Below are 72,089 nucleotides of genomic sequence, written 5' to 3' on the forward strand. Positions count from 1 at the left end.
CCGGTTTGAACCGGTTTGAGCCAGGTTCATCCGGTTCCATCCGGTTTGATCCGGTCTGAACCGGTTTCATCCGGTCTGATCCGGTTTGAATCGGTTTGAGCCGGTTTGATCCGGTTTCAGCCGGTTTCAACCGGTTTCAGCTGGTTTGATCCGGTTCCATCCGGTTTGATCCGGTCTGAACCGGTGTTATCCGGTTTGAACCAGTTTGATCCGGTTCCATCCGGTTTGAACCGGTTTCATCCGGTCTGATCCGGTTTGAACCGGTTTGAGCCGGTTTGAACCTGTTTCAGCCGGTTTGAACCGGTTTCAGCTGGTTTGATCCGGTTCCATCCGGTTTGATCCGGTCTGAACCGGTTTGATCCAGTTTGAGCCAGTTTCATCCGGTTCCATCCTGTTTGATTCGGTTTCAACCGGTTTCAGCTGGATTGATCCGGTTCCATCCGGTTTGATCCGGTCTGAACCGGTTTGATCCGGTTTGAACCAGTTTGAGCCAGTTTCATCCGGTTCCATCCGGTTTGATCCGGTCTGAACCGGTTTCATCCGGTCTGATCCGGTTTCATCCGGTTCCATCCGGTTTGATCCGGTTTCAGCCGGTTTGAACCGGTTTCAGCTGGTTTGATCCGGTTCCATCCGGTTTGATCCGGTCTGAACCGGTTTCATCCGGTCTGATCCGGTTTGAACCGGTTTGAGCCAGTTTGATCCGGTTTCAGCCGGTTTCAACCGGTTTCCGCTGGTTTGATCCGGGTCCATCCGGTTTGGTCCGGTCTGAACCGGTTTCATCCGGTCTGGTCCGGTTTGAACCGGTTTGAGCCGGTTTGATCCGGTTTCAGCCGGTTTCAACCGGTTTCAGCTGGTTTGATCCGGTTCCATCCGGTTTGATCCGGTCTGAACCGGTTCGATCCGGTCTGAACCGGTTTCATCCGGTCTGATCCGGTTTGAGCTGGTTTGATCTGGTTTCAGCCGGTTTCAACCGGTTTCAGCTGGTTTGATCCGGTTCCATCCGGTTTGATACGGTCTGAACCGGTTTCATCCGGTTTGAACCGGTTCGAACCGGTTTGATCCGGTTCCATCCGGTTTGATCCGGTCTGAACCGGTTTCATCCGGTCTGATTCGGTTTGAACCGGTTTGAGCCGGTTTGATCCGGTTTCAGCCGGTTTCAACCGGTTTCAGCTGGTTTGATCCGGTTCCATCCGGTTTGATCCGGTCTGAACCGGTTTGATCCAGTTTGAACCAGTTTCATCCGGTTCCATCCGGTTTGATCCGGTCTGAACCGGTTTCATCCGGTCTGATCCGGTTTGAGCCGGTTTGATCCGGTTTCAGCCGGTTTCAACCGGTTTGAACCGGTTTCAGCTGGTTTGATCCGGTTCCATCCGGTTTGATCCGGTCTGAACCTGTTTCATCCCTTCTGATCCGGTTAGAACCGGTTTGAGCCGGTTTGATCCGGTTTCAGCCGGTCTGATCCGGTTTCATCCGGTTCCATCTGGTTTGATCCGGTCTGAGCCGGTTTCATCCGGTCTGATCCGGTTTGAACCGGTTTGAGCCAGTTTGATCCGGTTTCAGCCGGTTTCAACCGGTTTCCGCTGGTTTGACCCGGGTCCATCCGGTTTGGTCCGGTCTGAACCGGTTTCATCCGGTCTGATCCGGTTTGAACCGGTTTGAGCCGGTTTGATCCGGTTTCAGCCGGTTTCAACCGGTTTCAGCTGGTTTGATCCGGTTCCATCCGGTTTGATCCGGTCTGAACCGGTTCGTTCCGGTCTGAACCGGTTTCATCCGGTCTGATCCGGTTTGAGCTGGTTTGATCTGGTTTCAGCCGGTTTCAACCGGTTTCAGCTGGTTTGATCCGGTTCCACCCGGTTTGATTCGGTCTGAAGCGGTTTGATCCGGTTTGAACTAGTTTGAGCCAGTTTCATCCGGTTCCATCCGGTTTGATCCTGTCTGAACTGGTTTCATCCGGTCTGATCCGGTTTGAACCGGTTTGAGCCGGTTTGATCCGGTTTCAGCCGGTTTCAACCGGTTTCAGCTGGTTTGATCCTGTTGCATCCGGTTTGATCCGGTCTGAACCGGTTTCATCCGGTCTGATCCGGTTTGAACCGGTTTGATCCGGTTTCAGCCGGTTTCAACCGGTTCCATCCGGTTTGATCCGGTTTCAGCCGGTTTGAACCGGTTTCAGCTGGTTTGATCCGGTTCCATCCGGTTTGATGCGGTCTGAACCGGTTTCATCTGGTCTGATCCGGTTTGAACCGGTTTGAGCCGGTTTGATCCGGTTTCAGCCGGTTTGAACCGGTTTCAGCCCGTTTGATCCGGTTCCATCCGGTTTGATCCGGTCTGAACCAGTTTGATCCGGTTTGAACCAGTTTGAGCCAGTTTCATCCGGTTCCATCCGGTTTGATCCGGTCTGAACCGGTTTCATCCGGTCTGATCCGGTATAAGCCGGTTTGATCCGGTTTTAGCCCGTTTCAACCGGTTTCAGCTGGTTTGATCCGGTTCCATCCGGTTTGATCCGGTCTGAACCTGTTTGATCCAGTTTGAGCCAGGTTCATCCGGTTCCATCCGGTTTGATCCGGTCTGAACCGGTTTCATCCGGTCTGATCCGGTTTGAATCGGTTTGAGCCGGTTTGATCCGGTTTCAGCCGGTTTGAACCGGTTTCAGCTGGTTTGATCCGGTTCCATCCGGTTTGATCCGGTCTGAACCGGTGTTATCCGGTTTGAACCAGTTTGATCCGGTTCCATCCGGTTTGAACCGGTTTCATCCGGTCTGATCCGGTTTGAACCGGTTTGAGCCGGTTTGAACCTGTTTCAGCCGGTTTGAACCGGTTTCAGCTGGTTTGATCCGGTTCCATCCGGTTTGATCCGGTTTCAGCCGGTTTCAACCGGTTTCAGGTGGTTAGATCCGGTTCCATCCGGTTTGATCCGGTCTGAACCGGTTTGATCCGGTTTGATCCGGTTTGAGCCGGTTTCAGCCGGTTTCAGCCGGTTTGAACCGGTTTCAGCTGGTTTGATCCGGTTCCATCCGGTTTGATCCGGTCTGAACCGGTTTGATCCAGTTTGAGCCAGTTTCATCCGGTTCCATCCGGTTTGATCCGGTCTGAACCGGTTTCATCCGGTCTGATCCGGTTTGAATCGGTTTGAGCCGGTTTGATCCGGTTTCAGCCGGTTTCAACCGGTTTCAGCTGGTTTGATCCGGTTCCATCCGGTTTGATCCGGTCTGAACCGGTTTTATCCGGTTTGAACCATTTTGATCCGGTTCCATCTGGTTTGAAGCGGTTTCATCCGGTCTGATCCGGTTTGAACCGGTTTTAGCCGGTTTGAACCTGTTTCAGCCGGTTTGAACCGGTTTCAGCCCGTTTGATCCGGTTCCATCCGGTTTGATCCGGTTTCAGCCGGTTTGAACCGGTTTCAGCCGGTTTGATCCGGTTCCATCCGGTTTTATCCGGTCTGATCCGGTTTGAACCGGTTTGAGCTGGTTTGAACCTGTTTGAGCCGGTTTCAACCGGTTTCAGCTGGTTTGATCTGGTTCCATCCGGTTTGGCCCGGCCTAACCGGTTTCATCTGGTCTGAACCGGGTTGATCCGGTTTCAACCAGTTTGAGCCGGTTTGATCTGGTTCCATCCGGTTTGATCCGGTCTGAACCGGTTTCTTCCGTTCTGATCCGGTTTCATCCAGTCAAAACCGGTTTGATCCGGTCAAAACCATTTGGAACCGGTCGATCCAGTTTGATCCGTTTTGATCTGATCTGGTTTGATCCGGTCAAAACCGCTTTGAACCTGTCTGATCCGGTTTCATCCGGTCTGGTCCGGTTCGATCCAGTTTGATCCAGTCTGATCCGGTCAAAATCGGTTTGATCCGGTCAAAACCGGATCCATCCGGTCTGATCTGGTTTGTTCTGGTCAAAACTGGTTCGACACAGCCGCCACCACCTGCCCGCCGCCCTGGCTTCTGGGAGCCCCATCGCCGGGGGGTCAGGCACCCCCCAAGTTCGGGCTCCCAGCCGCCTACCCCGGCCCGGCCCCCTGGCTTCTGGGAGCCCCATCGCCTAGGCACCCCCCGCGATCGGGCTCCCAGCCGCCACCACCGGCCAGCCCCCCTGGCTTCTGGTAGCCCCATCCTCAGGGGTGCAGGCAACCCCCTCGATCGGGCTCCCAGCTGCCACCCCCGGCCCGCCCCCCTGGCTTCTGGGAGCCTTGTGGACTCACAGCCTCTTTCTGATATTGTGAGTAATATCATCTCCACATCTGAAAATTTTCATCTCCTTCTCAGACGATTGTACACCCCCAGTGTGCACATACTCAGAGGGAGTAACCCCCTCTGTATTAGGAGTCATATCAGCCTTTTCCTCCCTGAATATTCAGAACAGTATCCCAGGGTTGTTTCTACTTCCAGTGGTACTGATTGTCATATCCTCCTCTCCCAAGCAGAAGTTCGAAACACTATTACGGGGGGTGTACACCGTCTGTGATATAGAAATTAACATCGTCCTCTCCCCGGTGGGTATCAGGAACAAGTCTATTAATCATTAATATTAGTAATTATATTAATATTAATAATAATTATTGATATTAATGATCACAATAAAGAGAGTAAAAATTAATACTGGTTTAAAATGTTAATGATTTGTAACAATAATTATTAGTAATATCACTATTAATAATAATATAACGATATTAGCAATTAATGTGACTTAAATCAATACCCAGTGATGCTGGGAATCAAATAATAATTAGTTTTAGGAACTAATAATATTTGATGACATTAATATTAATAATTAATTGAAAGCAGGCATAATCATGTATTGAAAATCATTATCCATAATTAATAATGGTATCTTATGAATTTTTAGTATCATTGATAATTATTAAAATCGATCATTGATGATTAATAATCATATTATTATTCCTCATTCCACAGGAAATGTAAACCTACTTGTGATGCTGTTCTTAATATCCAGGGACGGAAAGCAGGATTTTAGTTTTTTTTTTTTTTTTTTTGAGATGGAGTCTCGCTCTGTCGGCCAGGCTGGAGTGCAGTGGCCGGATCTCAGCTCACTGCAAGCTCCACCTCCCGGGTTCACGCCATTGTCCTGCCTCAGCAGCCTCCCGAGTAGCTGGGACTACAGGCGCCCGCCACCTCGCCCGGCTATTTTTTTGTATTTTTTTAGTAAAGACGGGGTTTCCCCATATTAGCCAGGATGGTCTCGATCTCCTGACCTCGTGATCCGCCCGTCTCGGCCTCCCAAAGTGCTGGGATTACAGGCTTGAGCCACCGTGCCCGGCCGGATTTTAGTTTTAATATCACAGTAGGTGTACGCTCACCACGTGATGCTGATCCGAATATAAAGCAGGGTAGAGTATCACATGACTCCAAACATAGCAATGAATGGATAGCTACCCGGTAATATTGCTCCTAATATTCCCGGAAGAAGCCTATGCTATTAGTCCGAATATGGCACTGAGGGTACAGCTCTTCTGAGATAGTGTTCCTAGTATGCGGAGGGGTAGAGGATGATAATAATTCGCAGGCTGTGTGCTCCCGCCCAGTGATATTGTAATTACTATCCTGGGAGGGAGAGGATGATATTGCACTCTGTACAGCAGGAGGCGTACACCCAGTCTGGGATATTGTTCCTAATATCCATGGAGGGGACAGGCTGATATTACTCGCAATGTGGCACAGGGTGGACATTCACCCTGTTTCATCCTTCTCAATATTCCAAGGCCGAGAGACTGATATTAATCTCAGTATCACAGACACTGTACAACCCCTTGTGATACTCTTCCAAATATCCAGATCAGGTTCCCAGCAGCCACCCCCAGCCTGCCCCCCCGGCTTCTGGGAGCCCCATTGCCAGGGGTGCAGGCATCCCCCGCGATCGGGCTCCCAGCCGCCACCCCCGGCCCACCCCCCTGGCTTCTGGGAGCCCCGTCGCTGGGGGTGCAGGCACCCCCCGCGATCGGGCTCCCAGCTGCCACCCCCGGCCCGCACTCCTGGCTTCTGGGAGCCCCATCGCTGGGGGTGAATGTCCCCTTTGTCCTTATCAGCATGTAGCTAGCAATATTGTGACATTTTTACTGCAGAGTGAATGATGACTGGGGCATCTTAAGAGGAGTTGTAGGGTGTTTCTTTCTGCATAGGTACCTCTTCTCTCTCCTACCTGCAATTGACAAGTGCCCATCCACTCCAGCATTAGAGATGCTACTAATATGTGAATTTTTGGTGGTCCCTCCAGGTGAGCCTTCCCAGACTTTCCCTTTTCCAGGAGCTCAACCTCCTGTTCATGTCTAGCTGTCTATCTACTCTAACAGAGCCCACTATCCTGTGTCTTTCCCAAAAATAGTGAGGGAACAATGAATTGGAAACCATAGCAAATGATATACATGTAGATGAAAACTTTACAACTTACACAAATAATCACTCAAAATCATCCTTACACTAAAAATGCAAGACTATACAATTTCTAGAAGAAACTATAGAAGAAAAGCTATGTGCCTTTGGGTTTGGTAATGAATTTTAACAAATGGCAAAAAAGGTTGATATACCCAGAAGAAATGACAATGTGAATTTCTTAATATTTATAAATATTTAAAGTTTATACTCTGGAAAATACCTTGTGAAGGGAACAAAAAGACATGTCACATATTGAAAGAAAATATTTGCAAAATACAGATCTGAGAAAGACTTTGTATTCAAAATACATACAAAATTCTTAAAACTGAACAATAAGTTAAACAGCCCAATTAAAAATGCACACAGATCTGAACGGACACCTCACCAAAGATGATCTACAGAAGGCAAGTAAACATACCAAAAGATGCTCAACATAGTACATAACTGAAAACCACAATGAGATAGCACAGCTGGTCTATACCTCTTACAACTGCTAAACTCTTTAAAAAATGACAAATTGCTGGAGGAAAAACAAGAACTCTTTTCATTGCTGGTGGGACACTGTGTATAAGACCGAAATATGCCACCCTAAAATATAATGGCAGGAAACCAGAATATGCCACCCAAAAATATGTCCCTTTGGCTTAAGAATTATTCCAAGCTGATTATTTTGAAAAAAAAAAAAGCCAACAAAGGAAGTTCTGAAAACAGAGTAGAAGTTACCCTTGTGTAAGGAAAATTTACATCTATAAAGGAAATCCCCATTTAAAAGCTACCTCTCTCTCTCAGCACCAAGAAGAGAAAGATAACTAAATCACTAAAGAGTCTTATCAATAAGGTATACATGTTTTTAAAACTTTTCTGTTTTTCTCATTTTAATCTGTTGTTTGTTACAGAGGGTCCTATCTAAGAATTCCAAAAACACAGAAAATTATTTGTCCTCCCCTATTACAAGTTGGGCAGTTTTTTCCAAAGCTAAACAACTCTCACCTTACAATCCAAAAATCACATTCCTAAGTATTTTGACAACTACTTTGATGTTATTTCTAAATAAAAGCTACCATGCAGTTATTTACAGAAGCTCTATTCATAATGACCAAAGGAAAAAAAGAATCAGAAAATCTTATAGTAGATGACTGTGTGGGAATCCACTCAGACATCAAGAGTTCTTATAAAGATTATTTAAACGAAAACATTTGAGATACTGAAGATAAAGGAAGAAATCTTACCAGAACTTACTTTATCCAATTAAAGCAGAGCTCCCAGAAAAATACAGCTGCCATTAACTCCATCCAAGGAGTTTCTTGCAAATTCAGCTGCCATGAAGACAGTGTACTCTTTCCCATTAGCATTGGTAAATGAAAATGAAATCCTAAGCTCTCAACTGACTGAACAGACCAACTCTTGGCTGACGGAACCCCAGAGTAACTTTCAAAACTGAGTTCTCAGCTTGTCCAGGATGGGATGATGGGGGTCAGATACACCGCGTTATTCCCCCTCGTTTGCTAACCATGATGAGGCTTTCTTCCCTAAGGATTAAACAGAAACCAGCCCTTTCAAAGGTGCCACCACTGATATCAACCTCTCCTTTCCTGCCTAATAAGAGACCACCCATGATGGAGAGGTTCTGGCCTGTGTACAGAGGATGCACAGAGCAAGTTTTCATGTCCTCTGCTTCACCTTTTAATGTCAGAGGGCTGAAAACTCTACCCTGGGATCGTGCTAACACTGCCATCTTTTGTACATGGGACCCATGAAGAAGCAAGAAACTCAATTGCACAAGCATGCATTTCTCCTTTCATAAATATTCATGACTCCTCCTAGAGTTTATTAAATATATGTTTTTGCCAATTCCACTCAGCATAAATTACTATTTCCTTTACATCTCCCTTGAAGCATCTGTTTCTGGCTTCTGGCTGGAGGCTATGCTTCCCAGTCTGTGAGAAGGACAATCCTGCAGGCTGCAACTCTTTATAGGAAATAAATCTCTCATTGGGTGTGGTGGCTCATGCCTGTGATCCCAGCACTTTGGGAGGCCAAGGCAGGTGGATCACCTGAGGTCAGGCGTTTGAGACCAGCCTGGCCAACATGATGAAACCCTGTCTCTACTAAAAATACAAAAAATTAGTCAGGCTTGGTGGTGGGCATCTGTAATCCCAGCTAATTGGGAGGCTGAGGCAGGAGAATCGCTTGAACCCAGAAGGTGGAGGTTGCAGTGAGCCGAGATCGCACCATTGCACTCCAGCCTCGGTAACAAGAGTGAAACTCTAAAAACAAACAAACAAACAAACAAAAAAAACCATAAAAATAAGAAATGTCTCCTTTCCAAATTTATGAAATTGTCATTTTGTTAATCATTTTGGATGCTGAAGAACTTGTAATCCAATGAGTAGAAATGTTGGTAGCCCATTTATGGCTGTCAACCTGCCAATTCTGAGGAGTTTGTATGATCCTTAATCTGAAAGAATCTCATCCCATTAGGATTCTTGTCTCCTTTTCTGTTGCCTTTGCCCACTGGCTCTGCCAACAGGGGTCTTTCTTTCTCCTTGGCTATCTTTGGATAGGGAGGCTCCATCTTCTGTACCACCTTAAGGAATGCCTTTTGCATGAATGGCTAAGTCATTGAAAAGCCTACAGTTTCAGTAACATTTTGAGTGAGTACTCTGTGAAGCTGGGTTGGAATCTCAGGCGTCTTTGTCTGGAAGGTAACTCTTGGGATACAAGTTTCTTATCCTAGCTTTGGTTTTGAGGCCTCTGTGTTCTCCTCTTGGGTTGGAAGTTGATCCTGGCTTTTTGTTTCATGGTGTCTCTGTGATCTTGATCTTGCTCTTTTCATGGGAACTTCTCAGTTGACTAAATTCTCCCTTCTCAAACCTCTGCTGACTATGTGTTCCACCAATATGGAGCTAATTCTACTTCCTTTCCTGTTTGCATGACTTTACTAAGAATAAGAATTATTTAGAACTTTAATGGCTCCTTTGAGAAAATTTTTATCTTCCAAACTGCCTCCTTTTAGATCTTTCCCTTCCCATTTGAGTCTCTCAACTCCCTACAATCACTGAAACTTTAGGCACCCTGCTCCATGCCTTGGAGGCTCTCAACATGCTCAAGAATCTGCAAAAGCAAACACCTGGGGCTGAAAAATAAAACAGAAAAAAAAATTATTTCTCAGCCTCTGTAAGATTGTATGTCAAAACAAAAGAAAATCTTACATATCTCCAAAATTATTAGCGAGAAAAAAGCTTTAGCCCTCATATGAAGAAGGTAAAAACTTGTTCCATTTTCCAGAAACACAGTTATAATACAAATAAAAAATGGGGCAAAGACAAAAACCAAGTCTTCTGTATAAACTAGTAAATTTTGTATTATTGTAATCACATTAGTCAGGGTTCTCCCGAAAGGCAGAATCAATGTGATATATGTAGATAGATAGATGAGAGAAGACTCATTAGGGGAATTGGTTCACATAATTATGGAGGCTGAGAAGTTCCACGATAGCCTATCGCCAAGTTGGAGAACTAGGAAAGCGTAGCATGGCTCAGTCCAGGTCAAAAGGACTCAGAATGAGGGAAGCCAATGGTGTAACTCTCATTCTGAGGCCAAAGGCCTGAGACCCTAAAGTTCTGATGTCAAGGGCAGGAGAAGAAGGATGTTTCCATTTCAGAAGGAGATAATTCCCCTTTCCTCTTCCTTTTCGTTCTATCTGTGTTCTCAACCAATTGGATGGTGCCTGTATTCATCCATTTATACACTGCTATGAAGAAATACCCGAGTCTGAGCAATTTATAAAGAACAAAGAGGTTTAATGCGCTGACAGTTCCACATGGCTGGAGGGGCCTCACAACCATGGTGGAAGGGGAAGCAAAGACGTCCTTCTTCACATGGCAGCAACAAGGAGAAGTGCTGAGCCAAATGGGAAAAGCTCCTTATAAAAACATCAGATCATGAGAACTCACTCACTATCATGAGAACAGCATGGCAGTAACCACCACCATGATTCAATCACCTCCAACTGGGTCCCTCCCACGACATGTAGGAATTATAAGAACTACAATTCAAGATGAGATCTGAGTGGGGACACAGCAAAACCATATCTGTGCCCATCTACATTGGGTCAGGGTTATCTCAGTGTCTTCCAGAAATACCCTCACACATATGCCCAGAAATTGTGTTTTACCAGCTGTGTGTCTCTTAATCCAATCAAGTAGATGTCTAAAATTAACCATCAGAATATTTATGCCTGATTCATGGCTGAAATTTCAGGATGAAAGCTATGAAATCTCTATTTGTGTTTGTATGTCTATTAATGTGTGTTATGTATATGTGATATTTTCTTAACTCAGGTTAGCGTTGCAAAATTCATTTATAAAATTCTTTAAAAGTGTTCTATTCTAACTTGGCTTGGAAAAACATAAGCATTTATAAATAAATATTCACCAAACTCCTAGAAATATAGGAACTGGTCAAATGTTTTTTAAGTTAACACGATTTGGATAAAAGTTAGTTAAATAAGGTTAATATAATATTTTTGGTGTAATAAAACAACTATGTCTTCAAAGTTACCACTATCGAATATAAAACAAACATAAATTCCTATTCTGCTTGAGTTCTACTCAAATAAGCTAATATTATACTTACTAGAAACGTAAAATCTTAAAGCTTTTAAATTTGATTCTAATTAAGTTGTCATTCTTATGAAAAACATTATTTCTTTTTTATGGTGAAAAGATATACATATATTTAGAGTTAGTCAGTTGGACTCGGTTTAGATGATCCCAATTTTGTTGCAACATCCAAAGCATCATAATCAGGAGCGAGTCGAACATATGCCTTCTTCTCTTTATCAGGTCGAATCAGGATGTTGACTGTGGCCACATCCATGTCCCAGAGCTTCTTCACAGACTGTTTAATCTGGTGCTTGCTGGCTTTAACATCCACAATGAACACAAGTACGTTGTTTTCTTCTATCTTCTTCATGGCCGACTCAGTGGTCAGTGGAAACTTGATGATAGCATAGTGGTCAAGCTTGTTTCTCCTGGGGGTGATCTTCCGAGGATATGTGGGCTGCCTCCGGAGTCGCAGTGTCTTGGGCCACCTCAAGGTGAATGACATGTGGATCTTCTTTTCTGTATGTTGCTGTGGACACCTTTCAACACTGCCTTCTTGGCCTTTAAAGCTTTGGCTTTGGCTTTGGCTTTAGGAGGGGCAGGAACTTCCTTCTTCACTTTCGGTGCCATCTTGTGAAAAGCGAAAAACATTATTTCAAAAATAATTTGTTTATTGTAAATCTGCTTAATAGTAGTTTCCAAAATACTTTTGGTAATTTTTAACCTTAAAGTTAAGCTAAGTAAAAGATTTGCATTAAATATCTAGACCATTTATAAATAAGATACAATACTAAAACATTACTTACTGAACATAAATAATTCAAGTTTATATAATTTTTGCTTCTTATTTTTACAGAGAGACTAAAGATATTTTGGACCATTAATAAACATGTTTTTGTCTACCACAATGAGAAATTGTACGATGAGGAAACTATTCATGTAGATGTTGGGAGATGGTATATGTAGATGTTGTAGATGTTGGGAGATGTAGATGTTGGGAGATGGTATACTCATACATTTTCTAACCTACTATGGAATGCTAATATATGACAGTTTATAACTGTTTACTTGTTAGTTTTCTCTGGAAAATAAAAGATTACTAAGTATTAAAATTATAATCAATATGTGTAAATAAAACTACTAGAAGCAATAGAATAACTAGAAACAACTCTATGCAAAGCATGCAAGAAAAGTAGGGCATGATTCACAAGTAAAGTAGGATGTATTTTTTATAAGGAAAACCTTACAAAAAATACAAATAAAAAGAGATATCTAACCTTCCCTGTGTTATATCTGTATCAGTAAAATGTTGTTTTCAGAAATTATATAAAATTCCTGGAAATTTGTCAATGTCCTCCTTATCCATGCTATGTGCCAGTATAGAGTTATGAGTCATAATTCCAATTATTATTTTAAATGTTGTGCCGGGTGCAGTGGCTTATGCCTGTAATCCCAGCACTTTGGGAGGCCGAGGTGGGTGGATCACAAGGTCAGGAGATCAAGACCATCCTCGCTAACACGGTGAAACCCCATCTCTACTAAAAATACAAAAAATTAGCTGGGCGTGGTGGCAGACACCTGTAGTCACAGCTACTCGGGAGGCTGAGGGAGGAGAATGGCGTGAACCTGGGAGGCGGAGCTTGCAGTGTGCTGAGATCACGCCATTGTACTCAAGCCTGGGTGACAGAGCGAGACTCTGTTTCTAAATAAATAAATAAATAAATGTTGTATGCCACAGAAAAAATCAAATATCCTTGTCAACTGTGGTATAATCACAGACATTTCATACTCTTTGTCATTTAGATATTATTTCTCCCTGATGCTTTCCTGAAAGCTCCTGCGATCAGCTACAGGTCAGAATGTTCATCTCCAATACAGGACTCCCTCTGAGACTCATGGAAAAGAGTATGACAGGTACTCTGGTTAAAGACTTCTGATGATATTGCTTAAATAACTTTAAGACCATACACTTGACTCAGTGAAGATCTCCAGAAGCCTGGTGGAGAAATTGATGGGGTCATGAGACTGCTAACCCAAGATCCAGCAAGACTGGAATTGATTACGTGGCACTGAATGAACTGATGAAAATTGATTATAATTTTATAGCTTTTTAGAGCATTGCTGGTTCTTTAATATTCTAGTTTCTGAATTTAAGAAATCTCTTTCTCTTAATTTAACTGTAACTTTCAACAATTTGGTAGATTATACTTTTGTAAACAGAAATGAAGCGTTTACATTTTTTTCCCTGCCTAATCTCTCCAGAATTTTGAAATTCTTACTGAATACTCTTTTTTTTCATGATGATATAGTTATTAGCAAAAGTCCAGTAAGAATCTGTTCACCTTATAACAGGACATAATTGGAAAATTTGGTTATATTATCAAGATTTTTACTGGAACATCATATTTTAGAAGTGTACCTAAGATCAGTTACGACCAGCAATTTTAAGGAAGTAAGGTTGACTATTATGGAGACAATGCTTACAAAACACTGTGAGAAATGGGAAAGTTCTTCTTCAAAGATTGTAAAAAGTCACAATTTCTTACTATAAGATTGCTATCCACTGTGTGTGTGTGTGTGTGTGTGTGTGTGTGTGTGTGTGTGTGTTCCAAATCAGTTGTCCTAGCTTGCTCCGGCATGCCTGGACAGAACTAGACAAGCCCCAGCCCATAGTGTATGCCATTCCTTATTTGGAGATGCTTCCTTAACTATCCCTGGCAACTTCCTTTTCTTTCTTTGTTCTATTCCCCTTACCTAATTGAGAAAGTTTTAAACTAATAGCCAATTGGGTAAAGTGTAAAATGTGAGGTCCTATTCCAGCCAATGGTAACTGGACACAGCAGTAGGGTAGACACATCAGGTTATAAGTAACTCTGTCTCCTTTGTTCGGTGTGGTCTTGTGGCTGGACAGCTATTGAGTAGCACCCTTTCTGCAGAAAGTAAAGCTCGCCTTGCTAAGAGATTATTTGTTCCCATGTTAATTCTTTTTTTTTTTTTTTTTTTTAGAACACCAAAAACTTCATTCCCAACAGCACTCTGAGAAAAGTCAGCCTGATACTTACATTACAGGGATCACAGCGTTACAGGTTAGTAAAGAAGGTCATTTCCTGGTAGGCCCAGGAATTTAGGGATATTTGGGGGGACTCAAGAAGAGAGGAATTCACACAAAGCTATAAGGACTGCAGCTGAAATTTGATACTATGTTCTTAGCTTGGCTTTTAGCCTGAATGAGGCCTTTAAAAGTCAAATCTGAGATTCTGTATGAAAACTTCCAGCAAAGAAACTTTAAAGCACCTATGTGCTCATCTCCTGTTCTTGCTGCACTTACGTAAATAATCAAGCAAAATCTAACAAAACTATACTTGAATTTAAAACAAGAATAGTCTTACTTTGATTATGGTCAAAAATGATGGTTACTACAGAGAATAATTTTATGTTTCAATGGAAAACTATAACTTGGCCGGGCATGGTGGCACATGCCTATAATTCCAGCACTTTGGGAGGCCAGGAGTTCTAGATCAGCCGAGGCAACATGTTGGAAACCCCGTCTCTACCAAAAATATAAAAATTAGATGGGCACGATGATATGTGCCTGTAGTCCCAGCTAATCAGGAGGCTGAGGAGGGAGGATCACTTGCACCAAGGAGGTAGAGGTTACAGTGAGCCGAGATTGTTGCACCTTTGCACTCCAGCCTGGGTGACAGAGCCAGACCCTGTCTTGAAAATTTTTTTTTTTTTTTAAGGAAAGCTATAGTTATTGTGGGTTATCAGATTCTAGTCTTGTTTCTTGTTTTGGGGCTATTTTTACCTCTTTGTAAACTGGATCCTGCCATCTGATGAATTTTGTCCCACAATGATACTTGTGGAATAAGAAGCCAAGTATTGTCTCTCCTACTAATATATCTATTGTCAGTTAATTTGAAGGTCTCCAACCCTGGAACAAAGTTAGAAGAGGTAGGTTTTGCTCCCCAAAATGCATAACCAAACTGTGGTACATTCATGCAATGGAATACTATTTAGCCATAGAAAGGAACAAGCTATCAACTCACACAAAGACATGAGTGAATCTTGTATGCACATTGCTAAGTGGAAGAAGACAGTCTGAGGAGAATACACACAGTGTGACCTCATTTAATGAGACACTGCAGAAAGCAAACTACACAGATGGGAAACCATTGGCTCCATGGGGTGGGGGTTTCAAGCATTTCATATGATACTTTAATAGTGGGATACCTACCACAATGCACTGGTCAAAATACGCAGAATTTTACAACCAAATGGGTAAATCAAACTCTATTCAAATTAAACAAAATTACTCAGGATGTGGAGTATCCCAGGACAGAATACATCATGTGAAAAATAATTTAACTATGCTACAAATTACTGTGGTTTGGATGTGGTTTGTCCCTGCAAAAACTCGTGTTGAAATTTGACCCCCAATGTGGCAGTGTGGGGCAGTGGGGCCTAGTGGAAGGTGTTTGGGTCATGGGGACGGATCCCTCATGAATAGATTAATGTTCTCCATGGGGATGAGTGAGTTCTGCTCTCACAGGAATGGATTAATTCCTGCAGGAGTAGGTAGTTAACAAGAGTCTGGGTTCCTTGGCTTCCCTCTTGCTTTCGTTCTTGCTATGTGATCTCTGGTGCACCCCTTGCTCCCCTTCCACTTTCCACCATGAGGTGAAAAAGACTGAGACTCCACCAGATGCAACTGCCCAATCTCAGACATTCCAGCCACCAGTATTGTGAGCCAAAAGGACCTTTTTTATTTATAAATTACCCAGCCTCAGGTATTCTGTTACAGAAGCACAAAACAGACTAAGACACAAATGTAGGAAAAAACTCACTAAAGGTGTAGGGAAAATGGTGTTGACCTAAGTCACTTTGAAAATTAATAGAATCCGTATGCTGAAGGCAAACAAACTATACTTCATCACTGGATTCTATTTTATAAAATTCTTTCCAACAGAAGCAATTGTGAACAATTGTAAAACCACAGTATCTGTATCTGGAATAAAACAATGACTTACATAAGTCGCAGATGGTAGTAACCAGGTTTCTCACTGTTGAAGTGGGAGGTTACAAATTAGCAAGGGGAGAAGGCTAGAATGATTCATGTGCTATTGAACGTAAACTTATGTTTAGTTTAATATAGATACACACAGTTCTACATAGAAAACTTTATAATTAGGTGTGTATAGGTAGGTTACACACACACATATACTTCCTAGCATTGCTAATGAGGAACAAGTGCTCATTCAACAATGTGCTCATTCGGCAGCCAGATGTAAGTTTTCCTACCATTCTGAAAGGAATGAGGCTCTTTGAAGAAATGTCTGATACTAGAACTGGGACAGTAAATATAGGAGTCGGGATAATCTTGAAGTATCAGAAAGTAAGTACTAAAAAAAATTAAAATATATCAAAGAAAAATAATAGCCAATAAAAACAGCTACTGATGGCCAACACAGGAATGAATTGTAGTGTTGAATAATAATTAAAGCTGAAAGTAATTATCTAGGTGTCTGTATTTGTATACACAGGTGAATAAGAAAACAGAGTTGCATAGAAATCTCCTTTGCAAAAGAATTCCAAGTAATTGATGTAGACACTCAGCCATCAATAATGTGGAGCCAACTCCTCACTCCGTAAGTGTGGGCTCTGCACAGTGACTTGCTCCAAAAGAACACATGCAGTATGGGCAAGGAGGAAAAATAACTTCACAGTGGAGAAACCTGACAAACAGTAGCTCTTCCAAATGATTCAAGTGAACATAAAAGGTGACAGTTCACCTTGAGAACATGCAGTGACAATGGGGGACATTCTACAAAATTCCTGACCAATCCTCCTCAGTACTATCAAGGTCATCAAGACATGGAAAGCCTGACACACTGTCACAGCCAGGAAGAGCCCACAGGGACGTGATGACCACATGTCATGCGTGATCCTGGATGGGATCCTGGGTCAGAGTAAGACAGAACCAAGGGCATCCAAATGAAATATGGACTTTAGTTAATAATAGTCTGTCAGTATTGGTTCATTAACTATGACAAATTATGTAAGATATTAATAAGCCATGTGAGACACACTGATAGAAGATGTTAATAAGAGATGAAACTAGGTTGCAGCTACATGGGAAATCTCTGCATTTTTGGGGGGGCAATTTCTGAGTAAGTAAAAAAAAATGATGTAAAATAAAACTTTATTGAAAACAGTTATAATTTTTGAATACTTCTTTAATTATTTATACCACGAATTACTAGTAATTGACACTGTTAACTAGTCCTGTTTTTTTAAATAAGAGCATTTATGACACAAAAAATTAAACAGTACAGATTGATATATAAATCAAAACAAATGCTCCTTACATGTTTTCTGTTAGAGTAGTCACACATATGTGTAAACTTAATTATCATACTTTTTTCTTGTGCTGTAGTTGTGTCCTGGTTCATTCTCTAAAATGCTGTTCGCCTTAGACCGGGAAAAAAAACCTTACAGACTTTGTTTCAGTTCATGGCTAAATATTTTCAAAACAGTGACTTTGTAAAAATATGTTCCAATGGAAAATTGATTCATTGTGATGGGATCACTTATTCCAAAGACTTCTTGTCTTCATTTCGTGTCCATGGCTACCTTTTAGCCATAATACAACAGAATTGCCCATGTGTTTCTTGTTGTTCTGAAGGGTTATAGATATACAGGGGTTGGTTATATTCATGTTTATTTACATATATGTTTAAAATTGTCCATATAAGGGTTTTAAAGATTACATTGGAAGCCTTATGTTTTAAAATGTACTCAAATTTGTTTTAACCAGGGATGTTAAGACCTGGAGACATGGAAGTGACTGTCCCATTCAAACTCAAAGATCCCTAGAAATAGGAGGCACAGGGACGCCCCAGGCAGAGGCAGGAGAGGGGAAGGCACGGGCAGGATCCTCTGCTGTAGTCTCTGTGGGACAGCAAGGGCAGGCAGGGCAGGCAGGCTTAGGCTGCCCAGCGTTAATAGCTTCAGCAGGCTCTGGGGCATAGGGGCCATTTCTAGTTGTCTAGTACCTCACCCTGTGGTGATTAAGGAAGGGCGGTATTGTCTCCTACAGTATCAGAGCTAGATAAAGTAGGTGGTTAGGAGTATGGGTTCTGAATTGGTAGTTTAATTGGCTGGTCCTGGGAAAGACAATCTTTTCCCAGTATAGACTAGATGCTAGAGCGTCAAGAAAACAGAAAATAAGAAAATGTAATTAATGCATTCTGTGTGTACAGATGGAGTCTTCTTTTGCTTCCCCAAAGGAAGAGTCCACAGGAGCCTGGCACTCCTGGACCTGAGGAAACCCTGAAAATGTTGGTATCTGCAGATCCTCTCCAAAAAGAGGTCGCCAATCTCCTAAGACTACAAGCTGATCCCAGCATTCTGGGAGCCAAGAGGGAGAAAGAATCCGCTGATCTCCCTGCTCAGTAAATTGGCTTTAACTAAATACTGTCTTTGCATAAGCAGCATTATCCAGTGTCCTGGAGCTTAGAAAAGTTCTGTTTCAGTATCTGAAGAAAATAAATTGTTTCTTTTTCTGATGTCAGGGAGGAGCATTTGACTGCCAGTGTGGACTGAGGGGTCTTGGGATCAGTCTTCCCAATGTGCTTTGAACCGACCCTCTGTGTCTGCCTCACCATCTCCTCAGCTTACCTAGACACTTGGGAACCCTAACACAAGCCCTTCTAGGAGTCTGTGGTGTGGCTTAGCTGCCTCTGTAGGAATCTCTTGGGGTTAAACATTTTCCACTCTGCTAAGTCAGTGCCATCTGTTCTTTGGCTTCATCTTCAGAAGACCCTGAGCCCTTCCCCACCCTCCTTGCCCCACCCTCCACACCAACTACGTGGCGCCCTTGAGGCCATAGGGTTGCTACCATAGGATTTTTGTATTGAGTGCTCTCATTCCAAGCAACTGTGAGAGATTTCTATGGCAGGGCCTCCGGGTTCCTGTCAAATTAAATTGTAGTTGAGTGGTGGGTGCTATTTAAGAAGCATCCCCCTTTCTCCTTCCCAACAGAGCCCTGAATTATTCAGTCACGTGGTTTGAAACATGGGGTGGGTCCCGGTTGACTTAACCAGCACTGTCTCACCCTGTGTCACAGTTACTGGTTCCAAAGTGAGTGCATAACTGAGGCTCATGCCAGATGCCACAAAGCACTCCCTTGGTCCCCCTAATGGACTTTGGGATGGGCGGGGTCTGAGTTGTTCCAATTAGAGTCAAATACAAGTTGCGCTAGGTTGTTAGGAACAAGGGTGTGCTTGTTCATGCTCCCTCTTTGGTGAAGAATGCAACCTCATAAATTGTTCCTGGAGATTTTGCCACATGCAGAATTATTCTGACTTCACTGAAGGCAGAGCAGAAAATTGGGAAGAGACTGAGTCCTGGTAGCATCCATGAGCTTCTGTGCTCAGATTCACACTGAAGCCTGGCCTCCTTCTGAACTACCCACCTGAGTCAATAAATTCCCTTGTATTTAAAGTAAAATTGAGCTAGATTTTTAGTTACTTGCACCTGCAGGTGTTCTGTGAAGGTGGTACTGTGACTTTGCATCTGAGAATATTTACAGTGTTTCCCTCATGGTTGAGTCAATCATTTCAAGGATGCTCTGAGGGTAAAAAGAACGATGAATTGTGAAGCAGTGAATTGTGCTGCCAGGCACAATTCATTGGACAATAGAAAGCCTCATCTCCTGGGCAGTAGAAAGTTTCATTGTACATAAATTACATATCTTGTTTCTGTCTCAACCTCTTATTTTTTCATATGCAAAGGAGGAAAGGAAATCCAAATAAGTCCAGCAGCTAATATGCCTCTCAGACATGATCCAAAACAGAATTGAATTATGTAAGCCTTGTTAAAATTCATCATCATCATTCATATTTCTGAATATTTAAATTAGAAATTCTGAAAAAGTAGTTTGTTTCAGAGGTAGTTTGTATGTAGGTAGGTATTTTTTCAGGATCAAAAGTTTATTTTTTATTATCTAATTGAGTTTAATTTACATATAACAAAATTTAGTAATTTTAAGTGTACAAATCAATGCATTTTGACAAATATACATATAGTCATGTACACAACAGTACCATTAAAATACATTTCATTACCCCCAAATTTCTCTTGCATGCTGCTGTAGTCAGTGACCCCTGCCCCACACCACAGCTTCCGGCAGTTGCTTTCTTTCACTCTAGTTTTGTTTGTCTTAGAATATGATACAGGCCACATGCAATGACTCAGGTCTGTAATCCTAGCACTAGATTGAGAAGCGGGGATCACTTGAGCCCAGGAACTTGAGACCAGCCTGGGCAACATGGCAAAACCCCATCTCTTAAAACACACACACACACACACACACACACACACACACACACACACACACACACAAATTAGCCAGGTGTGGTGGCACACCCCTTTGGTCCCAACCCCTTTGGTCCCAGATACTCAGGAGGCTGAAGAATCACCTGAGCCTGGGAGGTCAAGGCTGCGGTGATCTGTGATCACATCACTGCACTCCGGCCTTGGTGACAGAGTGAGATGTTATCTCAAAAAAGAAGTATTTGATATAAATGGAATCATATAGAATATTCTCTTATACCTAGTTTCTTTCATGTATTCTAATGCCTTTGAGATACGTCCATGTGATTTCCAGTGTATATGTAATTCTTATGTTGGGCAGTAACCGTTGTAGGAATATATTACAGCTTATCTACTCTTCAGTGATAGACTATTTTAAAAATATTTGGCTATTAAGAAGAAAGTTGTTATGAATACTTATATTCAGACCTTTGTGTCAACAGATTTTCACTTCTCTTGGTTGAAAACTTAGGAGGAATTATTATTTTTTTAGGTTATGGATTTTTAAATGATTGTCAGTTGCCAGTTACTTTAAAAAAAATGCAAGTTCTTAAATTTTAAAGTTTAAGATGCCTGACTACCCTGACAAAAACAAGCAATGGGGAAAGGATTTCCTATTTAATAAATGGTGTTGGGAAAACTGGCTAGCCATATGCAGAAAACTGAAACTAGACCCCTTCCTTACACCTTATACAAAAATTAACTCAAGATGGATTAAATACTTAAACATAAGACCTAAAACCATAAAAACCCTAGAAGAAAACCTAGGCAATATCATTCAGGACATAGGCATGGCCAAAGACTTCATGACTAAAACGCCAAAAGCAACGACAACAAAAGCCAAAATTTACAAATGGGATCTAATTAAACGAAAGAGCTTGTGCACAGCAAAAGAAACTCTCATCAGAGTGAACAGGAAACCTACAGAATGGGAGAAAATGTTTGCAATCTATCCATCAGACAAAGGGCTAATATCCACAATCTACAAGGAACTTAAACAAATTTACAAGGAGAAAAAAAAAAACCATCAAGAAGTGGGTGAAGGATATGAACAGACACTTCTCAAAAGAAGACATTTATGTGGCCAAGAAACATATGAACAAAGGCTCATCATTACTGGTCATTAGAGAAATGCAAATCAAAACCACCATGAGATACCAACTCATGTTAGTTAGAATGGCGATCGTTAAAAAGTCAGGAAACAACAGATGCTGGAGAGGATGTGGAGAAATAGGAACACTTTTACACTGTTGGTGAGACTGTAAATTAGTTCAACCATTGTGGAAGACAGTGTGGCAATTCCTCAAGGATCTAGAACCAGAAATACCATTTGCTCCAGCAATCCCATTACTGGGTATATACCCAAAGGGTTATAAATCATTCTACTATAAAGACACATGCACACGTATGTTTACTGCAGCACTATTCACAATAGCAAAGACTGGGAACCAACCCAAATGCCCATCAATGATAGACTGAATAAAGAAAATGTGGCACATATACATCATGGAATACTATGCAGTCATAAAAAAAGATGAGTTCATGTCCTTTGCAGGGACATGATGAAGCTGGAAACCATCATTCTTGGCAAACTAACACAGGAACAGAAAAGCAAACACCGCATGTTATCACTCATAAGTGGGAGTTGAACAATGAGAACACATGGACACAGGGAGGGGAACATCACACATGGGGGCCTGTTGCAGGGTCGGGGCCTAGGGGAAGGATGGCATTAGGAGAAATACCTAACATAGATGACAGGTTGACAGGTGTAGCAAACCACCATGGCACGTGTATACCTGTGTAACAAACCTGCACGTTCTGCTCATGTATCCCAGAACTTAAAGTATAAAAAAAAAATAAAAGTCACAGGATGTTTGTGATAGTATCTATTACACTGATGTTGACATCACACATGGCTGACTATTTGGAGACTCCAAGTGAAATTTCTTGCAGTTCTCAGTGCCAGGAAAATATGTATTTCTGGATAAAAACTGAAAAATTTTAGAAAAACTTCCAAGTTTCATAGTCTAGAGCTCTAACGCTGAAATCTTCCAAATTTAAGGATTAATGATTTACCTAAATCTAAAAATAGTAGGTTGCAGATGTATTTAAACAGTGTGCCTAGGTAGTATGCTTATATATTAAGATTAAAATGGTCTTCTAAAGTTTATTAATTCTAATATAACCTTTATTGTTTCATGTAGACATATCTTTCTGGTTCCCAGGATAATTTAAACAATTAATTCTAAGCAACTATTAACTTAGTTCTAGATTGGGATATCTATTTATGCATTTGAAGCTTTAGATATGTATTTCAAATCAGAAATGTGTGCTGGTCATGGAAAGTTGTGACTTAGAGCCTCAGGTAAGTTTTTTTTCGTGTGAACATACTGCTTCCAATTGTTGTTATGCCCAGAGCAGACAATTAATAAATACCCTTGGAACTGAATGAGTGATTAACTGCAAATATCACAATACATCTTCTTAGCGGGAATGATAATTAGACATATTTAGTCCTTGCTGTAACGTAAGAAAGGAATTCTTTTCATTAAATGTTTAATGTCTCACCCCGTTCATACAGCCGGAGTTACTGATTCAGTTTGATGTGAATTCAGTCTTATAAAAGACCCATCATTATAACCTGCACTTATGCTTCCTATAGTATTGGAACTTCCAACTTGTATACAAAATAGATATCCTTCATATTCTTACAAACCACAAGAAATCTCCCTTTATTCATAATAAACACAGAATTAGGTATTCTATTAAACTGAACAATAGAACTCACTGGGAGTGACAGCATAAACTATATCACGAATTGTCAAAGTGTCTGGAAAAGTCAGTGGGCCATTTCGCTCCACGCTGTGCCATGAGCCAACCAAGAGGGTTGTCAGTGACTCTGCGTGGGTCACCCAGGGCACGTGGTGCTGAGGCTGTCAAAGAGCAAGACGGGGCTGCATCTAAACTCAGGCCTCTGCTAAGTGTCCGAACTCGGGCAAGATGCTAAAGACTTTAGAGACGTTTCCTTTTCTATGATTGGGGTTATAACACTCACCCTGTCAGGTTCTCCTGTGCGTTGACAAGGCCGGCACGTGACACACCAGGGGCAGAGCTGGACGGGAACCTTCTTCCTCAGACATCAGGGTCCTCATGAGCATCAACAAAATAAAGAGAGCAGGAGAGCAGGAGAGTGGGGGAGCGGGGGAGCGGGGGAGCGGGGGAGCGGGGGAGCGGGGGAGCGGGGGAGCAGGGCATCTCCAGCTGTGTCGGGACTGCAGCAGGGACTCAGCAACAATCAGTCTCTTTCTCTTGTTTCATCCAAATCATATATTTAAAAAATAGGTGGGGTTATCATGGATGTTTATATTGATTCCTGGGATCAGACAAATATACCTTTCCTTGTCATGCTGTTTTCTCTTCCCAGATGGTTTGAAGAGCTTCGTTTTGGACTTGATATTCCTGGAGTGCATTTCTTTTTCTAATTAGTTCAGTCTTGACCCTGAGCCATCACCCCTCCAGAGTAGCAGGATATTCCACTCCACCATTGTTGGGGTGCCACAATTTCACTACTAATCAAAGGCTCCTTGGTTACTGAAAAATGAGAGACGTACCTCTAATAATCAGTCTAGATTGTCACTGCTCACTTCCTCATTTTCCAATTCCTCAGCGGCCCCCCAAAGCCCGGAAGGTCTCATTTCAGACGTCTTATAGACCATGGGAACCAGGAAACACTGGGAACCCTAGGGCCAGCACCCACCTCATTTGCACCCTGTCTCTGTTTCCATCACCCTCTAGATATTGCCACAGGGCAGTGTTGGGACCCACTGGAGATCTGACTGCTCGCAGTCTGGGAAACTGCCTTCTCTCCCGCCACTGATATCGTATTTCTACTTTCCACCCCACAGAAATCCTTGAACTAATCACAAAAGGGATTGATAGTTACCTGGTGTGAAGCAGAGCTGAGCCAAAGGATGAAGCAATATTGCAATGGACTCTGTCATTGATATCACTAGTTCGCAAATCTGTTACCACTATGGTCAAATTTTTATATTCACTTTAAAATTATAACTCATTCTGCTCATTGTATTCAAGGCAACATCTACCCTAAAATATACTCAGGCATTAATTTACGCTCTTCTGTTTACAAATGAGAATTCATAAGCAAATTGAGGTAGCAATTACATTTTTTTAAACTGAAGGCAAAACAGAAGACATACACACATACGTCAGAGAAACAAACAGACTGAAATACAGCCAGCTGATCTCTGACAAAGGAGCAAAGGCAATTCAATGGAGAGAGGAGAGTCTTTTTAACAAATGATGCTGGAACAAATGGACATCCATGTGCAAAAAAAAAAAAAAAAAAAAAAAGAATCTATAAACAGACGTTACACCTTTTACAAAAGTTAATGCAAAGTAGAGATTAGATCAATATATGAAATGCAAAATTTTCAAACTCCTAGAAGATAACATAAGGAAAAACTCTAGATAACCTCGGATTTGGTGATTCTTTTAGATACAACACCAAAAGCATTATTCACGAAGAAAAATATTGGGAACTTGAACTTTAACATAAAAAAACTTTAGTTTTGTGAAAGATACTGTTAAGAGAATAAAAAGACAAACCAGAGACTGTGAGAAAATATTTGCAAACTATATCTAAGGATTCATATCTGAAATATGCAAAGAACTCTTAAAACTCAATAAGAAAACAAACAACCCAATTAAAAATGGGTAAAAGCTGAACATTTATGCAGATGGAAATTAAGTATATGAAAATATGCTCTGTATAATGTCTTATTAGGAATTGCCAATTAAGACAACAGTAAGATACCACTACATACCTATTAGAATGGCCAAAATCCACAAGACCAAAAACAACAAATGCTGGTGAGGATGTGGAGCAAAAGAAACTCGCATTCATTGCTGTGGGCATTATGTGACATTTTGGAAAAGGGAAAATTACATAGATAGCAAAATAATCAGTGGTTGACAGGGGTTGGGAACAGGAAAGGATGGATGGGCAGAGAGCCTTGGCTGTTTAGGGCAGTGAGACCACTGTGTGCGATATCACAATAGTGGACCCACGACAGTGTGCAGATGCCCACACCCATTGAATGCAGACCACAAAAAGGTATTAATTACATAAACCATAAACTTTCATAATGAAATAAATGTTTTTTAAAAGAAGATAGTGTTGTTCAGTTACTGTCTACTTTCTGAAATGGAGATGGTGGAGCTCTTCCATGGTTGTGAGGATAAAAATAGATTAGAGAATGTAATAACTAAAATAGGTGTATAAACATTGTTAAACTATTTTATTCTCATTTTAAAAACATGCCTTAAATATATTTGTTATGCTTTACAATTGAGCAAGTAGTGCAAACACATTAATATAATTCTCCTCTAGCTCCACTGAGAAGTCAGGACTGCAGGGCTTCAGTGCAGGACTGCACAGCTCCACCTGCACCTGCCAAATGCAACAACCTCTTTCAGTGTCATTAAAATATTTCAACAGGAGGATTGAGTTTAGATCCAACCTGTGTTTTCTCCCCTGGAAAAAAAGGTTTTTTTGAAACAAAGAAGGTCTTTACCGTCTTCATCCGAAATGCTGAGGCATCTGCAATGTCTGCTGTAAGTGACACCAGGCTCTCCTCTGAAATCTAGCAATGGGAAAATAGACTGTAGATTCTGCTTTCAGAAAGGGGGGAATCAGAACTAAGTCAAAATGCCATGTCCTCATTCATAAACATCTTATTTTACAAATTCCACAGGTTTAGTTATTTTGGGATTAATATGGGCCTATATTAAAGTGCATTTATTAATTTAGCATGAATTGTTCAAATGCATTCTGGATCCTGAGCTGACATCCAGCAATGCTGAGTGTGTGCCTGTGTGAGTCACCAGCAATGAAGAGCCTCAGGTTATTGTATTTATAAAATGAAGGGGTTTAGGCTTGCTCTGATTTTTTAAAAACCATTTTTAAAAGTAAAAACTGTTTTTCTTGCTATATAAAAATGTACAAGAAAAACTCAAACATTACAAATGATAAATTATAATTTTATTAATATAAATATTTTTGTGAGCTCAATTTATATGACTTAGTTATTATAAAAGAAATAAGCAAGGCCAGGCGCGGTGGCTCAAGCCTGTAATCCTAGCACTTTGGGAGGCCAAGACGGTCGGATCAAGAGGTCAGGAGATCGAGACCATCCTGGCTAACACGGTGAAACCCCGTCTCTACTAAAAAAATACAAAAAAACCAGCCGGACGAGGTGGCGGGCGCCTGTAGTCCCAGCTACTCGGGAGGCTGAGGTAGGGGAATGGCGTGAACCCGAGAGGTCCAGAAACACCGTTTTTACATTGCCATAGCTAATGTTAACACCTCCTAGAATAAAGGGGGAATCACCACCAAGGGTCAGTTCTGGTTCAGACTCTGGAGTGAGGGCATTATTCTTTTTGCATATAATGCAGTGACTCCACATTGCACCAGTGGCTTGGTCAAAAAAGACAAAATTTCTGGGGAATTAGTGTTGATTATTTTTAGATATCATAATCTTGGCTTTATGGACACCTTATATTAAACAGATCTCACTTGCCAAATGCCACAGGATGCAGGCCAACAGACAGGCTCCGAGGGCTCTTGTGAGCTGGAACTGCCATATAAGCAGAACCACAAGAGAGAGAGAACACTGCCCATATCCAACACAGCATAGCCACCCTGAAAGCCTCACCCTTTCTTTTAGAAATGTGTTTAGATTTTATACACTTTTGCTAGATTTTGTTATGTAAGATTTATGTATTGAAAGGTCTTAAAGATTTTTAAATGTTGAGTAAAATGTTCACGAGTATAGTTTATATATATAGATGTATATGAAACAAACCTGTCATATAATTTATTTTCTTTAAAAACAAGGCACTGGCTGGGTGCAGTGGCTCACGCCTGTAATCCCAGCACTTTGGGAGGCTGGGACGGGCAAATCACGAGGTCAGGAGTTTGAGACCAACCTGGCCAACACGGTGAAACCCCGTCTCTACTAAAAATACAAAAAATTAGCTGGGCATAGTGGCAGGCACCTATAATTTCAGTTACTTTGGAGGCTAAGGCAGGAGAATCACTTGAACTCGGGAGGTGGAAGTTGCAGTGAGCCAAGATCATGCCACAGCACTTCAGCCTGGGTGACAGAGTGAGACTCCATCTCAAAACAAAAAACAAAAAACAAGACCCTTATACAAATTACCCTTGGAACTTTTATTTAGAATTTAAGGTTATTTGGGGTTTAGTGTCATGTAAACAAAATTCTCCCAATTGCTAGGGTCCTCTTGGGGTGCTGCATCCTGTAAGATATGATCATGCCAGAAAAACAGACCCTTCTCCATCTAGGAACTCAAATGCCAAGAGTGATGCCAGATCAACTTTCATTACTGAGTCATATATTCCTAAATTCAGTGTATCATAGAAAAACAGACATACCCTTAACAGTTTAACCTGATAAAGTTCTGAAATACTTCCGTTGCAATAAAAGTTGTGAAAAGGCTATCTTGCTAGAGATCTCTGACTCAGAGAAGAAAGTGAAGGCTGGGCACAGTGGCTCATGCCTGTAATCCCAGCACTTTGGGAGGCGGAGGCAGGTGGATTACTTGATGTCAGGAGTTCGAGAGAAGCCTGGGAAACATGGTGAAACCCTGTCGCTACCAAAAATAAAAAAATTAGCTGGGCATGTTGGTGGGTGCCTATAACCCCAGCTACTCGGGAGGCTGAGGCAAGAGAACGGCTTGAACCCTAACCCGAACATGAACCCTAACCCTAAACCTAACCCAAAACAGAACCCGAACCCTAACTCGAATCTTAATCCTAACATGGAACCAAACCCTAACCCTAACCCAACCCCAACCCTAACCCCTAACCCGACCCCGACTCCGAAACTGACCCTGACCCTAACCCCTAACCTCTAACCCTCTAACCCTCACCCTCGCCCTCGCCCTAGCCCTAAAACCCTAACCCTAAAATCCTAACCCTAACCCTTGGGTGGAGAGAACCTCTGTGCGCAGGATTCAGAGGGGATTTCGGTTTCCCGTTTTCCACACTGAACCATTCTAAGTAGTCTCTGACCTTCGTTATTCAGGGCTAGAAACAGGAAGTATTTTATTCACTGTGGATGCGGCCCCGAGTTGTCCCAAAGCGAGGCGGTGCCGCCAACGTCTGTGCTGAGCACAACGCAGCTCCGCCCTCGCGGTGCCCCCCCACGCCAGGGTCTGGGCAGGGTAGAACGCTGCTCTGTCTTCACGGTACCCCCGAGGTCTGTGCAGAGGAGAACACAGCTCCGCCCTCGCGATGCTCTCAGCGTCTGGGCTGAGGAGAATTCAGCTCCGCCCTCACAAACGTACAGCACCGGCGCTGGCGCAGAGTCGCACGCCAGGCGCGGGCGCAGGCCGACGCAGGCGCAGAGTCAGAGGCCGGCGAGGCGCAGGCACAGAGTCGCACGCCAGGCGCGGCGCAGGCCGGCGCAGGCGCAGAGTCGCAGGCTGGCGCGGCGCAGGCCCAGAGTCGCGCGCCAGGCGCGGCGCAGGCCAGCGCAGAGTCGCAGGCCAGCGCGGCGCAAGCGCAGAGTCGCACGCCTGCGCGGTGGGGGGGAGGGGGGGGAGGGTCGCGGCGCAGGCGCAGAGACGCATGCTTAGAGGGGAGCGGCGGAGACGGGCGAAACATCAGTAATCTGAAAAGCCGGGCTCCGGTGACCTCTGCTTGCAGCCGCGCACTACAGGGCCCTCTTGCTCACAGTGCTGTGCCAGTGCGCCCCTTGCTGGCGACTACAGCAACTGCAGGGCCCTCTTTCTTGCAGTGGTGGCCAGCGCCCCCTGCTGGCGCCGGGGCACTGCAGGGCCCTCTTGCTCGCAGTATAGTGATGGCACGCCACCTGTTGGCAGTTGGGGACGTTGCAGGGCTCTCTTGCTCACAGTGTAGTGGCAGCACTCCCGATGCTGGCAGCTGGGGACACTGCCCGGCCCTCTTGCTCCAAGTGAAGTGGCGGCTGGCTCCGCAGCTGGCAGCTGGGGACACTGCCAGGCCCTCTTGCTTGCCTTGTAGTGGGGGCACGCCCCCTTCTGGCCGCTGGTGGTACTACAGGATCCTCTTGCTCACAGTGTGGTGGCAGCACGCCCCCTGCTGCCAACCAGGACGCTGCAGGGTCCTCTTGCTCATGGTGTGGTGCCCGTGCGCCACCTGCTGGCAGCTAAGTACACTGCAGGATCCACTTGCTCACAATGTAGTCGTCGTACGCCCCCTGCTGGCAGCTGGGGACACTGCCGGGCCCTCTTGCTGGCAGTGTCGTCGCAGCACAACACCTGCAGGCAGATGGGGACTATGCAGGGCCCTCTTGCTCCAGGTGTGATGGCTGGCGCCCCCTACTGGCCACCTTCTGCACCACTTAACGTTGGAGCGCCAGTTATTAAGCGCCATCAGTTCTGGAAATTCAAACTGAAATGGAGCTATTACTGGGGAGAGCTGATGTCCCAGTTCTTGTCTAACTTGGAAGAAGTATTTTCACCAAGAGGCAATACAAAGATGGCAGATAACTTCATTGAAAAAAATACAGTGTGAAGAGCTTATTGTAGAAAAATAGGAAGGAGTAGGCTGATCGTGCAGGAAAAAAGTCTAAGAGTCCTGTGCAGGGAATTTTATTTTGGACTTCTTCACATTCCTGCCTCTGTCTCAAGTCTCCACCTGTTTTCTTTGTCTGGTTTTCCTGCTACTGCCTTAGGTCCCCAACTTGCCCCACTTAGGCTTGTGGGACCTCCTCACTGTTGGTTGAGGCACATGTGTGGTGATCAATCCGAACTCACTCTGGCACCAGGCTCCTTCCCGCCATCCCAGGCAGGCTGACAGCAGTCACATTTGTATCTACTGTGCCTATCTCTTTTGAATGTCCTTCTCTGCCCTAATCTGTACTTATGGTGCCAGGTTTCTTTTAAGAATGTCCCCTTTGTCCTTATCAGCATGTAGCCAGCAGTATTGTGACATTATTACTGCAGAGTGAATGATGACTGGGGCATCTTAAGAGGAGTTGTAGGGTGTTTCTTTATGCATAGGTACCTCTTCTCCCTCCAAACCACAGTTGACAAGTGCCCATCCACTCCAGCATTAGAGATGCCACTAATATGTGAATTTTCGGTGGTCCCTCTAGGTGAGCCTTCCCAGACTTTCCCTTTTCCAGGAGCTCCCCCTCCTGTTCATGTCTAGCTATCTATGTGCTCTAACAGAGCCCACTATCCTGTGTCTTTCCCAAAAATAGTGAGGGAAAGATTAATGGGAAACCAAAGGAAATGATATGCACATAGATGAAAACTTTACAACTTACACAAATAATCACTCAAAATCATCCTTATACTAAAAATGCAAAACTATACAATTTCTAGAAGAAACTATGGAAGAAAAGCTATGTGCCTTCGGATTTGGTAATGAATTTTAACAAATGACACCAAAGGTTTATATACACAGAAGAAATGACAATGTGGATTTATTAATATTTAAAGTTTATACTCTGGGAAAGACCTTGTTAAGGGAACAAAAAGACAAGCCACATATTGAAAAAAAATTTGCAAAATACAGATCCGAGAAAGAATTTGTATTCAAAATACATACAAAATTCTTAAAACTAAACAGTAAGTTAAACAGCCCAATTAAAAATGCACACAGATCTGGACACCTCACCAAAGACAATCTACAGATGGTAAGTAAACATACAAAAAGATGCTCAACATAGTAGATAACTGAAAACCACAATGAGATAGCACAGTTGGTCTGTATCTGTTAGAACTGCTAAACTCTAAAAAAATGACAAATTGCTGGAGGAAAAACAAGAACTCTTTTCATTGCTGGTAGAAGACAGTGTGTAAGACCAGAATATGCCACCCCAAAATATGTCCCTTTTGGCATAAGAATTATTCTGAGCTGATTACTTTGAAAAAATGCTAAAAAAGGAAGTTCTGAAAACAGAGAAGTTACCCTTGTGTAAGGAAAATTTACATCTATAAAGGAAATCCCCGTTTAAAAGATCTCTCTCTCTCTCTCTCTCTCTCTCTCTCTCAGCACTAACCAAGAAGAGGATAACTAAATCATTAAAAGAGTCTTATCAACAGAGAACGCATGGAGTTAAGACTGTATAAGAAAACTTACCCTTGTCTACTGTGCTTTTGCTTGCTATGTCCCCACTACTGAGCCTCAAATCTTCTTTCTTTAAGTTGAAGATAGCATTTACACTTGAATTGAAAGCCACCTACTGGGGATTTACTCATTTTTCCCTGAGTATCTCCCATGTATCCATAAGGTATACATGTTTTTAAACTCGTCTACTTTTTTCTCATTTTAATCTGTAATTTGTTACAGAGGGTCCCATCTAAGAATTCCGTAAAGGTAGAGAGAAAATTATTTTTCCTCCCCTATTAGTAGTTGGGCAGTTTTTCCCAAAGCTAAACAAGTCTCACCTTACAATGCAAAAATCATATTCGTAAAGTATTTTGACCGCTACTTTGATATTATTTCCAAACAAAAGCTACCATGCAATTATGTACAGAAGCCCTATTCATAATGACCAAAGGACAAAAAGGAATCAGAAAGTCTTACAACAGATGACTGTGTGGGAACCCACTCAGACATCAAGAGTTGTTATAGGGGCCAGGCACGGTGGCTCGCTCTTGTAATCCCAGCACTTTGGGAGGCTGAGGCAGGTGGATCACAAGGTCAGGAGATCAAGACCATACTGGCTAACACTGTGGAACCCTGTCTCTACTAAAAAAAATACAAAAAAAATTAGCTGGATGTAGTGGTGAGCACCTGTAGCCCCAGTTACTCGGGAGGCTGAGGCAGGAGAATGGCATAAATCTGGGAGGCGGAGCTTGCAGTGAGCCAAGATCGCACCACTGCACTCCAGCCTGGGTGACAGAGAGAGACTACATCTCAAGGAAAAAAAAAAACTTGTTTGTTTTATATTTAATAGTGATAACTCTGAAGACATAGTTGTTTTATTACACAAAAAATATTAAATTTATTTTATTTAAGTTTTATCCAAATCACATTAACCTGAAAAACATTTGGATCGGTTCCTATATTTCTAGGAGTTTGGGAATATTTATTTATAAATGATTTTTTTCCAAGCCAAGTTAGAATAGAGCACTTTTAGAGGATTTTATAAATGAAATTTGCAATGCTATCCAGAGTTAAGAAAAATCAAATATACAAAACATACATTAATAGACATACAAACACAAATAGAGATCTCATATCTTTCATCCTGAAATTTTAGCCACGAATCAGGCATAAATATTCTGATGGTTAATTTTAGATGTCTGCTTCATTGGATTAAGAGATACTAACATAGCTGGTAAAGCACAGTTTCTGGGCACAAGTGTGAGGGTGTTTCTGGAAGACACTGAGATAAGGAAGATCCACTCTGACCCAATATGGATGGGCACTGATATGGTTTGACTGTGTCCCCACCCAGATCTCATCTTGAATTGTAGCTCCTATAATCCTTACATGTTGTGGGAGGGACCCGCTGGGGGACGATTGAATCATGGTGGTGGTTACTGCCATGCTGTTCTCATGATCTGATGGTTTTATAAGGGGCTTTTCCCCTTTGACTTAGCACTTCTTGCTGTTGCCATGTGAAGAAAGACATCTTTGCTTCCCCTTCCGTCATGATTGTGAGGCCCATCCAGCCATGTGGAACTGTCAGCCCATTAAACCTCTTTGTTCTTTATAAATTGCTCAGCCTCAGGTACTTCTTCATAGCAATACAAAAATGGACTAATAAAGGCACCATCCAATTACTTGAGAGCCCAGATAGAACAAAAAGGAAGAGGAAAGGTGAATTATCTCCTTCTGAAGCTGAAACATCCTTCTCTTGTCTTTGACATCAGAACTTCAGGGTCTCAGGCCTTTGGCCTCAGAATGAGAGTTACACCATTGGCTGAACTGATTCTGAGCCCTTTGGACATGGACTGAGCAATGCTACCAGCTTTCCTAGTTCCCCAACTTGGAGACAGCCTATTGTGGACTTTCTCAGCCTCAATAATTATGTGAACCAGTTTCCCTAATGAATCTTCTCTCATCTATCTATCTACATAAATCCGATGGATTGTGCCTTTCTGGGGAACCCTGACTAATGTGATAATAATAATACAAAATTCACCAGCTTATATAGAGGACTTGGGTTTTGTCTTTACCCCATTTTATATTTGTATTATAACTGTGTTTCTGGAAAAAATGGAACAAGTTTTTATCTTCTTCATATGAGGGCTAAAACTTTTTTCTCACCAATATTTTTGGAGATTTTTACGATTTTCAAGATTTTTCTTTTGACCCTAACCCCTGAACCAAACCCTCACCCCTACTGCTAAACCCTAACCCTAACCCCTACCACTAAACCCTAACCCTAACCCTAAACCTAAACCCTAACCCTAAACCCTAACCCTAACTCTAGCCCTAAACTTAACAGAACCCCAACCCAAACCCTAAATCCAACCCCAAACCCAACCACAAACATAATGCTAACACTAACCCAACCCCATCTCTAAAACCATGACCCTAAAATCCTAACAACCCTAAATCTAAAACCCTAACCCTAACAACACTAACAAACCTAATGTTAGCAACCCTAAACCTAACAACTGTAACCCTGACCCCTGACCGTAACCCTTTGTATAAATATCAAGTGATCTTGAATAGACAAAACACTCCTGAAAACGAAAAGCCCACTTAGTGGCTCACATTTCTCATTGTCAAATATTACTGCAAAGGAATAGTAATCAAGACAACATAATACTGGCATAAGGAGACAAATATAAATCAATGGAACTGAATGTCCAGTCCAGAAATAAAACTATACCTCTACGGCCAACTGAGTTTTGACACGAGCCAAGACCACTAAATTCAACAAATGCTGCTAGCATCTGACTACCTAGAGTCAGAGGTAAGAAACTGTACACTTACCTCACAACACAGAAAAAGTAACTAAAAATGGTTCAAAGCCCTACATATAAGAGTTACAAATAGAAACTCTAGAAGAAAACAGGGATATATCTTCATGACCCTGGATTTGGCAAAGGTGTTACAGATCTGAAACCAAAAGCACTAGCCACAAAAGAAATAATTTCCTCAAAATTAACAACTATGCATCAGAAGACATTATCAAGTAAGTTGGCTGTGCACTGTGGTTCACGCCTGCAATCCGAGCACTTTGGGAGGCAGAGGCAGGAGGATCACTTGAGTCCAGGAGTTCAAGACCAGCCAGGATGACAGAGCAAAACCCCATCTCTACTAATAGTACAAAAATTAGCCAGGAATGGTTGCACACAGCTGCAGTCCCAGCTACTAGGGAGACTGAGGCGGAAGGACTGCTTGACTCCAGAACGTAGAGGTTGTAGTAAGCTGAGATCACACCACTACACTTCAATCTGGGCAACAGTGCAAGACCCTATCTTAAAAAAATAAAGAATGGGTATGATGGCTCACGCCTATAATCCCAGCAATTTGGGAGACTGAGGCAGATGGAACACTTGAGGTCAGGAGTTGGAGACCAGCCTGGCCAACATGTCGAAACCTTGTCTCTACTAAAAATACAAAAATTAGGGCCGGGAGCGGTGGCTCACGCCTATAATTCCAGCTCTTCTGGAGGCTGAGGCAGAAGGATTAACTGAGGACGGGAGTTCAAGACCAGCCTGACCAAGAAAAGCAAACCCCATCTCGACTAAAAATACAAAATTAGCTGGGCGTAGTGGCACATGCCTGTAATCCCAGCTACTCGGGAGGCTGAGGCAGAAGAATCATTTGAACCCAGGAGGCGGAGGTTGTGGTGAGCCAAGAGTGCACCACTGCACTCCAGCCTGGGGAACAAAGCAAGATTCGGTCTCCAAAAAAAAAAAAAAAAAAAAAAAAGAAAGTGAAAAGACAACCCACAGAAAACAAGAAAATATCTGCGCATTATATATCCAACAACGGTCTGTTGACTACAGTATATAAAAAATTTGTATAACTCAACCACAAGGACAACCAAATTACAAATGGAGACAGAGTTGAACACACACTTTGCCAAAAAGACATGCAAATGAAAAACAAGCACATGAAAAGATGATCAATATCATTATCATTATGGCCATCCAAACTGAAACCACAACCAAATACTCTTTCACACACACTAGAAAGGTTACAATCCAACAAATGTAAAGTAACAAGTGTTGGCAAGGTTGGAGAGAAATCAAAACCATTAAATACTATATGTAGAATATAAAATGGTGCAGCCTATTTGTAACACAGTTTGTTATGTCCTCACAAAGTTAAAAACACAATGGGCATGGTGGCTCATGCCTGTAATCTCAGCACTTTGGGAGGCTGAAACAGGCAGATCACTTGAGTGCAGGAGTTCAAGACCAGCAGAAGGACATAACAAAACCCCGTCTCTACTAAAAATACAAAAATTAGCCAGGCATGGTGCCACACACCTGTAGTCCCAGCTACTAGGGAGGCTGAGGCGGGAGGACCACTTGAGCCCAGAATGTGGAGGTTGCAGTAAGCCGAGGCAACACCACTACTCCAGCCTGGGCAACAGCGCAAGACCCTGTCTCAAAAATAAAATAAATAAATAAATAAATAAACAAACAAATAAATAAAGGCCGGGCATGGTGTCTCAATCCTGTAATCCCAGCACTTTCGGAGGCAGAGGCAGGCGGATCATCTGAGATCATGAGTTTGAGAACAGTATGACCAACATGGAGAAACCCTACCTCCACCAAAAACACAAAAATTAGCCAGGCATGGTGTCCCATGCCTGTAATCACAGCTACTCGCATGAACCCAGGAGGCAGAGGTTATGATGAGCCAAGAGTGCACTACTGCACTCCAGCCTGGGAAACAGAGCAAGACTTGGTCTCCTAAAAAAAAAAAAAAAAAAAAAAAAAAAGAGGAAGAGAAAAGACAACCCACAGAAAAGAAGAAAATATTTGCCCATTATATGTCCAACAACGGTCTGTTAACTACAATATATATAAAATTTATATAACTCAGCAACAAGAACAACCAAATTACAAATGGAGAAAGAGTTGAACACACACTTTGCCAAAAAGACATGCAAATGGCAAAGAAGTACATGAAAAGATGATCAATATCATTATCATTATGGCCATCCAAACTTGAAACCACAACCAGATATTCCTTCACTCACACTAGAAAGGCTATAATCCAATAAATGTAAAATAACAAGGGTTGGCAAAGTCGGAGAAAAATCACAACCATTAAATACGGTATGCGGAATATAAAATGGTGCAGCCTATTTGTAACAGAGTTTGGTATTTCATCAAAAAGTTAAAAATAGGCCGGGCAAGGTGGCTCATGCCTGTAATCCCAGCACTTTGGGAGGCTGAAGCAGGTGGATCACTTGAGTCCAGGAGTTCAAGACCAGTCAGGATGACATGGCAAAACCCCGTCTCTACTAATACAAAAATTAGCTGGACATGGTGGCACACAGCTGCAGTCCCAGGTACTAGGGAGGCTGAGGTGGGAGGACTGCTTGAGCCCAGAATGTGGAGGTTGCAGTAAGCTGAGATCGCACCACTACACTCCAGCCTGGGCAACAGTGCAAGACCCTGTCTCAAAAAAAAAAAAAAAAAAAAGAAAGAAAGAAAGGGCCAGGTATGATGGCTCACACCTGTAATCCCAGCACTTTGGGTGGCTAAGGCAGATGGATTACTTGAGGTCAGGAGTTGGAGACTAGCCTGGCCAATATGGTGAAATCTTTTCTCTAGTAAAAATACAAAAATTAGCGCCAGGCTCTGTGGCTCACACCTGTAATCCCAGCACTTTGGGTGGCTAAGGCAGGCGGGGCACTTCAGGTTGGGATTCGAGACTAGCCTGACCAACATGGACTAACCCCATCTCTACTGAAAATACAAAATTGGCTGGGCTTGGTGGTGCATGCCTGTAATCTCAGCTACTCGGGAGGCCTAGGCAGGAGAATCGCTTGAACCTGGGAAGCAGAGGTTACGGTGAGCCAAGATGGCACCATCGCACTCTAGCCTTGGCAACAAAAGCAAAACTCTGCCTCCAAAAAAAAAAAAAAAAAAATATATATATATATATATATACACACACACACACACACACACACACACATACACACACAAAAATTAGCCAGTGTGGTGGCGCACACCTGTAACCCCAGCTACTCAGGAAGCTGAGGCAGGAGAATTGCTTGAACCCAGGTGACAGAGGTTGCAGTGAGCCGATATCAGGCTACTTCACTCCAGCCTGGGTGACAGAGCAAGACTCGTCTCAAAAAAGAAAATACATGGGAGGAAATGGTATATCCTGAAATGAGGACTTTCATTCTGGACTAGGGTTTCCAACGAGGGTGACAGTTTATCCTTCAGTCTCCACAGGCCAAGAATTTGCCATCCAGCAAGAGGCAACAGAGGAAGCCCCCCAAGTCCCATGCCAGAACTATGACATTATTACATTCCATTTCAATACTTAAATATTAATAATTCATCCGCTTAAATATCTACACTTACTTTACCAATTTTCCATTGTATTGATGAAGAGGTTTCCAAATTTCATATAGGTCGTCATGATGTGGACAGGACTTTTTGATAACTATACCAAATGACTATATAAAATATAAGTGTTAAGGCCAGGTGTGGTGGCTTACGCTTGTAATGCCAGCACTTTGGAAGGCCGAGGCGGGCGGATCACGAGGTCAGGAGATCGAGACCATCCTGGCAAACTTGGTGAAACCCCGTGTCTACTAAAAATACAAAAAAATTAGCCGGACGTGGTGGTGGGCGCCTGTAGTCCCAGCTTCTCGGGAGGCTGAGGCAGAAGAATGGCGTGAACCTGGGAAGTGGCAGAGCTTGCAGTGAGCAGAAATAGTGCCACTGCACTCCAGCCTGGGCAACAGAGTGAGACTCTGTTTCAAAAAAAAAAAAAAAAGAAAGAAAAAGAAAAGAAAAATATAAGTGTTTAAACGTAAAATACCTTGCAACTGCTAACACAGGGCTAGAGAATATAGCAAGGTAATAGTCTGTCCAGTAAATTCTTCTGAAAAAAAATTTTTTCTTTGAAACAGAGTCTCACTCTGTCAACCAGGCTGTAATGCAGTGCCACGATTTCAGCTCAATACAACCTCCACCTTCCAGGTTCAAGCGATTCTCCAGCCTCAGCCTCCCAAGTAGCCAGGACTACAGGTGTGTGCCACCACACCAGGCTAATTTTTGTATTTTTAGTAGAGACGGGATTTTACCAACTTGTCCAGGCTGGTCTCGAACTCCTGACCTCAGGTGATCCGCCCACCTCAGTCTCCCAAAGTGCTGGGATTACAGGAGTGAGCCACTGCGCCCAGTCTTCTTCTGCAATTTCGACAATCAACTGTGCGATTTGCCTTTCCTTCAGCACCAAGATTTTATTTTTCTTTCCTAATTATTTCAAACATGAATTTTGGTTCCAGGGAACTAGTATTTCCTTAATTTATAAATTGAGGGTGGCTGAGCATGGTGGCTCATGCCTGTAATCCCAGCACTTTAGGAGGCCAAGGCAGGCAGATCACTGGAGGTCAGGAGTTCAAGACCAGCCTTGCCAACATGGTGAAACACTGTCTCCACTACAAATGCAAAAATTAGCCAGCTGTGGTGGCAGGTGCGTGTAGTCCCAGCTACTAAGGAGACTGAGGCATGAGAATCGCTTGAACCCAGGAGGTGGAGGTTGTGGTGAGCCAAGATCATGCCACTGCACTCCAGCCTGGGTAACACAGGGGGACTCCATCTCCAAAAAAAAAAAAAAAAAAGAGGGTCATCTCACAGATGATCTAATAAATAATGCTTGGTCTTTAGAAATTCACATTATTAACTTTTCTACTTTTAGATATCGTAACTGCTGTGACTTGAAGGACTTATCTCAACAAAGCCTTAAAAAACTAGGGTGGGCAGTGGGTGAATGGGTTGGGGGAACCCACACAAAATCCCCAAGACATCTGGAAGCCCATGACCCCATGAGAGGGACTGCAGGGAGCTGTAGCAGACTGGATGGGAGAGGACAGCAGGCAGGAGAACTCAGGGTCTGGAGGCCATGGTTCTAAGGCCAGAGGAAATCATTGGCAAACTTAAATCCAGAGCTTGACAGGATGAAATTTGTGATTGTAAATGAATATTTGCCATTACCAAGTGAGATCGCCAGTGGTTAGGTGCTCCTCCATGTGGGCCACAGTGAGGAGAACATGGCATCAGGCCAGGGTGTTCCTACCAGGAATGCAGGATCTGCACCTGTTTAGGACGAAACGCTGGGCAGACCCAGCTTAGAGTCATCTCTGCTCTTTACATCTGTCAAGGCTGTGAAAACTGAGAGTCGCCCAGATGCGGTGGTTCACACCTGTAATCCCAACACTCTGGGATGCTGAGGCGAGTGGATCACCTGAGGTCAGGAGTTAAAGACCAGCCTGGCCAACATGGTGAAATCATATCTTTACTAAAAATACAAAAAATTAGCCGGGCGTGGTGGTAGATGCCTGTAATTACAGCTACTCCAGAAGCTGAGGCAGGAGAATCTCTTGGAACAAGGGAGGCGGAGGTTGCAATGAGCCAAGATGGCACCACTGCATGCCAGCCTGGATGACAGAGTGAGTCTCTGTCTTAAAAAAAAACAACCAAAAAAAACCCCAGAAAACTGAGTCTCATGAACAGTTCCCGAAAAAGAAATTGGGCCCACATGAAAACACATTTTTCTCCCAGCTGGGGCAGGCAATGAAGTGAAATAGGTCTGCGGACTGGACTTTCACATAGAGACCGTATATTTCCTAATTTGGGGGTTATGTGGGGATCATCTGGAGGACTGTTCCTGCTTTTGGTGAAACACAGGGAGGTATTCTTTGTGAAGCTGCAAATATGGCACAGCAATAACCACTGGGGAATTGGAGAGAAAAGAGAAGGCATACTAACTGCTGTTGTAAGTTTCCCAGAAGTATGACATTATTGGGAAGTAAACTGCTTCTTAAATCAACTGTGTCAATACCACGTCAGTAAGGCACAGACAACAACATGAAGTTTCATGACAGGCCAAATCTAGCCCAAACCCAGTCCGGCAGAGGTTGTCAACCCAGCGCCCCAGCAAGAGCCAGAGGGTCCCACCCTGGGAGCTGCAGACGCTCTCCTGTGGGCTGCAAAGGCCATGGCCGCATCCTGGACAGGACATAAGCTCTCAGGGATACATGCATGTTCCTGGGGTTATATGAGTGTGACGGGTGTGGCATTAGTCTGACGGTGTCACGGGCATTCCAGTGGTTACGTGTGTGCTCGGAGGGACAGATTGCGTGTTCCGGAGGTTATATAAGTGTGACAGGTGTGGCGTTAGGCACACGATTTCATCCCCGCATTCTGGGCGTTACGTGCGCTCTGAGGGACACATCCGCATTCCTAGGGTCGGATCTGGACAGCAGCTGTCACGTTACCCTGACGGTGTGATCTCTGTATACAACGGGTGCTAACACCAGCATCACAGATGGAGTGTTCTTAGTACTACGGGGGTTATTATCAGTGTGGCGGATGTTCCAGTTGCTTTCCTGAGGCTACATTTCTGTTCCGAGACCGTGGCTTGGCTCCGTGGCTGCCTCGCCTTGGGTGCAGAGAACGAACCTCAAGTGTGCTGGATTCACAGGGGCTTTTGGTTTCTAATTTTCCACAGGAAGGGTCTCTGCCCCTCAGCTGCCAAGGCTGAAAAAGGAAGGATTTTATTCACCACGGACGCGAGCTCGAGGTGTCCAAAAGCGAGGGGCGTATCCCAGTATGTGCTGAGGAGAACGCGGCTCCCGCTCTCGCAGGACTCAGGCGAGGAGGTAGCACTCGGCCGCCTCAGGGCTCAGAAAAGCCGGACTCGCGCGCACTCTGCTGGCGGCCGGGGGCACTGCAGCGCCCTAGAGCTCACTGCGCTGTCGGCAGCCCCGTGCCCGCTGCTACACATCCCGCTGCACCACTTAAACACAGCATGGAGTGTTTGGCGCTATCGTTCTAGAAATGCAAACTGACACAGAGCCCACTAGCCCGTGAATTTATAAAAATGCAGAAGGCACAATTAATTGGAAACCATAGGAAATAAAATCAACATGAATGCACATTTTACAACTTATGCAAAAATTTACTCAACATAGTCCTCAGACTTAAAACGCGAAACTGTCAGAGGCCTCTTAACCACAGTGACTTTATTTTAAATAAAGGTTTTAAAAAAGTTAAATCTGGGCAGGGCGCAGTGGCTCATATCTGTAATCCCAGCACTCTGGAAGGCCAAGGCGGGCAGATCACTTGAGATCAGGAGTTCAAGACTAGCTTGGGCAAATTGTGAGAACCCTATGTCTACAAAAAACACACAAATTAGCTGGCATGGTGGCACGTACCTGTAGTCCCGGCTACCCGGGACGCTGAGGCGGGAGGATTGATTGAGCTCAGGAGTTTGAGGCTGCAGTTAGCCCACCATGATCACACCACTCCACTCCAACCTAGGCGACAGAGTGAGACCCTGCCTCACACACACACAAGTTAAATTTGTTGGATTATATATTTAGGGGGTTGAGTACTTTTGGTTATAAAATATTTATGGTTGCGGGAACAAGTTAATAAATAAAGACATAAAACTTATAAAAATGTACCAGGACTTTAAGAACAAAAAAGCATTCTTAGTTTAAAAATAAGTTTTACTTTAAAGGTAATAATACACTCATAAATTCTTGTTAAAATCCACAGTAACATAGACAAGTAACAATATTAATAGCCTGTCACAAACTGATCACAAGCCTTTATAAAAGACAACACTATTTATAATAACCTATATAAACAAACATTAAGCCCGGGCGCGGTGGCACATGCCTGTTATCCCAGCACTTTGGGAGGCTGAAGCGGGAAGATCACTTGAGACCAGGAGTTCCAGACCAGCCTGACCAACATGTGAAACCCAGTTTCTACGAAAAATACAAAAAATTAGCCGGATGTGTTGGCACACGCCTGTAATCCCAGCTACTTGGGAGGCTGAGGCAGGAGAAACCTTGAACCAAGGAAGCAGAGGCTGCAGTGAGCCGAGATCATGCCATTGTGACAGGAGTGAAACTCCGCCTCAAAAAATAATTTTTTTAAAACAGGTGCATTCCTCCTCTTGCTTTCTGAGGACGCCCTGCTATGTAGTTGAGTAGTCGCTAATAAACTACCTTAACTTCACTATACTCTGTGATTCGCCATAAATTCTTTCCAATGTGAGATCCAAAAACCCATTCTTGGGGTCTGGGACAAGATCCCTTTTCCAGTGACAAAATTATACAAATTCTAGAATAAAACACAGAAAACTATGTGACCTTGGGTTTGGTCATGAGTTTTAACACATGACACTGTCAGAGGCATTTAACGCCTCCTTTATATGAACTCCAGGGTGGTTTATGTTCCATTGGCTAAGAGAAAGTTTTCTTCCAAAATGTAACATGATTTGAGGTCAAACATTAATATCAAGTAAACTCAAAAGATGGAAAAGATAGCATTAGTTCTGGGAAAACCAGAAGTGTGCCTTTTTTGGAAATAATCATCGGTAGCACAAACTTCAGATTCTACAAAGGAAATAAAAATGAGTTAACTTACATTTTTCACAAATTAAGATATAAATCAAGATAATGAAATCCAGAAATCCAATCTTACTGCTTTTAATGTTCATTAAAAAAAAAAAAAAGACATCTTTATCAAATAGCCCCAGTAATAGTCACCAACTAAGTCTTTACTACTTAAAAGCAAAATCCACCTATCTCCTGAACAGTATCCACTTTACAAGCCTCATTATACATACTGGAAACAAGTTTCAGAAATAAATATATGCATGTATATATATAAAAATATATTTCAAATAAAAAATACTTTTAGATAGTGGTATTACAATACATTTAGAAATTAATAACGGAAGCAAATTATGGGAGATCATCCACGCCTGTCCCAAAGGTACCGAATTTATAAATCATCTCAGATGCGGTGCAGGACAGGTTGAAAATAGGAACGCAATGAACCCGTGCGGAGCAGCGGCCGGCGCGGTGTCCAGGGCAAGACCCTACCCGGTCCAGGCCCCTCCGGCCCTGGGCCCGACGACTGCTACGCCTCTGACTCCACGCTAACGCGGAGCCCTAGCGCGCGTCACAACGTGTGGGGCCGGGGAGGCTGCTACCCAGAGGCGGAGTGCGGGATCGCGAGGGTGCCCACCCGCCTCTCGCTCCCGCCCGCACGTACGGACTCGCGTCCCCGCCGGGCGCCGACTAGGCAGCAGCACCGCCCCCGGCACAAGAGGCTCACGCGCCTCTTACCTAACAGGAAGTTGGAAGCGGCGCGCCCCCACGGTGCACTGAACGCACTCAAACAGAACCGGACGCAGACACGCGCTTTCAGCCCAGGGGAAAAAACTGGCAGGGTCGGAAAAGCAAGCAGCGCGTGCGGGAACTCAGAATGCGCCCTGCCTCGGCCCGAGACCCCGCCCCGGCCCGGCCCCGCCTTTTTGTCTGCCTCACCCCTCCCCGCCCGGCACGTACTGGCCCCGCCCTTCGCGCGGCGTTTTTCGTTGACCCGGAAACGGATTCTCCGGAGCCAAGGTCCGCTCGGGTGAGTGCCCTCCGCTTTTTGTGGCCAAACCCAGCCACGCAGTCCACTTCCTGCGCCATCCTCCATACCCGGGGTCTGTGGGTCTCCACGGACGTCACAGGCTCGGCAACAGCCCCACTGTAGGCGGGGAGCCCCGCGACGCCCTGAAATGCTCCGAAGCCTGTCGCTCAGCTGCCAGATCTGCGTCTGTGTCCGGTTCCGTCACTGAGGTCGCCCCGTCCAGCCCTTCTACCCTAGTTCTCTTCACCGTCCGCCCATCCTATCGCGCGCCGCGTCAGGTCCCCATTCGGCACATGGCTTGTCTCCCGTCGTCCCCACCCTTGCCCCTCTTGGCAGCTCAGGGCAGCCCTGGGATTTGGCAGACGCCAGTCCTCCCTGAGATGTCTCCCCATCCTTCCCTCCGCCAGGCCCTACGTCTCCGCAAACCCCCCGCTTCGGGGTGACCGCTTCAGACAGGAAGCTGAGTCCGGGCCTGGGGTAAGGGACCTGCCCAATCCTGTGACAGCCCGCGTCCTTCTGACAGTCACCTCCCACTAGCGGTGACCTTCCCGGTGCCCCACTGAGAAGTGGGCTCTTCCTTGGCAGGGGCTTCTTCACTGTATCGCTGTGGATGTCGAGGTGGGGCAGGATCGTGAGGAGAAAACAAGAGAAGAGGGAGGTAGGGCCAGCGAGGGACAAAAGGGGAGGGAAATTTAGATGGGAAGTGGATGGGTGTGAGGAATTTGAACAAACACTGAGAATGAAGGAGAGTGACCTGAGCAAGTAGTAGTGGGGTAAATGGAAATAGACAAAACGGCAATCATCAGAGATGTGGAGGACAGAATACAATGAGGGGGCCCTGACTGTCAGTAGCAGAGGGGGCAACAGAAGCCTAATTCTCAAATTCCTTAGATGATTTTCTGATTTCCAAATTAGTTTCCCTTTGAAATTTGTTGTATCAGGTTCAGTTTATGAGGCCTCAATACTTTTCAGTCTTAATTATGTATTGAAAATACTTTTTGTTTGGTAAATACTTTTACATTAATTCAGTGTGCACTTTGTAAGAATATTGATGATTTGAGTTAGTTTAGTTTTCAACATCTTCCTCTATTCCTTTATATGATCTCTGTATTTAATGACTGTAGGATAAAATTTCCAACTAAGTATAAATATCAAGTTTTCTTTGTGCTGTTTTCTGCAATTATTGAAGGATGGGCTGAATTGTCCTAGAACTTTGTTCCAACAGATTCCATGTGTTCATAATGAATAAATTGCTCAAAGATATTTCGAAAGCTCACCTTTTATGTTTTTTATTGCCAATAATTACATCTTTTTAATTTTTATATTTTTGGATGACTTAATGTGATGTTCTGGAAAAGACAAATGCTTTTAGTCAATATGATTAAAACCGTGAAAGACAAATTGCTGTTACTTAAGAGTGTGAAATTTGATCTCAAATCTTTAGGGGGCAGGGATGTTAAGGGAAAACTGCCACTGTCGCATCCAGATCATGTCATTCCTGTTAAGCTGGTGCTGGTTACTGTCTACTGGCTTCTGTTCACCTTTCCACCTGCCCCAAGACATACACATAGTGACATAAGGCAGTGGATAGGGAAAGAGCAAGACTTTTTAAAGTAAGCAGAGAACAAAGGTGTCTTTCTAATGAGGAGGAGCTGTTGGTTCCGGGAAGGAAGCTTGGAGGAGAAAGGGCAATAAGATTTGGGTATTCAGGATCCAGAAGTGAGAGAGAGCTTGGGAAGCTCAGGAACCGGAGAAAGAAAAAGCATTGCCCATTCTCACCCGTGACCCTGTGCTCAGCAGGTACTAGCAGAGACTTCAGCAGGAACCAGAGAAAGAAAAAGCATTGCCCATTCACACCCATGACTCTGTGTTCAGCAGGTACTAGCAGATACTTCAGGCTCTGTGACTAAAAGGGATCAGACCAGTTCATATACCCACAGCTGCCATGTAAGGATGTGTGTGGACTTTACTAGGGAAGAAGGGTGTTATGAAGGAAGGGGCAGAAAAACTCACCTGTTGGTCTCCAGGTAGAAGTTTATTGTCCCGAATTCCTGGAGGTTCAGTGAAAAGCAGAAGACTGTGTTTTTCACATGTTGAGTTATGCCCCCATATATGTGGTTGTGATAAAGAAAGAGGGTATGTCGATGGGAAGTCCTGAAATGCATGTTCCTAACATTCAGCAGGGACTTCTCAAGACACATCTTGCCTTAGAAAGAAGCTCAGAGAAGAAAAATGGAGAACAATTAGATATGACATTTTCACTGGAAAAAGTCATATTATTCACTGATTGTTTTGTCATCTCCCTCCTTAAATGTTGTTTTTAGGATTTCGTAATATCTGACCCTGCCTAACACATTTCCTAACTCACTCATAGCCTTCCCTTAACTTCATCCCATCTTCACAGTATCACACTGTGACCCAGTGATTTCTAACTTGTGAAGTTCCATTCGGGGGATCATATGGGAAGGCCTTCACACCCAGACATGGTGTGGAAGTGGGCCACATAATGTCAGTGAGGCAAGTATGGATAGTTTAGGGATGATGCACTGTCAGATCTTGTTGACCATGATTAGAAACACTGTGCATATTAGTAGTGAATTAATGTTGGGAATACCTGACAAATCCTGGAAAAGAAGATTAATGAGAGGAAATTTGTTCTGCCCAATTGTATAATGCATTTGAAGCTTAAAACAATGAATCAGTATTGATCTAGCCTCAAAATATTAATGATTTGGATTAGAAGGAAGACTTTAGAAAATGATAGCTATGACAAATTAAAGTAGCGTTTCATCCACACGATGGAGTTTGTTTATTCAGTAATTGCTTTAAGAATGGAATCAACGTAAGTGTCTAACAGGAGGGTATTTTAGAAATTGTTCACAGCACGTCTGTTCCAAGGAGACCTTGATGTTCATAGATTTGTAAAGAATGCTGCTTACTAGCACACTGACTTATCTGCAAATGTCTGAGGGTTCCTCCACTTGGGCAACTTGGGGGTTTGATCGCAGAGTAAATAAATGGTACATTTTATATTGTAATATAGCAAGATGCAGCCCACAAACTGTAGATACTCTTAACTACCACATAAAGTTCATCTACTACTTTAACCAGAACTTGATACTGTATGTATGTTTTTTGTAGATTTGGATAAAATGACAATTCATTATTATTTCCAGTTCACAAAGTAATTGTGAGGCTGAATACATTTTATTATTTTATAGATGTATGTGTAAAATGAATTTTTCTGCGTGACTCATTTTTGATGTATTTTAGATGCTATTTTATATTTTGTAGTTTAATTGTATGTACACACACACAAATACACACTTAGGTGTCTTATTATGTTTCTGTAGTGAAACCAAAATCCTTCCTTCATGCCGTTTGACTTTATGTTTTCCTCAGGAAGGCAGGACCTATTTTATATGATAAAATATTATGTTTTATTGAGTCCACTTATGATATTGTTTAATATTATGAATATTTACATGACTTATTTTAAATTTCCAACTAACATAGATTTACATGAAATTTGACATCTTTATTTTTTTCTTTTCACAACTATTTTGACTATATCCTCACCAAAAATCAAAATTTAGACAAAATTGGCTTTTAGACTAATTCTCATTTTTTACATGTGAAAGACTACATGTGACTTTTAAGTCTAGCTTGCCCTGAGTCTGCAGTCACCGGGGTTTTATGTCACTGTGTCCTCCAATCTAATAATATTATTTTCAGGCTATATTCATGTCATTTTAATGTCCTCATTAAGTTTTAAAATTTCTTTACGTGGGCCTACAAATTTATTTCAAATGTTCCTCATAATATTTTGCTATTGTAAATAGAGACTGATTTTGTGTGTTTGCTTTGTTTAAAGATTAATGTTACTAAACAGGAAATACTGATTTCAGCTTATTCAGAATAGTTTTGCCCACTTTTTAAATGTTCTTATTAGTATTGATAATTAGAATGGATTCTACTTTTTCAAGTTTACAGTCACATCATCTGAGAATAACTACAGTCTCATGTCTTTGACTCCATTTTTGTAGTCCCTCTCCTTTTCCGTCTTGTTTTGGTCCCACCTCAGGCATCATGTGCAGTGGTGAATGGCATCAGCCCCAGCCAGCCTCCTTATTCCAGCCTTACCTTAAGTGGAAATGGTTCTTTTGTTAACTCTTCAATATATAGTTTAGATTTTATTGATTAAGAATAATTAGTCCTCACAATTCGATATGATTTTTAAAGATTTTAAATTACTTTTAAAGATTTAAATTATTTGAAAGTGTTTTTTCAAACATCAGTTGATGTGATTGTTTTTAATCTTTAAAATTAATATGTGAAAGTAATACGTTTTCTAGTATGGAATTATCCTTTTATTATTGCAATTAACTCCACTTTACAATGCTCTGGTATTATTTAACCATACCAGTGATGGCCAGGTGACCAAAATAAATAGCCAAATGGCTAAAAGTGTATTAATGATTTTTGCAAATATAATTAATGAAAATTGTTGGTTAAAATTCTAGTTATTGTTGCATTTATGTTCATTTTGATTAGCATAATAAACTAATGACGACAGGCTTATTTTTCTCCTTCAAAAGCATTTACATTACAAAGGAGGTAGAAGTGATTTGACATGAACTCTGATGTATAACTTAAACATTAAAATTAGCTAATCAGATTTTTTCTGCTGATTACTGAGGGAAAGTTTTAACTCTATTTTCATGGAAATTAATCAATGTATCATGTATTCATGTTAGAATACAATTGTTCTGATTTCTTAGATTTTGAATTACTACTTTTAAATAAATACAGTCTCTTTTATTTACCTGTGTTTTTTCTTTCCACCATGAGTCTTTTTGGTTTCATGATCTTGCTCTCAAAACTTTTAAACTATTTATTTCTGTCAAATCTGTTCATTCATTACATTATTTTATTATTTATTAAATTCTTTTAACTTTTTAACTTTTATTATTATGTACTGCATTTGTAACAATTTGGAAAGTCAAGTAACTACTGTTTTATTTTTCTTTATCTTGGTTTATGAGTGTTTTTAAAGTTTTACTTTCCTTGAAGATCACAGCTGTAGCCCCAATTCTATGGTTCTGGCTACTTTTATTTATCAGACTTACTAATATCATGAATGTAATTGGAATACTCCTTTGATTTTACTGATGACATATACCCACTAGTGTACTGAGATGGGGAAAAAAAGTCTTTACAACTCAGATAAATATAGAGTTGATATTTATTATTTATGTAAGTGTGATCTTGTTATTAAATTCCTCTATCATATTTATGGAATTAGCAATTTCTCTTTGAATCCAGACGTTTCTAGTCATGTGTATTTCCAACATATGTTTTTAGCCACATACACTTTTTTGAATATCATATTTGGTGTTTAATTTTTGCTAGGATTATAGGCTGGACTCCAGATCCAAACTCGACATGTAGCAGACCCACTAAAAACATACATTAAGCCCCTAGCACTGTTTAATCTCCGTGGCCTGGCTGAGCTTCTGCCATCTGTCCTCCTAGGCACTGTGAGGTCTGGACATCTCATTTGGCATAACTCAGCAGTGGCCATTGGTGGATCTCATCCTTAGTACTACTCCCTGCTGGCAAGGGTGGCCCAGGCCCACATAAGCCATTGCTGGGCTCCTTGGAGGACTTAGAGAATCCTGAGATTGCCCATGAGGATGGGCATGCCTCCCAGTCTAGCACCCATCTTTACTGATGCCTGTAGAGATTTAGAAGCTCACAGGGGTCTTTGATGTCTTTCTTATGCCTCCATTGTCTGCAGTGTGACTCCCATACTCCTAAGCCAAGGTAGAGAATTTTGAGGAGGCTTGTATGGAGGTTTATGGTGACCCCCATGGTTCTGTGAGACTGGTAGAAGGCACAGACCCCTTAGACTTCTCCCCCAGAGGAATATGTGAGACTAGTGGAGGAAAGGAGAGTAATGAAGTACGCATTTAGCATCCCAGGCTATCATTGCACAGCTCTAAGGAGAAATACAGGGTGTCTTATGGCAACTGGCACAGCTCTGTGAGACTGGGAGATATTGAACAACCTTGAAAAATCAAGGAGATGTGACCCTACTGAAGGAACAAAATAAATCTACAATAATTGACCATAAAGAAATACAGGTTTTTGGCTGGGTGCAGTGGCTCACACTTGTAATCAAAGCACATTGGGAGGACGAGGTAGGCAGATCACTTGAGGCCAGGAGTTCAAAATCAGCTTTGCCAACATGGTGAAACCCCAGCTCCACTAAAAATACAAGAAAAAAAAATTAGCTGGGCATGGTGATGGGCACCTGTAATCCCAGCTACTCAGGAGGCTGAAGCAGGAGAATTGCTTGAACCCAGGAGATGGAGGTTGCAGAGAGCTGGTATTGTGCTATTGCACTACAGCCTGGACAACAAGAGTGAAACTCCGCTAAAAAAAAAAAAAAAAAAAAAGAAAGAAAAAGAAATGGAGGTTTCTGAATTTCCTGATAAGAATTAAAGATAAATTGCCTTAAAGGAGCTCAATGAGCTGTGAGACAACACTGATAGACAAGTAAAATCTGGAAAAGAATACATGAACAACATGAGTATATCAACAAAGAGAAACCATAATAAAAGAAATGTAGATTCTGGGGCTGAAGAACACAGTAACTGAACTAGATCAATACAGGGTTTCAAGAGCTGACTTGATCAAGCAGAAGGAATAACCAGTGAACTCAAAGACCGGTTATTTGAAATTATTCAATCAGAAGAGCAAAAAGAAAAAGAATCTTTTAAAAAGTGAAGAACCTCTGTCTGACTTTGCTAAAAATTGGAGGTTCCTAAGAACTCCTTCCCCGCCACCCCCTGCAAGGCAGACTCTTGCTCTGTCACCCAGACTGGAGTGCAGTGGTGTGATCTCGGCTCGCTGCACCCTCCACCTCCCAGTTTCAAGCGATTCTTGTACCTCAGCTTCCCAAATAGCTGGGATTACAGGTGCCTGCCACCACGCCCAGCTAACTTTTATATTTTTAGTAGAGAGGGGGTTTCACCATGTTGGCCAGGCTGATTTTGAACTTCTGACCTCAGGTGATCCTCCCGCCTTGGCCTCCCAAAGTGCTGGGATTACAGACATGAGCCACCATGCCCGGCAAGAACTCCTTTTTATGTTAGATTTGCTAGGGTTTAGCAGCTCACAGAACCCAGGAAAACAGTTTGCTTAGCTGATTTATTACAAAGGACATTTTAAATATTACAAATGAACAGCCAGCTAAAGAGTTACATACAGCAAGTTTTGGAAGGGTCTTAGTTTTAGGAGGTCTGTCTCCAAGCAGTTGGCATGTACCATTCTTTCAGCATGTGGATGGCTCTTCACTCATGCAGAAGCTCTTTGAATCCCACCATTCAGGGATTTTTACAAAGTGTTCATCTAGTAGGCATAATTGTTATCAACTCGATCTCCAGCCTCTGCCCTTTACCAGAGAATAAATCATTAAAAAATTGATCCCTTTTGAGGTAGAAGGATCTCGTCCTCATGCTCCTCAGTTCCTTCCAGAATCAGCTTCCAGTTCAGCTGCAGAACAGGTTCTGGTGCTGGCTGGAGTAGCCCAGGCAGGTGCCGTCGGGTCTGAGTTCACACTGGTGCCCATGTGGTCTCCAGTTACGGTGTGGGCCGTGCGGTCTGAGTTCACACCGTTGCCCATGTGGTCTCCAGTTACAGTGCTGGCCATGGAGTCTGAGTTCACACTGGTGCCTGCGTGGTCCTCAGTTACAGTGCTGGCCATTTGTGCCTTTCTGGAAAGTTAGAAGGAGGAGCATTTCATCACCTCTCTGTCCTCCCACACCTGATCTATGCTGGGCCACCGTGAATTCTTCCTTTTAACTGTTTCTCTCATCACGGGCAACGCTGGTGTTCTGTGGTCAATGTATGCCATTTCTGAAAACGGATTCTGTGTTTCTTTATATAATCACGTGGTCTCTTTTACGAATTTCGCTTTTCTTTAAGAAAATAATCGTGCTTTTATCTCTTCAATCTCAACTCTGTTCCCTGACACAGGCTCTTACCAGCTCGAAAATTAAAGGTAATCTTTGATTATACTTAATACTTTCTAAAGTTTTCAAAAGTTTATCAGCACGTGGGTTACTGAACATTGACTGTTTATTTAATGGAAAATTACATTCTAAGTAGAGTATTAGAGTGAAAATGATCTTTTGATTTAATTAAAATATTCAGGTAAAAATATTAAAATGCCTTCGCCAAACTTCATGCCTGTGTATCGTGAAAACATTAAGCTGCTCTCTGCTCCCGGGAATACATGAGTAGAGTATGTGTTTGAAAGCGTCATTCCAGTCTTAAGTTTTAGGTATTCTTAAAGGGGTTGGCTGGAGAAGTGACATTTAACATTGAGTGAACGTTTGACAAAGATTTGTCTCGATATAAAAATAGTTAAAAACAATGTTTAGTGTTTCCTGTCAGGGTTCACCCATTAAAGAATGGTCTTGTAAAAAACTCATCCAGAGTGTCGGCGCCCAGAGGTGCTACCTTGCCCACAGTTGTGTCATCTGCTCTCACCAGGCGACACGCCCAGCGTTTAGCTGCGCGTCAGATGTGGCCACGGGGCCACAGGACATCCCTGCGGACGGATGTTCTTATGCAGATTAATGAGGATGGAGACCGCTGCAGAACTGTAAGCCCCCCAGGGGCTGACGGAAGCCTGGGAATACCCGAGACACCAGAGTCGCTGCTGCCCTGGGTGGAAGGAAACCTGCCCTGGAAGATGGGAAATGCAATAAGGAGAAAGTACCAAGGTACATGATGCTGTGAAAATGGAGATGTTTTAATTAAATTAACAATTAAAATCATTTTAATTATGTGAATTATTTGAACTCATGTTAGTTCTTTTTAGGAAATTAATACTTAAAGCAAGTTTGTTTTCTGAATTGTTTGAATTAATTGAGTCAGCACAAGAGTTAGCATTGATATCTGACCCTCTTCCAGGGTTGGGGCAGAGGAGATGGGGGCAGAGGAGACGGGCCTCCCACCCGCTTTCCCCTGGAGCTCAGCCAGAAATTCCCATTGAGGAGCCCTCAGCTCCCCGAGAGCCAGGAGCTCTTGCGGAGAAGCCGCTGTCGGCATGCCACCCGCTTTGATGGCCCTGCGCTGCCATCCCTGCGCTCCAAGGGCCGGAACCTGCCACTGCCTGTGCCAGACGGGTCTCAGGGAGGTGCCAGCCAGGGGGTATGCATGGCGAGGCCTGAGCATCGCTGTCGGGATTCCGTGGCTGCTGGTTTCATTGTCTCGCTGTTTGTCCCCCTAGCAAGACTCATGAGGTTCCTTGAGGACAAGACCCCCTCCTGCCACCTGGTCTGTTTCCTGAACATTCTCTGCACTAGTACAGCCCCGGGATGCAGCCCTCGGGAATCAGGGTGTCGGCCATAGTAGGGTGGGTCGCTCTGCAGGGCACCATGATGGATGTTAGCCACTGTGCTTCACTTTGGGGACATGTTTAAGTACAAAAGTAATTTTAAAATTTCACCATTATTTCAAGACAGCTGAGAGCCTATTAGCACAGAATCCCTGGTCTGAATGAAATCAAACGGTTCTTATTAATTATTCATGATACCATGAATATGTAGCCTTATTTTTTATAATTGCCAGTCTGTATAATTAACCTTTCATTTGGTTAAAGTACTTAACACTAAGTAGAGCTGTAATTTCAACTGTTTATAAAGCATATGGAAGAATGTTTAAATGTTTAATTAGAACCACTTTTTTTAGTTTCATAGAGAATTTTTTTTCTTGTCAACGAGAGTCTTTAATTATTTAAACCAAAAGAGAAAAACAGACCAGAAAAGAAAAACAACTAGTAAAGCTCGGAACTGCGAAGGTGGCATCATTCCGTTAGTCTCGGATTTTGCTTCCTGGGTTTGTGACGTGGTCAGAGTCCTTGTCTTTGATTTCCTAACACAAGTTGTTAAAGTTGGAAGTGAGTGTGAAATTGAGTTAGTCTAGCTTTATTCTTTCACGGATGAGAAGTGAATTATCCTCAGCAAGGTGGGTGCGGGCGTGGTCCCCGGGGGTCACTGTGGTGAACAGGCCGCCCTTGTGGGGAGCCAAGTTCGTCATCACTGGGACAGAGCCCAGGACACTTCCCCGGCTGGCCAGCCTCTTCCTAGAACCCCACACATTGCAAAGGATGGAGTCCAGATCTATGTCATAAAGAAACGAGGGTGGTTACAGAAAGCACCACGATCTCAGCTGAGTGGCTCTGAGCACCCCAACGTTGGGGCACCTCAGCATCCTGTGTGGCTCAGGCTGTGTCCAGCAGGGAGGCTGGCCCGATCGAGCTGCGGTCTCCACCCTGAGAGTGAGGGCTCCTTCCCCCAGCGCGGGTTAAAGCACCGTGTGTCCACCTGTGCAGTGGCTGGTCCCAGTGGCCCTGGAGGGCTGAAATCCTGGGTCCTGCCACTGGTCCGGGGCATCCGTTTCCCCTTCCTGCAGTTCCTGTGTCTGTGTGTCCAGGGGGCTCCGATCCCTGTCTTAGGACCATGGCTGAGGGGTCAAGTTCACCCTCTTTGGAGCTGGCCCGGATCTTGGTTCTGTGGATCCTCGCTGTGTGGCTCTGGAGCAGTTCTGTCCTCAGGAGATGGATCCTCACAGCCGCCTCTTGGGGCCATAAGGACAATTGATAGGACGACCCCCGGGTAGCTGCTCAAAGCCCTGTGCGGGGCCAGCCCTGTGTCTCCACCAGTTCCTTCGCTCTGTGCTCCCCCCCACTGTGACATCGCCAGCCTTTATTTCCTTTTCCTTGGACCCAGGCAGTAAATGCTCCGCTGGTCTGGGCAGCCCCTTCTCTAGTCTGTCCTCAAATCACTTCCTGACGGACAGCCGTGACTAGCCATCGGCGTGACCAAAACCCCACAAAATAGAACCCAACTTTCCTATTAAGCTGTACAGAGCTGTCCCAGCCCCACTTTTCACAGGCTGGCCTCATTCGCCATGGGATCCGTGGTTCTCACCTGGGGCTGGGGGTGCCCCTGGCATCTGGTGGGGAGTGTCAGGGATGTCCCTCCAGGCCCAGTACAGTCCCCCAGCCGGTGGCCGGCAGACAGCAGCACCCAACCTGATGTCCCTGTGGCTTCTGGTTCCCCGAGGCTGGCTGTGCTTTGCTGCCTCTACATGCTCTCAGACGTGTGCCCTCTCTCCACCTTCACTGGTTAGCAGTGTTCCATCCATTAGAGCTCAAAGCACTGCCTCCCGGCAATGCAGCCCCTTCTCCTGGCCTGCCGTCTGCCTGTGCCACGCGGTCTGTACCGTGTCCTCACGGACCCATCAGAGCGAGGCTCCCAGGGATGGAGAGGTTCCTGCTTGTGTCTCTGTCCCACCTTCTCTGGACCTGGCACCGTGCCCTTTGCCAACAGAGGTCTTGGGTTGATTGTCAGCGAAGCAGACAATCTTTATGGCTCTAAATGGCTGTGAACATGCTTGATTGGGTTATTTTAAAAATAGTTGTATATGTAAACATTTGAGTGTGACACAGGTGGATTTTTGGGCTAATGGTCTTGTTCTTCAGGGAGTAACCACAGGCCCATGCCCAAGGATCATTTCCAGCCGATTTATAGAACGCTGTTCTACCTGGTTAATTTTCAACGTTATCTCAGCCTGAGAGGTAGGTCAGCATGTGACGAAGTTCACTGGTTTGAATCCTAATCTGCTCCTTAGGAGCTGCACCTTCCATGCCTTCGTTTCTTCCTTGGTTAGGTAGGGAAGGTATGAGCTACCTCAGAGTTGTGAGTGAGGCCTGCATCGAGTGACCGCATTAAAGTGACAAGGACTGCACCCGGAGTGTTGATATTTAAAGACCTTTAAACATCGCGATGCTGCATTTTCGTACCCAGGTAAAACAGCAAAGTTCTTTCAGATGCAGACACAGACCCTCGGTGAGGTGGGGGGCTGATGGCAGGAGGTGGACCACCGACCCTGTAACGAGGGCGTGGTCTGCTCGAGGCTGAACGAAGTGCACATCATTGCATGTACCACGGAGGTCCCTCTCGTGAAGTCCTGGAAGGGTCCATGTGGCTAAGCCATGTGGTCTGTCCATGACGTCTGGCAGGAGCAGAGCTTTCGGGTGCAGCCTTGCTCTTGTGCGCACAGCCCTCAACGGTCTCAAAAGTCTGAGGCTTAAAGCAGGCTTGGGGTTTCCTTACACCTCCTGGACATCTAATTTGCCTGGCAAACATGTTTTTCTTGGGTGTAAAGGTGAAGGAGTGGGTGATTCTTGTGAAAGTGTACTAATTACTGCACTTCTGGGTCAGTGGCGCTTGGTTGAAGACACTATCTGCCCTGGATGGACATCTCTGGGATGGTGAGAACCGGTGGCTGGATGTCGCGGGGTTGCCAAGAAGATGCCAATTTTTTCCTTTTTCCTGAGTAACAACACCCTACTTTGTTTAGGGAAGCAGCACACGCAGCTGAAAATCCAATTCTCTTGTACGGCGGAGCGGCTGGTGACACAGGTCCAGATGCTGGGATGCTGATGGGGGGTCCTGGAGTGGGAGGTGTCAGGAGGCTTTCCTGACCCACAGCAGCCCTGGGCCCTTGTCCGGCCTTCTTGCCCGGGGCATGACACCTGGAGGGAAAGCAGCTTCGGGGGCCCGAGGGCCAGAAGGCAGAGTCCTGGCGTGTGAGGCAGGCCTGGGCCAGGCTCCTCGGAGGATGTCACAGACCTGCTGCCCATGCAGGGACCACCCACCTCTGAGCCCCACGCAGATTTTCCTCCATAGCCGAGTGAAATCCTGGTACAGCGAGTGAGGCAGTCAGAGGCACCTTTTGTGGAAGGAGGACAAAGCTGGAGAGAAAGAGGTTTTCCTAAAGGCACAAGGCGCTGATTCTGCGTTAGGGATAATTCCTAGGAGTGTGGTTGCTGGTGGGTGGAAAACTAGCCAGAGAATAAGTGGGAGTGGCACTTGCTGGTATTTAACTGATTCGTTCATGAATGGTCCGAACAGTTCCAGTGAAAAGAACATTTCGGACACAGAAGTTTTCATCCTGCCTGACAATGAGCATGACCGTGGGCTGTTCCATCCTTCCTGGGCGACAGTGAGAGGGTCTCAGGCCCTTCCGGCCCTGTGCTGGCATTTCCCCAGGGTGTGTGCCCCATCCTGAATAGGCTGGAATGCCTCTGGGTGCAGCTGAGTCTCTTGAAAAGGGAAGAGACATGTGATGTGCTCTGGCTGAACAGGAAAACGAGGGAGGACAGGGAGAGGGGCCTGGAGGTGAGGAGGATGGTGAGCAACACTGGGGACAGAGGAAGTAGGGTAACACCAGGGACAGGGGGACGGAGGGTAACGCCGGGGACAGGGGATGGAGGGTAACACCACTTCTCCAGGTGCCTTTGGGGGATGCTGCCGCCTCTCGCACCCCAGAGTGAAGTCAACAGGATTCTGTCCCGAGGAGCCCCAGAGCCTGGCAGCTGGGATTGTCGCAGTATGAACCACTGTTCACTAGCTCTGCACCCTGGGACAGGCTCCCTGGTGTTTCCACCCTGGTTTCCCATCTGGACAGTGGGACCCTGAGTGTCCCCGTCCCAGCTGCGCCCAGAGCCCTGGACTCCAGCGTGTCGTCGGCACTCATTAGCGTTTCTTTTGTTGTGGTCCGTGGACGAAGTGGCTCTCTCTTTGTGTGTTCACAGCCCTCCTGCTCACTTTACCTTCTGGGAACACTTTTTACATAGCTTCGTATGTGGGGAGGACTCGAGTGATTAATGGAATGTTTCATCAGGTGCAGTTCTTCTGTTTCCCAGTTTTGACACAACATTTGGTGAAATTTCCAGGGACTCCTGTGGTCAGCCTCACGGTTTCACTCTGTCGCTTTCTAATGCAGTATTCTTTGGGAGTCTTTTCAATTAAGCGCCATCATTTAAAAATAAGTTTTATAATATGCAGTTTCAGGTTAATTCTTTACCTTTGTGTCTCAGGCAGTAGCTACCTACCTGTGAGTAGTCAGAAAGGTTCACGCAGTTTTCCAGGGCGGCCTTTGCATTTACTGGAACTATTAAGAGCTTGTTCCTGCTTCGGTGGCGATTGACATGCAGTACACGTGAGGTCATGCGTGGCTTAGCATCTTCTACGGGCTTAGAGGTCACTTTCTGTTCTTCCCCAAGCCTGCTGCGCTGTGCCGAGTGTTCACTGCAGGTGACGGTCAAGCTGTCTGGCACAGGCCACCGAGGCCACAGGGCAGGCTCCACGTAGGGGAGCCTGCAGAATGGCAGAGCCTGGCTTCCACGCCGCCCTTTACTGGGAGCAGAAAGCTCAAGCCTGTGATCAGAGCTGTGCTAGCCCAGAAAGCCTCCGAACAGGCTGAATTTAGGAATTGGCTCCTACCAACTGCCCACGTTTAGGATGTGTTTGAGTTTTTGTGATTTTTCCTGCACTGAAACTACTGGGCTGGCTCTGAGTCACCGTCATGGGACTTCATGTTGCCCCGACAGGAAACGGCGTGGGTGGAGGGCTGCACAGAGGCTTGCTGCCGTGATAATGAAGGGCTTGTTGCCTCTTGGGACAGCGAGTTCAAGCTCTTTGTGATTGTCAGCATAAAGAGTGACCCGCTGAGGACATGGCTGTAATTCAGGTTGGCATGGTTGATTGTCATCGTTGATATCAGGTACCTGCCTCTAAAATCACGGTACCCGTAGTGCGGCTCCAGGAGGGCAGCTCCTGCCAAACACACGTGCTCCTGGGCCCCTGCAGACAAGGTCGTGTTGCCAGCCAGGCCTGCAGCTGTGGGTGCAGAGGGGTCTACAGGGCACCGAGCGCCTCCCTCGATTGTTTGTGGGGCCCAGCCCTCCGTCCCTCCTGGTCCCCAGTGCGGCTCCTCCCAGGATTCTCCCAGCCCCGTGCACACCTCCGTCTTCACAGCTTCCGTAGTTTTCTCGTGGTTGCCCCAGGTGGGCGCCTGGGCAGGGTTCATGTGTTAGTTGAGTTCTCTCTAGCCGCCCCTGGCTCGTAGCTCAGCAGGTCCCTTCAGATGAGTCAGCCAGCTGTGGACCTGCATGTTCAGGATACTTGTCAGGGGCCTTCCTCAGAGCAAGACCGACGCTCACCTCATCCTTGGGACTTTGGAGCCCGCCCTGGAGAGACTACAGCCACGTCCAAAGGGGCCGTCCGGGTCCCGCAGGCTGGTGGGAGTGACTTCTGAGCCACTCCAGACCACACTTTGTGTTCCTACACCTCACAAAGCCACTTAAAGTGCCATGTTCTGATGCTGTGTGCCTCACCAGTGTGCCACACAAGCCTGCACGGGGATCTGAGCGGGCGCTGCCTTCCTCAGGCTATGCTTGAGTTTTGGGGCAACTGGAGCACTCGTGGCTGTGATTCTCGCCACTGTCTGGGCTTCCCTAGAGGGTCTCACCCGCAGCCTGAGGACCACATCGGCAGCCACCGAGGAGCCGCCAGGTGCGGCGTTAGTAGTCCCACTCAATCCTTCTCGACTTTGGTGAGAGAGGAGACAGCAAAACTTCAGCTGGGAGCCCCAGGCCTTCTCTGCTTGGGGCCCTGGGACTGACATAGCACAGATCCTGCCATCCGCGTGCTGGAGGCCCTGCCGTGCGGCTCCCTCTTCTGGTCAGGGGCTGCGCCCTTGGGCTGTGCAGCTCTGGGTTCTTGCACTCAGGGCCCCAGGGAGGGTCGTGGATGAAGAGAGAAGGAGAAGGGCGGCGGTTTGAGCCCATCCTCTGCCTCTTGTCCCTAAGTACATTTGCAAAGTTTTCCAGATGAAAACTCAGAAGGGATTTTTAATGACTGGAATCTGTGAATTCCATGGAAGCCAAGTCTGTCCACCTCTTTCAGCCAACTCATTTCTCCCCGTTGGGGCTGATTTTGGCAGCGTTCATAGGGGCATGGACGGAAGTGGTGAGGGCCAGCCGTCGGCCCTGTGTCCCTCCCCTCCTCCCCTCAGCGCCACAGCATTTCGGTGTCATCCCCTTCCCTGCACGCGTCCTCATGAAAACCAAGTGCGGCTGGAGGGAGATGCCTGTGCCCACTCCCGTGACCTTCCCGGCCAGCCTGGCTGCAGCGGCCCCTCGGCAGGCATCTTTCTGGTGCTGCCTCCGTGCCCCTCCCATCACCTGATGCTCGTGCTCCTGAATCTTCACGCGTGTTCTCCGTGCAGCCACCTCACGGGCTCCCTGGGAACGGAAACTGTGTCTCACGCCGGTCAGAATGCTCTTCTCTGTCCACTGAATAGTCCAACACAGAATCACTCCTCTGTGATTATTTATGCTTTGTTATGTAGAACTGAAATAAAGAAAAAGTGAATTTAGACATTACAGCCATCAGGTTGAAGCTTAGTAATTGCATTAGGGAATTAAATGGAAGCAATTGAGCTTCTCGAGTTCTAATGCCACATCTTCGTATCCCCATCACCCCATACCCAGTGTCTAACAGAGCTCTTGGTCGAGGAGTTTCTTGATAAATGCTTACTGAATTGAACTGGACTGAGCTTAACATTCCCACCCAGAGTTAGAAGCCAGTCCCTGAACGAATTGCATTTAGAACATGAGTTTGACGTTACTGTGGTAAGGGGTATCCTACACGTCATAATTCCTAGTCAATATCGGGTATTTAGTCAAATAGACTCAGGTATAGAGAAGCATAGGCCCATCTGGCAAAAGGGCAAGGCACGGTGCTTTAGGTCCAGGTCCCCAATATCAACTATGAAAATAAAACGTCAACTCCAATGACAGCCCTGTCCTCAGCTGGTCACTGTTTACGCTAACAATTATAAACAGCTTGAACTTGCTGTCCTGAGAGGCAACACACCCTCCATTCTCTCTGCAGTGTAGCTGCCTTGGTGGATGGAACATGCCCCTCCTCCCTCCCTCCCCCTATCCTTCCCTCCCCCCTCCTCTCTCCCTCCCTCTCCCCTCCTCTCTCCCTCCTTCCCCCCTCCTTCTTCCTATCTTCTCTCACTTTTCTCCCCCCACCTTCTCTCCAGGACAAGGGGCAGAAGAGAGGAGACCTCCGGAATCTTCTGCTTCATCCTAGCAGCTTGGGGGCAACATCAACAGCTGCAATTTGGCTGCCCCAGCAGGTGCCTCAGGGCAGCCTTTCTAATGGGAATCCTGGAATCATGTCTTTCCTTAATGTGTCCTAAAGGCTGGAGGACATGAAGTGAAACAATGCTCCATGCTCAGTCCTGTGACTTTGTGTAATTATTGGTCTTACTTTGAAATTTAACTAAATGATACCCAAGGTAGAGCATGAAAAAAAAGAAAAAACAGGCTATGGTGTTTGAAAAACAAAACCGCTTGGTTTGTTGGTTTGTTCTTAGACCTTCACAGGCTCCTAGGTCACACGTTTCAGTTTCTCAGCAAGTGACATTCTCTGCAGAAGCTGTGTCAGTCTCTTGTTTGATGATGTCAGCCACAGCAGAAAGAAGCACTCCGTAGGCCCAGTGCTCAGCACCTTGGCGTGAGCTCCTGCCATCTTCTGTTCATGCTCATCACAGCTCTGTGCAGTGGGCATCCTCCTGATCCCTGTGGGAGGATGGAGGATGGAGGCGGAAGGGTGAGTGATGGCAGGATCACATGAGGGGTCTCTCCCGAGGTCGGGAGGGGAACCGGCCCAGGACCTTAGTGCCCATCGCATCCTTCTTCCTCCTCTTCTGCCTCTCTGTGACTCTTTGACTCAGGCTGCAGGGACAGACATGAGTATGTGCAGAGCCTGTGTGAACCCCGGGAATGTGTGCTCATATTGGCAGGGAGGGATGTGAGTGTGTACAGAGCGTGTGTGCACACCTTGGCGGTGTATGCCGGCGTTGGCAGGGACAGATGTGAGCGCGTATGGAATGTGTGTGCACACCTTGGGGATGTGTGCTGGCATTGGCAGGGACAGATGTGTACAGAGCGTGTGTGCACACCTCGGGGTGTGTGCTGTTGTTGGCATGGACAGACGTGAGCGTGTACAGAGCGTGTATGCACACCTGGGGGTGTGTGCTGGTGTTGACAAGGACAGATGTGTTCAGAGCGTGTATGCACACGTGGGGGTGTGTGCTTATGTTGTTTTGTAACCGGCAAATACGTGGCCCGTTGCGTCAGGCGGCCCTGCGCCCATGCTGAGCCCGTCAGTGGCCCTCGGGTTGGGGTCTCCATCTGCCCAGACAGCACTCGAGTGGCTTGAGGTTTCAGATTCTTCCTCTACGGATACTTGGGCCTCCTCAGGACCAAACATCAGAACCAGCCAACTGCAAACTACAAGAACGTTCAAATGCATCTTCAGTAGGAAAAACAAAAGCAATTGGAAAAATTTTCCAACGTGACCCCGTGGTTAAGCCTTTAGATACTCCAGCCAACAGATTGAGTCACTTTAAAATTCACACCAATTAAAATGGTTGTGAGAGTTGCAGAGCTTTACCGCTAAACCTTGAAATAATTGAAGCATTCTGCTCCACTTGCTTACAAACTAGGGTTGGGGATACCTTTCAGTCCAAAGTAGCAACCTTCTAAATCCAGCTTAAATGCGAGGCTCCCACTGACACAGGAAGAGACAGTGGCCCTTGATTATTCTCCTGTGTTCAGACACTGTCATTTTTTTTTTTTTTTTAATATCCTGATCATCACTTCTGCTTTTCCAATTCAAACTAAAGGGAGTTTAGTTCTGTTTTGGAGAAGCTGTGGTTAGTGGTTTCTTTTCATGGTTTGCTTAATCTCTTAAGTCTGGTGCTTACATTACCCAAATAGACTTTTCTTTAGTACGACAGTGCCATAACCCAGGGCTTCTCCCTCCATATCTGCTCCCCAGGAGGCTCCCTAGGAATGGGCGCTGGAGATCCAGCCCCTCTCCATGTGCCGTTTTCTTTGAGTCCAAGGTAGGTTTGGCTCAGAGAAGAAAAGAGGCCTCCGGGTTAGGTGTCTCTGACTGCTTGCTTGTGAAATGTTTAATGATAAGGCGACTTCCAAACTAATTTACACATTGATAGTTGTAGCTTGAAGTATCACCGCAGTCATAAGAACAAGAAACACTCCCATAAAGTAGATAAGCAGAAAAAAGCCATAGAAGTTTAATAAAGCGCAAATAAAATGGTGTTGTAAGAATGTCCAGTGGGAAATGCTCTCAGTCCAGCCAGATCCAGCTGTGGCGTCAGTCCAGCTGTGGCGTCCTCCTGTAAAAACATTCAGCCACGTGTGGCCCTGATCGCAATCACTACTCTGAATTGTGATCCAGAATGTTGTTGGGGGCCGATGCCGGGACTGTTCCAGCAGTTGAGTCTGATTGGGCGTCACGGTGGTGATGTGCTTAGCGCGGCCAGCTGGGCTGAGTGGTGGCCACCCGTGCACTCGCCACGTGCAGCCGTTATTCTGGTGATGGGGTTGAATGCGGCGCGGCTGGTCCACCTGGGCAATTAAAGTACTGGGAACCTAACCGCGGGCGGTTGCCTCCCGACATGGGAACTGTCTTTTTTATCCAGGGCCCTGTGGCGCTGCAGACCCCTGCCGCCATTGTGAGCTCACAAGGAGGTACTGGAGGGCTCTGCTGGGGCATGGAGGTCCCTGAGCAGGTGGTCACTTATTGCTTGTGGAGTGGTCCATGGCCTGTGAGTTTATTCTCGGGGTTTGTGTGGGCGAGGTTAAGCAGTTCACAGCTGGGCACTTACCCCTTACACAGGTGACACTAGTTAAAGTGGAATCTATATTAGCTCACACGGGAGTGTGTGAGGAGCTGGGAGGGTGGGGAGGCTTGGCCTCAGCACTAGGTTCCCGGTCTCCTGACATTTCTGCGTCTTCCAGTTGAGGGGCCGTCAGAGCCGCTGTGGGTCCTGAAGACAGTGGGTGCCATATGGACCAGGGGATGCAGAAGTCTCTAGAGGCTGCGGGAGGCAAGGAGACGGTCGCTTCCCCAGAGCCAGCCTTGCCGACACTTCGACGTTAGCTGGTGGGACCTGTTTTGGACTCCAGCTTCCAGAAATGTGAGAAAATAAGTCAGTGTTTAGGGCGCTAATTTTGGGGTGATTTAGTGGAGAAATAGAAAACTAGCCCACAAAGGTGCACGCATTGAAATGTGCTCTGTCCAGGTGTTCACAGTGGTGTGAGGGGGATGGCATCATGGTTCTGGGAACTGTGCAGTTTTACTGAAGGAAGGGGGCTCGCCATGCCTTTCCTCATATAACTGAAGGTATATATGCCTGCCACACTGCCCAGGAGATAGGGACTAGAATTCTGACTTTATTTCTTATGGGAACCAAGCCACAGTCAGAACACGGTGAGGGCCGAGACGAGCTTCCTACAGCCTGAACTGGGAAGAGGAATCGCAAGTAGTTTGTGTTTTTCTACACAGACCTGTCCTTTTCAGGTTTTGTTAAGTTTTGGAAAAAGGGAGAAGCCAGGCACACCTCGGCGAGGGACAGTGTTTCTGGAGGTGGTGCGGCTTCAGCCTGAACGTGGCCGTGTGGTTGGGAGGCTCAGAAACTGCCCTCCAAGGGCACTCATCTATTCCTTATTGCAGTAATACCTTGTTTACAGAAATCCACAGAAATTACAGTGTGGGAGGCTTCTGGTCTGGATGGGTTTGGACCGAGGTCACGGGGTGTTGTCCCAAGTGCTAATCCTGATCTGGCAAAGGCTCTGTTCCCAAACAATTATTCCACAGTTTCAGAGCCTATATCTGAGTGATAGTCTTTTAACTTTGTTGCATAAAAGGAAACAAAGTATGTCTTGAGGGTCCAAAAATCCATGTGGTAATCATGGCTGTAAACTCATACCTGGGGCTTTGGGATGGAGTGAAAACCACCGTCACCTGGCGTGGACGCTGCGTGGTATTTTTAGCGTGGTGGCCTGCTCGTGCCTTGAACTCTATCTGCAGTGTGAGCAACAGCTGTGCATTTGAGAAATGTGGACAGGTCAGCTTGCTCCTCCAGGGGCCTGCAGGCATTCGGGTGAGGGGCCTGGGATGAGGCCACATCAGTGGGAAGGAGCTTGGTTGTGTCAGCAGATATGTCTGCCTCTACAGGCCCGCAAGCCAGCCAGAACCCAGTTTTCCTTTGGTCATCTAATGCCAGAAAAAACCTGTTTCTTAGAGATTCTCATAATTTATATTAATGAACCGTTTCACCATACCTAAAATGTTATAAATGCATGAGGCTTTACAACTTGGCAGATGTGTAACTCACCTGTCGTTGTATCAAACTGTTGAAGATATTTGTTTCACTTGAAGGTTTTTAACATTTTATGTGCAAAGCAAATGCCAGTAGCATTTTGCAGGAGTATTTTGGAATTTTAAACACAGTGGGATAGTGCTGGGTCTCTGGGATACTGGTGAGGTGGACGTGACCTCAAGCTCTTGTAGCTTGCAAGCAGGATTGCTAAATTGTCACAACTGCAGTGCTGGAAAGTCAAAGTGGATTTCTGTAAATGAGGTATTAGTGCAATAAGGAACAGATGAGTGCCCGTGGAGGGCAGTTTCTGAGCCTCCCAGATACCCCAGGAGGAAGCGGGGGACGGGGGCAGTTACCCACCAGAACCTGGACGGTGAAGCTGGGTTTGCTGGTGGCCCTGCTTGGCAGGTCATTACGTGCAATAAGAAACAGGTGAGTGCCCTTGAGAGCGGTTTCTCGGCCCCCTTCAGAACCGCAAGTGGAAGACGCTCCAAGGTGGGGGGTGGGGGTTCGGTTAATCCACAGGAGCCTGGATGGTGGAGCTGGGTTTGCTGGTGGTCCTGTGTGGCAGGTCATTACATGCAATAAGGAACAGGTGACTGCCCTTGAGGGCGGTTTCTCGGCCTGCTTCGGAACTGCAAGTGGAAGACGCCCCAAAGTGAGGGGGGGCTGGTGGTCGGTTATCCAGTGGGGCCGGATTTGCTGGTGGCCGCTGCGTGGCAGGTCACTGCGTGGAGCGATGGGAGGTGAGTGGAGTGGGAATAGAGGATGCACCCTCCACAGCTACTGCTGGGAGTTGGCTCTGGTAGCAGAAGGGGCATAGATAGAGGGATTCCCATCAGGGGCAACACGACTGGGGTCCCACGTGTGGTGGATGCCGAGGTGTGGCTATATGTAATCTCAGTCTGCACAGCCGTCCTGGTGAGTGGGTTCAGTTACCTTCCCATCTCACATTTGAGAAATCTCGGGGGCTCACATCACAGCTAGGTGGGTTGGAACTAATGTCTCAGGCAGGACGTTGGCCCCAGAGCCCAGATCTTACCCGCCCCCGCTCTTTTCAGTCCACCAAGCTTGTAGAGAGGGTTGTGTGGTGGTGGGTGGCGGCTGAGAAACCAACACAGTAGAAGGCGGGGAGGAACTAAACCAGGCAGGAGACACAGGCAGTGCTTGGGAGGTCTGCACGGGGTGTGGGTGTGGGAGACACCTCTGGGCCAGTGAACCCCGTTGTGTGCTCCTGGCTTGCCCAACCTTGGCCCTCAGCCACATGCTGCGTGCTTTAGGTGAAATCTCAGTCGCTCGTGTGGTGCGGGCATCTTTTCTCCCTGGCTTTGCCTCTCTTTAAATCACGGAGTCTCAGTGGGGATGGCGGGGCGGATGGTGGTCCATGGAATTTGCCCTCCACCTCCCCATCCTTGTCCTGTCCTGTCTGGCCTGTTACCTGAATCTGTGTCTCTTCAGAGCCTGCAAATGAGTGGAGGCCACGACAGCCTCTCGCTGACCGACCTCTCAAACTTTTATTCATCAGAATAGTGTTAAATGCCGATTCCTAGGCACCCCCATTGGACTCTACGCCTGCCTAGCATGGGTACTTTGGGGAAGGTAGAGGATTGCTGGGCTGTTCCAGGGGGGAATTTGCATTGTTGAATGTCTATTGTGTTCCTTCCAGCACTCTACTTTCCACGCACACGTGGCATTAAACCTGGAAGACCTCTGGGTGCTGTGCTGGTGAGGAAGCCCCGGCTGGACGAGGGGCTGCTGGGGCTCGAACTTGATTCCTGGGCTGGGGGCTGGGGGCTGCGGGCTTCGGGCTTATTCTCTTCAGTGGGTCTGCTGATGGGATGCCCTGAGAAGTCCTGCTGTGCACTCAGGGGAAGGTGCAGAGACAGGCTCAGAAAAGACAGACCATGGATTTAAAAATTCCTACTGGAAAATCTTTTATGAGCAAAGTAATTTGCATCTAACTGAAGACAATCATTGCTTGAATAATTGGTTTGTTTACAAAGTTGGTCCTATGAACAGATTAAAGTTTTCATTCATGCCTTATCTATAATGTGAATAGGAGCTATTACCGCAACTTAAATTAGCTTTAAATTTCGTATCAGATTGCAGTCCAGATTACAAACGGCTGCTTGATAATCTAATTGATAAAACGGAGGAATTTAGTGCTTGGAACCCAGAGTGAAGGGAACAGAATTGCTTTGGTTTCTCAAAAGGGTGTTGACTGAGTGGTGACCTGGGGTGAAGAGAAGTGGCTAGAGTCATTACACTCGAGGAGATGATCTGCCCCCGCCTTTCTCAGCTGTCTTCTGGACAAAACAAAGGGTGATAAATGGAAAAAATTCAGCACTGAGTTCGTCTATGCCCTGAGCTTCTCATACGGTCATTAATGGGCTGTATCTGTGAAGCCTCCATACAGGCACAAAGGAATTAGGCTAGAGTAAGGCGGCCGGCGACCTCTGGCGTCTGGACCGCGTGTCACTTCCTAAAGCCCTTTTGGGTGAAATGACAGTGGCAATGTCGTTGTTCGGAGGAGTGTAATCTCACGTATGAGATGCAGATTTTAAATGTTGCAGATTTTAAACACCAAAGTCAGGAAGCTTGGTGGGAGTGGCTGTCTTCCAAGTGGTTTTCTGTGCTGCCATGGATGAGGCGTGGATGTGTCATCTGTTGGTGAGATCCACTGGTGAAGGGGCTAAGCAAACCATGGAGGTCGGGGGTGTGAAGCTGCATCTCTTCTGGCATCCCAAGGAAATACATCTTGTAAAACTTGTGAATTTGACCCTGACCCTAACCCCAACCCTGAGTGTTGAAGTCTGGTGCAGTGTCTTGAGCCCTCTTCTGCATTGAGGGTGAGTGACTGTAAATGACCGATTCCTGAGTGGTGAAAGTTCAAATGTAGCTTCCCTGAGGAAGCCAGACCTCGGTCACCCGTATCTCCATTGTAAACACTGCGGCCCCTACGCGGGTGGCTGCAAGTTTCCAGGCCTTCCTTGGAGAAGCAGCCGTGAGGTGCTTGATGATTTGATAACATCAGCCACCTTCTGTCTTCTGTCTAATCACGGTACAAATGATTCTCCTACAAGGAAATGGATCTGGTTTCTTCCTGATCGTTGGAAGAAGCAGCCTGCCTAGGGACTCCACCGTCCTCTGCACTTTCACAGCGAAGCCTGTGTCTGTCTCCAAGGAGTGTCACGTGTGTCGTGGGAATCGCTTCCTTAATTCTTCCTGCTTTTGATAGCTCGGGTAGCTCTGCCTGTTTCAGCCGGGATGAGCAGCGGGTGGTCTCTGGCTGCTGTGGGACTAGGGCTTGGGGGTGCATCATCACATCCGGTGGCCTGTCCAGGTGGGCATCATTGTCTTTTGCCTGTTGCCTGAGGCAGCTGTGATGCCATGGGGGTCATGCTTGTCAGGGCCAACCCAGTTCTTCCCGTGTACACCTCTCCTGCTGGAGTGCCTTTCCTTATGATGACTTGTTGAATTAACGTGGAGAATGCAGAGAGGCTCTGGGCCTCTCTCTCTCCCATTCTTACTCCCTGGAGCTGTGAAGCCCGAGAAGGGAGCCCATAGCCAGAGGCTCCTTTAAATTTAATTAGAATAAAGATTTGATTACATAGCTAAACACATTTGAAAAGAACTTCACAGATTAAATTCCAGATTCAACCCTTCAGGCCCAGTGGCCACGTTTCGGGGCTCAGCAGCTGTAGGTGGCTGTTGTCTTTCTGTGTTGGCTGAGCAGATTGGGGCGTTTCCAGTTCAGGCAACTCTCTTGCATGGCTCTGCCTGTGGTGAGGGCACCTAGGCTGGAGAGCCTCGTGGGGATCCCTTAGGCCTCCGGCTGCAGCCAGGCTGCACGGTTCCTGTGCCCCGGGTCCTCTGCAGGCCCAGATGGATCCCACCACAGAGCCAGCACTGCTAGACTTGGGTACTGTGTGCAGACAGCAGAGGGTCACGTCCGGGCCTTGCAGGGGCTGGGGTGACTGGCCTCCTTGGCCAGGCTTCTGTTTCCGAGTCTTCAGGGGAAATGCATCCACCATCCACCATCCACACCGTGCACCAGAGGAAAACTGCAGGCTTCTCTGTGGATGGTGAATTGAGATCATGCAGAGCGACTAGGTTTGGGCTCCTGACCAGCGTGGAACCTGATACCTTTAGGTGGAACCTGACATGCCTCCATGTGTACATGGCAAAGAGAATGCAGCATTGTCAGCTTGAATCCAGATGTGCTCCCGTTTTGAGGTGGAAGGTTCTGGGAGTATTGGCCATTGGTGATTGTGCTGCCGTGGAGGACTTTGAATGCAGGCACTGGTTTGGGATAACCCTGGTTTCCTGGTCCTGTATGTGGGCATCCCTGAATATCCCGGACTGGAGGAAGGCAGGGCAGATGGGAGGGTGACAAGAGGTGTCAGGTGTTTCCAGCTGTGGGGAGTGATGCCATCAGATGGCCGAGATCAGGATGGTGGTGGCCAGGGACCAAAGCAGGGGTGCGTGGAAATGCCATGTTCCTCGGAGCATGGGGAGGACCTCTTGAACTCTATTCCTGGGCAACAGTTCTTCCATTCTCAGGAATCTGTGCCATTGTAATTGAGTAGCAAATTCTGTAATTGCTCTAATTACTTACTGTTAAGTCCCCATGCCAATTACCATAAATTAGCAACAGTGATAACAGTTTGCCTGGTCAAACCTTACCAAGAAAAACCAGTGGACCTAGTTTTAGTTGCCTCCAGTTCCCTCCAAATCAGATTCCTTAGCGGCTTGTGTCCCCACACTTGCTGCAGTTCCTCCTGGGCCTGGCAGGCACATTCCAGACATTCACATCTCAGCTCAGATGCAGGCGTGCACATTATTTATAGAAAATCGCACTGCGCTGTGATCGGCTTGAGCTGACGTTCTCTAGGTGGGAGGTGGAGGTTCAAAAGTTCTAATGGGATGAAATTAGAAATATGAATTTTAAAAATTCACGTGTTATGAACTCTGTTCAGTGATTTTCTCTGAAATGAGAGACTATTTGCAGATGAGGCAGTCAGCCTGCAGCTCTCCTTAAATCTGTCCTAGACCTCGATGCCATCCTTCGGCCTCTTCCTGGGTGTGGGGTGCTCTGCTTGAAGCAAAACCAAAGGAAAGAACGTGGTCTGCATCACTACTGCAGCCAGCTCAACGCGCACACCCACTGGGAGGGGGGTTTGATCACTTAACATTTTAAATGCATTTAACATTCAACCAGCAAGTCAGCCAGTGCTTTCTGTACGCAAGCTGCCTGGCTCATGGGAACCTGACACTTGACTCTTAGGAAGAGAGTACTTGCTTCTGTGGAGTGTCAATATTTGTCTCATTTCTTGAGACTCTGCTCAAAGTGATGAACGTGAGTAAATTAGGACCTTTTTTTGTAAATTGGGCCACAGAGCTCTCTAGGCAGAGTCAGGGGAGTAAACGGCTGTGAAAGATGCCGCCTGATGTGAGCCACGGCCAGGCACTTTGGAACCTGGGATCCCATCTCCAGCCTTTCAAAGGACACAGACGAATATAAAATGCAGATGGGAGAGTTCATAATTTGGGCATCTCTGTTCTTTTGAAATCAAAGTGCAAAGAAAAAGTTTTGCCTTGAGGTCTTAACCCATACTTGTTTTTCTCCTGAGGTTTTAAGATTTTCTTAACTGCTTTTCTCTCCCCCAATCCTTGAGGAAGTTCTATCTTCATATCTTCTTAAAAGATATGGTTAAATTCAACACTGAAATATAAAAACATGCTTTCATATTTTTCTTTAAACTGAGGTATCTGACATTGGTGAAGAACTAACTGGGAGTATTGGTTTATTTTTATTTTTTTGAGACAGTCTTGCTGTGTTGCCCAGGCTGGAATGCAGTGGCACGATCTTGGCTCACTGCAGCCTCACCTCTTGGTTCACGCCATTCTCCTGCCTCAGCCTCCTGAGTAGCTGGGATTATAAGTGCCTGCCACCGTGGCTGGTTCATTTTTGTATTAGTAGAGACGGGGTTTCAACATGTTGGCCAGGCTGGTCTTGAACTCCTGACCTCAGGTGATTCGCTCACCTTGGCCTCCCAAAGTGCTGGGATTGCAGGCACGAGCCACCACACTCGGCCTGGGATATTCTTGATTATAATTGTAACATATCCCTTTAATAAAAACAAAACAGAACAACAACAACAAAACAGCTGTCTGAAAAGTCTCGAAATTAAAGAGCTCACTTGGACAGGGATTTGGACACCAGTTGAATGGCCCAGCACACCATAGTTACATGGGCCACTCGGCCTGTTAGGTCCTTAGGGTATTTGAAGTCATATGGATATTTGCATTTCTGCCTCTGGATATCGTGTTAGTATTCGGCTAGTGTTTGAGGGCCAGGCTCAGATCCGGGAAAACAAGAGCCCCTGCCCTCACGGCACTTCTCTTCCATGTGTGTGTGTCAGGAAAATAGAAAGCATAAGATATTTTTTTCAATGAGCTGGGAAGATGGAAAAACAAGCTTAAGATGTTTACTTGTTCAGAAGAAGGGAAGTGCAAGGAACACTCAGCTTTGTTGCTGCTGAAGGAGGCCCTTGGTGGAGGCTGTTTCAGAGGTGGGGTTTCTCTGAGAAAGGTGGTAAGAGGCAAATAGGATGCCCCATCTGGTTTGCCAGAGATGGGGAAAGTTAGTATCCCCAAAACAGCTTCAGCATTCTGGCAAAGCTTTGGAAAACCAGCTACGGTGTAGGACCTTGTTGGCCGCTGGGTAGAAGGAAAACATTGCTGGTCCTGAGGACTGTACTGTTGTTCCACTGCTATAAAGAACTATCTGAGGCTGGGTAATAAGGAAAAAAAATGTTTAATCGGCATACAGTTCTGTGGGTTGTACAGGCTTCTACATCTGGGGAAACTTACAATCAGAGTGGAAGGTGAAGGGGAGGCCGGCATGTCTTCACATGGCTGGAAGGGGAGAGAGAGTGA

General features: G+C 45.2%; 1 long non-coding RNA gene and 1 pseudogene across 1 annotated transcript; one reads left to right on the forward strand and one right to left on the reverse strand.

Moving 5' to 3' along the window:
- Positions 1-10,899: 10,899 nt before the first annotated feature.
- Positions 10,900-28,794, reverse strand: LOC105490307 (large ribosomal subunit protein uL23 pseudogene; annotated as a pseudogene).
- Positions 28,795-43,977: 15,183 nt separating this feature from the next.
- On the forward strand, positions 43,978-52,876 carry LOC139361245 (uncharacterized). Its single transcript, XR_011618805.1, has 2 exons — positions 43,978-44,012; positions 52,575-52,876. It is a non-coding gene; the product is annotated as an uncharacterized lncRNA (long non-coding RNA).
- The last annotated feature ends 19,213 nt before the right edge of the window (positions 52,877-72,089 follow it).

This window comes from Macaca nemestrina, unplaced genomic scaffold, assembly GCF_043159975.1.
Source record: "Macaca nemestrina isolate mMacNem1 unplaced genomic scaffold, mMacNem.hap1 Scaffold_116, whole genome shotgun sequence".
Classification (NCBI taxonomy): Eukaryota; Metazoa; Chordata; class Mammalia; order Primates; family Cercopithecidae; genus Macaca; species Macaca nemestrina.